This window comes from Xenopus tropicalis, chromosome 3 (genome assembly GCF_000004195.4).
Source record: "Xenopus tropicalis strain Nigerian chromosome 3, UCB_Xtro_10.0, whole genome shotgun sequence".
Lineage (NCBI taxonomy): Eukaryota > Metazoa > Chordata > Amphibia > Anura > Pipidae > Xenopus > Xenopus tropicalis.
In genome coordinates this window covers 99,745,804-99,817,892 of record NC_030679.2, presented here as the reverse complement: position 1 = coordinate 99,817,892, position 72,089 = coordinate 99,745,804, and the positions used below count along the sequence as shown (strand labels likewise).

The 72,089-nt window shown below is 39.3% G+C and overlaps 1 protein-coding gene across 2 annotated transcripts; it reads left to right on the top strand.

Moving 5' to 3' along the window:
- The first annotated feature begins 13,929 nt into the window (after nt 1-13,929).
- On the top strand, nt 13,930-69,079 carry myzap (myocardial zonula adherens protein). 2 transcript variants are annotated; one of them, XR_004221846.1, is made up of 16 exons: nt 13,930-14,699; nt 26,224-26,313; nt 40,805-40,891; nt 43,015-43,176; nt 43,728-43,820; nt 45,936-46,049; nt 47,158-47,310; nt 48,306-48,431; nt 50,873-51,001; nt 51,524-51,612; nt 53,362-53,467; nt 56,129-56,212; nt 57,859-57,959; nt 61,541-61,653; nt 64,636-64,671; nt 66,708-69,079. XR_004221846.1 is itself a non-coding variant. In NM_001113953.3 (15 exon segments), coding segments are annotated over 15 exon segments (1,554 nt in total). In that variant the 5' UTR covers nt 14,219-14,636; the 3' UTR covers nt 66,829-69,079.
- Nucleotides 69,080-72,089: the final 3,010 nt, after the last annotated feature.

Sequence of the window (72,089 nt, the reverse complement as noted above, 5' to 3'; positions counted from 1 at the left end):
TGTCCATAAAATTCTTCTTGAAGCTTTTTGCACTTTTGCAACTGACATTCATTTTCTTTTTTTTTTGCAGCTTTTTGGGTCAATTGAGAGTCAGCAACCTGGGTAACTGTATACAGGATGTGGATTGAAAGTGCATAGACAGTTAGGGTCACTGACACTCTGACCTTTAACTCTTTTACTGCCAAGCACGTATGGCATACGTGCTGGCAGTAAAAGGGCTTAAACGCCAACGACGTGTCTCATACGTCGTTGGCGTTTAAGCGCTGCCCTCTGCAGCGGCGGCATGTGCCGCCGCTGCAGAGGGCTTCTAACAATGACAGCCCCCCTGGGCAATGTGCCAGGGGGGCTGTCATCAGGGTCCTGCGAACCGATCGCTCGCAGGACCCTCCAGGAAGCAGCAGATGCGATCGCATCGCATCTGCTGCTTCCTGCTTCCTCCCTCTCCCCCAGCGCCGGCCCAAATGACGAAGGAGGCGATCGGTCTTCAGGAACAGGTAAGGACTTTTTTTTTTTATTGCATTTACACACTTTTACACACTTATACACACATTTACATACATTTATACACACTTACATACATTTACACACACTTACAGCACACATTTTAGCATTTTTTTTTTTTTCATTTTTCACACTTTTATACACTTATTTACACTCATATACACACTTACACACTATCACACAACTTTTACACATGTACACACATGTATACACAAACACTTTGGGTTTTTTTTGTTTTGCTTTTTTTTTTTTTTTTTTTTCATATTACCACTTTGTTTTTATTTTCTTTTACCTAAAAACTGTTTATTTTGACAGCGTAACTATTGGATCAGATATTCTGGCCACTAATTACACTGTCATGTAACTTATTTTGTTGTTTCACTGATTTGCACAATTTTTGTGGTTTTATCACATTTTATCCCTATATAAGTGTTCCTGATCTGTTTTTAGCGTAGCTTTGCCAGGTGTAACTTTGGTGTACAAAAATAACTTTACCTATTTTGAATTCATCAGAATGTGTACTTTCCAAAAATATATGGTTTTCTGGGGGTCACTGTATAGTTAGGGGGGGGTTACTGCACATAATACACTGACGGGGCTCTGTGTGCAAAAGCTGAGCTGGCAGGCGAGAAATCCTTATGCGCTATTTTCATTTAGGGTTCAGTACATACCGCAGACTTTGGTATATCTATGCATATTGGGCATCAAACTGTTCAGTAGGCCTCTGGTGTTCCTATTTGGGGTGACTTGCCTTTGTACGCAAGAAATTGTGTGAGATAAATGCGGCAAATTGCAACATTTTTAGGCGATTTTCTGAAATCTCATAAAAACCGATAACTTTAGGAAAGCTTTGCGGCTTGGTACTTTGGTGTAGAAAGGACTCTTTACCCTTGTTGGATTTGTCAGAATGTGTACTTTCCAAAAATATATGGTTTTGTGGGGGTCTCTGTATAGTTAGGGGAAGTTTTGGCACATAATACACTGACAGGGGGCTCTGTGTGCAAAAGCTGAGCTGGCAGGCGAGAAATCCTTATGCGCTATTTTCATTTAGGGTTCAGTACATACTGCAGACTTTGGTATATCTATGCATATTGGGCATCAAACTGTTCAGTAGGCCTCTGGTGTTCCTATTTGGGGTGACTTGCCTTTGTACGCAAGAAATTGTGTGAGATAAATACGACAAATTGCAACATTTTTAGGCAATTTTCTGAAATGTCATAAAAACCAATAACTTTAGGAAAGCTCTGCAGATTGGTACTTTGGTGTAGAAAGGACTCTTTACCCTTGTTGGATTTGTCAGAATGTGTACTTTCCAAAAATATATGGTTTTGTGGGGGATCTGTATAGTTAGGGGAAGTTTTGGCACATAATACACTGACAGGGGGCTCTGTGTGCAAAAGCTGAGCTGGCAGGCGAGAAATCCTTATGCGCTATTTTCATTTAGGGTTCAGTACATACCGCAGACTTTGGTATATCTATGCATATTGGGCATCAAACTGTTCAGTAGGCCTCTGGTGTTCCTATTTGGGGTGACTTGCCTTTGTACGCAAGAAATTGTGTGAGATAAATGCGGCAAATTGCAACATTTTTAGGCGATTTTCTGAAATGTCATAAAAACCGATAACTTTAGGAAAGCTTTGCGGCTTGGTACTTTGGTGTAGAAAGGACTCTTTACCTTTGTTGGATTTGTCAGAATGTGTACTTTCCAAAAATATATGGTTTTGTGGGGTTCTCTGTATAGTTAGGGGAAGTTTTGGCACATAATACACTGACAGGGGGCTCTGTGTGCAAAAGCTGAGCTGGCAGGCGAGAAATCCTTATGCGCTATTTTCATTTAGGGTTCAGTACATACTGCAGACTTTGGTATATCTATGCATATTGGGCATCAAACTGTTCAGTAGGCCTCTGGTGTTCCTATTTGGGGTGACTTGCCTTTGTACGCAAGAAATTGTGTGAGATAAATGCGACAAATTGCAACATTTTTAGGCGATTTTCTGAAATGTCATAAAAACCAATAACTTTAGGAAAGCTCTGCAGATTGGTACTTTGGTGTAGAAAGGACTCTTTACCCTTGTTGGATTTGTCAGAATGTGTACTTTCCAAAAATATATGGTTTTGTGGGGGTCACTGTATGGTTAGGGGAAGTTTTGGCACATAATACACTGACAGGGGGCTCTGTGTGCAAAAGCTGAGCTGGCAGGCGAGAAATCCTTATGCGCTATTTTCATTTTGGGTTCAGTACATACCGCAGACTTTGGTATATCTATGCATATTGGGCATCAAACTGTTCAGTAGACCTCCGGTGTTCCTTTTTGGGGTGATTTGTCTTTATCTGATCTTTATCAAGAAATTGTGAGAGATAAATGCGGCAAATTGCAACATTTTTATGCGATTTTCGAAAATGTCATATAAATCTGCAAACTTAGGAAAGCTTTACAGCTTGGTACTTTGTAGCAATAAGAAATATTTACCCATTATAGATTCGGGGGGATGTGTATTTTCCAAAAATATATGGCTTTCTGGGGTGAATGTACTTTTTTTGTAGCATTATCCCACATAAAGGATGTAAATGTGTTGATTTTGCAGGAGCTGAAATGATAGATCATATGGGGGTATGTTCCCATTGGGGCCCCTACATGCCACATACTTAGGTAAACCTATACATATTGGGCATCAAACTGTTCAGTGGACCCCTGGCGTTCAAATTTAGGGTGTTTTATCTTGGTACCTAACACTATGTGGGAGATAAGATGCTGCAAAGTGGAAGCTTTGAGGGGATTTTTGGAAATGTCATCAAAATTGCTAACTTTAGAAAAGCTGTGCGGCTTGGTACTTTGGAGTAGAAAGACATGGGTACCCATTTTAGATTCGGGGGAATGTGTACTTTCCAAAAATATATGACTTTCTGGGGTGAGCGTACTTTTTTGTAGCTTTATCCCACATATAATGATGTAAATGTGTTGATTTTGCATGAGCTGAAATGACAGAAATGACAGTATAAATGGGGGTATGTTCACATTGGGGCCCCTACATGCCACATACTTAGGTAAACCTATACATATTGGGCATCAAACTGTTCAGTGGACCCCTGGCGTTCAAATTCAGGGTGTTTTATCTTGGTACCTAATGCTATGTGGGAGATAAGATGCTTCAAAATGGAAGCTTTGAGGGGATTTTTGGAAATGTCATCAAAATTGCTAACTTTAGAAAAGCTGTGCGGCTTGGTACTTTGGAGTAGAAAGACATGGGTACCCATTTTAGATTCGGGGGAATGTGTACTTTCCAAAAATATATGGCTTTCTGGGGTGAGCGTACTTTTTTGTAGCTTTATCTCACATATAATGATGTAAATGTGTTGATTTTGCAGGAGCTGAAATGACAGAAATGACAGTATATATGGGGGTATGTTCACATTCGGGCCCCTACATGCCACATACTTGGGTAAACCTATACATATTGGGCATCAAACTGTTCAGTGGACCCCTGGTGTTCAAATTCAGGGTGTTTTATCTTGGTACCTAATGCTATGTGGGAGATAAGATGCTGCAAAGTGGAAGCTTTGAGGGGATTTTTGGAAATGTCATCAAAATTGCTAACTTTAGAAAAGCTGTGCGGCTTGGTACTTTGGAGTAGAAAGACATGGGTACCCATTTTAGATTCGGGGGAATGTGTACTTTCCAAAAATATATGACTTTCTGGGGTGAGCGTACTTTTTTGTAGCTTTATCCCACATATAATGATGTAAATGTGTTGATTTTGCAGGAGCTGAAATGACAGAAATGACAGTATATATGGGGGTATGTTCACATTGGGGCCCCTACATGCCACATACTTAGGTAAACCTATACATATTGGGCATCAAACTGTTCAGTGGACCCCTGGCGTTCAAATTCAGGGTGTTTTATCTTGGTACCTAATGCTATGTGGGAGATAAGATGCTTCAAAGTGGAAGCTTTGAGGGGATTTTTGGAAATGTCATCAAAATTGCTAACTTTAGAAAAGCTGTGCGGCTTGGTACTTTGGAGTAGAAAGACATGGGTACCCATTTTAGATTCGGGGGAATGTGTACTTTCCAAAAATATATGGCTTTCTGGGGTGAGCGTACTTTTTTGTAGCTTTATCTCACATATAATGATGTAAATGTGTTGATTTTGCAGGAGCTGAAATGACAGAAATGACAGTATATATGGGGGTATGTTCACATTCGGGCCCCTACATGCCACATACTTGGGTAAACCTATACATATTGGGCATCAAACTGTTCAGTGGACCCCTGGTGTTCAAATTCAGGGTGTTTTATCTTGGTACCTAATGCTATGTGGGAGATAAGATGCTTCAAATTGGAAGCTTTGAGGGGATTTTTGGAAATGTCATCAAAATTGCTAACTTTAGAAAAGCTGTGCGGCTTGGTACTTTGGAGTAGAAAGACATGGGTACCCATTTTAGATTCGGGGGAATGTGTACTTTCCAAAAATATATGACTTTCTGGGGTGAGCGTACTTTTTTGTAGCTTTATCCCACATATAATAATGTAAATGTGTTGATTTTGCAGGAGCTGAAATGACAGAAATGACAGTTCATATGGGGGTATGTTCACATTGGGGCCCCTACATGCCACATACTTAGGTAAACCTATACATATTGGGCATCAAACTGTTTAGTGGACCCCTGGCGTTCAAATTCAGGGTGTTTTATCTTGGTACCTAATGCTATGTGGGAGATAAGATGCTTCAAAGTGGAAGCTTTGAGGGGATTTTTGGAAATGTCATCAAAATTGCTAACTTTAGAAAAGCTGTGCGGCTTGGTACTTTGGAGTAGAAAGACATAGGTACCCATTTTAGATTCGGGGGAATGTGTACTTTCCAAAAATATATGACTTTCTGGGGTGAGCATACTTTTTACTAGCTTTATCCCACATATAATGATGTAAATGTGTTGATTTTGCAGAAGCTGAAATGACAGAAATGACAGTATATATGGGGGTATGTTCACATTCGGGCCCCTACATGCCACATACTTGGGTAAACCTATACATATTGGGCATCAAACTGTTCAGTGGACCCCTGGTGTTCAAATTCAGGGTGTTTTATCTTGGTACCTAATGCTATGTGGGAGATAAGATGCTTCAAATTGGAAGCTTTGAGGGGATTTTTGGAAATGTCATCAAAATTGCTAACTTTAGAAAAGCTGTGCGGCTTGGTACTTTGGAGTAGAAAGACATGGGTACCCATTTTAGATTCGGGGGAATGTGTACTTTCCAAAAATATATGACTTTCTGGGGTGAGCGTACTTTTTACTAGCTTCATCCCACATATAATGATGTAAATGTGTTGATTTTGCAGAAGCTGAAATGACAGAAATGACAGTTCATATGGGGTATGTTCACATTGGGGCCCCTACATGCCACATACTTAGGTAAACCTATACATATTGGGCATCAAACTGTTCAGTGGACCCCAGGCATTCATATTTAGGGTGTTTTATTTGGTTACTTTATGACCTGTAGGAGATAAGATACTATAGACTAGAAGCTTTGAAGCGATTTTTAAAAAAAATCACAAATTTTGATAAAAACCAATAACTTTAGGAAAGCATTGCGACTTGATAGTTTGGAGTAGACAGACAGTTGTGCCTATTCTGTATTCCCCAGAATCTGTTCTTTCCAAAAATGTACAATTTTCTGGGATAAACCTTCTGTTAGTGGAATTTTGGCCTTGAAATCCAAAGTATGCAGTTTTTTTGGAGCAGTGCTTTGGGAATTTGGTAGTGTACTGCTGGGAGTTTTTGACCTATACAAGTGAGAAATCTCCATAAAACTATATATATTTGGTATTGGCACGTTCAGGAGACATGGGACTTTCCAAATCAGTTGTATATTCGTGCATAAAATAATTTTTGTTTCTAGTATGTGTGATTATATTATGGAAAATTTGATTTTTTTTGCATTTTTAGACATTTAGAAGCCTATATCTTGTTACAGAATTGGAATTACACAAAAATTCTACCATATTTTGAAAGCTTAGGTTGTTCTGAAAAAAACGATATATTGTTTTCCTTGGTAAACTAAAAGTCCCCCAGAGGAAAGGCCCCTAAAGTGAAACAGTGCAAAATGTTCAAAAACTGTCTGGCAATACAAGTTCCGCTTTGACCAAAATGGCTGGCAGTAAAAGGGTTAAAGAGAGCTGTTGAGCTGAAAGCCTATTAGCAGTATAAAACTGTAATATCTCAGAAACAACAAAAAATAGACTTAGAATTTATGCTCAGGGGACCACTCATTATTTTTTTTTGGATTAAGATCCCCTTTATCACCTGTCTTGATGTGGTACTTACACTGCAACTTGTGCATGAGTTACAAATGTAAATGCTGCTTAGTAGAGAGAACCCAGGTTGTGGCACACTATTTAATAGGTAACACTATTATACTGTAATTCTTGGAAAAACATTGTATTGAGGGTTAAAAACATGTTGTGTCTTTGTACTTTGCATTGTAAATGTTAATTATAGCATTCAGTTATGTGACTAATGCTAAGAATCTTACACCCATACTTATACATGACAGCCCAAAGTGACAAAGGGATTTTTACGTCTGTACTTCACCCTGACCATGAGAGAGGTCACATACATGTCAACACAGTAACCATATGCGGAAAAAGCATTTGGTTGACTAAAGATGACAACAAACATATCTCACAGAAGGGAAGACTGTCCATCTTCATTTAAAGGGTGTGAGGTACCAGTAGAGCTGAATATTTGTTTGTTTATTTTGTTTATTTGCGAGTCTAGTAATTAAGGTGGCAAACACCATGTGGAAGCCGAATTGTTGGATATTAGGTAATCATTAAGCACACAGGTCTTCTGTTTTTTTTTGTTTTTGCTTTTAGAGCTGAATACTACCTGCACACCATCTTTTGTTGGCCCAAATTGTGAAACTCCACAGAGGTCACAAAAAATTTCAAAAGTAAAAAAGACTTTATTCAAAGTTACATTAAAACACTTTTGAGATGTTTTAATGTAACTTTAAATAATTTTTTTTTAATTTAATTTTTTTTGTGTCCCCTGTGGAGTTTCCTGAGTGCCTATATGCCCATGGTGGTTGTTGCTTTTTGCTTTATGCACCCTATGCTGAGGGTCCGGGGCTGGTGTAGCTGGACCACCACTTCTGCTCAATGAATTTTTGTTTACTACTGGTCATTTTGTGCCTTTATTTTTGGCTTTGCATTTTCCAAATTGCCAATTGCCACAGCTGCTTTTTTACTTTCTTATATGATGTTACACATAGTACTGGAAGCAGCTTTAACTCCTATTGGCTATGTCTTCTGTCAGTCTCAGACTGCTTCCTGCGCCTGTGACAGAGTACTGCAAACTAACATAACAGTATGTTAGATTTGTGATACGCTGAGTCAGTTTGCTTATGCCATTGCAAGCGAGAAGTTAATCAATTACCTTTCAATTTATGCAACTGGCTAGTGTGCTCAAGCAGCCAATGAATTGGTCCAATAGGAAAAAAGTAAGGGCAAAGCCTGGACGTGATGATGTAAGATTATAGGAAGTTCTCGGCGTGTCAGGTTCAAAATAAGCAACTCCCATCCCTTTAGAAAATTGATGAGCGGCAGAAGAAGGACTGATTTAACAGGTATAAAAAGTAGCTTTCACAGTGGCCTTTTTACTTTTTTTATGGAAAATGGATTTTCTGACAGGCTGAGAGCATTGTTGGTGGTTTAATAAGATTCAGTCAATGAACAACCCCTTTAATAGGATATTATACCTCTTTAGTATAGTACTTTACTGCACCTAGTTAATAAAACATGGCATTGACTGTTTCCCTCATTCATGAAGATGAGCCATAAAAATATAGGAGGGGGATAGAAATACAGTGAGGAACAAAAGTATTTGAACACCCTGCGATTTTGCAAGTTCTCCTACTTAGAAATTATGGAGGGTTCTGAAGTTCACATTGTGGGTGCATTCCCACTGTGAGAGACAGCATTTAAAAAAAAAATCAGGAAATCACATTGTATGATTTTTAAAGAATGTATTTGTATTGCAGTGCTGCACATATGTATTTGAAAACCTGGCAATCAGCAAGAATTCTGAATTCAAGAAACCTGTTACTCTGCCTTTAAATAGTCCACCTCTACTCTGAATTCAAGAAACCTGTTACTCTGCCTTTAAATAGTCCACCTCTACTCCACTCATTAATCTAAATTAGTAGCATCTGTCTGAGCTCTTTAAAGACACATGTCCACCCCACAGTCAGTCAGACTCAAACTACTACCATGGTCAAGAAAATGGAAGAGGCTAAAGATGACTGTCAGTCTCCCTAGGACTGGGGCTCCATGCAAGATCTCACCTTGTGGGGTATCACTGATGATAAGAAAGGTGGGGAATCAGCCCAGAACTACAAGGGAGGAGCTGGTCAATGACATAAAGAGAGCTATGGTTTCAAATCATGCATTGCATGGAAGGTTCCCCTGCTCAAGTCATCACATGTCCAGGCCCGTCTGAAGTTTGCCAATGACCATCTGGATGATCCAGAGGAGGCAAGGGAGAAAGTCATGTGGTCAGATGAGACCAAAGTAGAACTTTTTGGTCTAAACTTCACTCGCCATGCTTGGAGGAAAAATAAGGATGAGTTGCATCCCAAGAACACCATCCCTACTGTGAAGCATGGGGGTGGTAACATCATGCTTTGGCGGTGCTTTTCTGCAAAGGGGACAGGACGACTGCACTGTATTAAGGAGAGGATTAATGGGGCCATGTATTGTGAGATTTTGAGCAACAACCTCCCTCAGTCAGAGCATTGAAGATGGGTCGTGGGTCTTCCAACATGACAATGAGACAATGAGACCTAAATCCAATAGAAAATCTTTGGAGGGAGCTTAAACTCCGTGTTGCTCAGTGACAGCTCCGAAATCTGACAGATCTAGAGGAGATCTGTGTGGAGGAGTGGGTCAAAATCCCTATTGCAGTGTGTGCAAACCTGGTCAAGAACTACAGGAAACGTTTGACCTCTGTAATTGCAAACAAAGGCTTCTGTACCAAATATTAACACTGATTTTCTCAGGTGTTCAAATACTTATGTGTATAAATACATTATTTAAAAATCATACAATGTGATTTCCTGATTTTTTTTTTTAAATGCTGTCTCTCACAGTGGGAATGCACCTACAATGTGAATTTCAGGCCCCTCCACGATTTCTAAGTGGGAGAACTTGCAAAATCGCAGGGTGTTCAAATACTTATGTTCCTCACTGTATGCTAAATTGTACCAGTGGAGTTGCCTATGGCAACCAGCCAGATCTTTACTTTAGCCATGTGGTGCCACAACATCGGTGGAGTAACTTCATAATCATAAAATCTTACAGTATGTAAGCTGTGTAACAATAAATTATTGGTCTTCTCACCAATATCTTTTTCTTTTGCAAGTATATTTAAGTTACATATTAGTCAGAGCACCAGGGGCGTTTTATACTCCTGGGCTCCATACTATAATAAATACAATATTTTTTCTGAAACTTTCTTGACTAGTTGCATTTAATGTATTTTTTTGGGTCTGCAGAACATTCACTGTTTCACTTCTCTGCCTTGGGACAGGCATGTAACCTGTGTATCTGGTGTGGTTGCATAGGGCCTCACAGCAGGGGTGCAATGGTGCTACACTAAGACAGCCCATCAATTGTTTTCTTTAAAGAAATACAGTGTACTCCCTGGTAATTTCTGTGCTCCACTCCTACAGAGCCAGACCTCCTCTCCCAGCAATGCAAATTGCAGCTTCAGAGATAGGTAAGGAGGACTAGAGGCCCCTGTATAACTGGAGGTCCTTACACTAACTGCCTTCACTCCAACTCTGTCTCTGTTTTAATTGTTCTGCTTTTACATAGTAGAAATAATAATACATATATATCTATAATAAAAGTTCCAAAATGTCTTTGAAAAACAATTTGTCACCTGGGAAGAGACACTATAAAACTGTGTTTAATCCTCACAAAAAGACCATTACTTTTTTGATAAAACAACGCAACAGAAGTGCAGTTGTAACCTATTTTCATGCTGCCAATACCAGGTAAATATTTCAGCAAAAAGTAAAAGACTGTGTGTGTATTTGTGAATATTTGCCCTGTGGAAGTTTGCTCTATGAGGTAGGAGTTCCCTTTCACAAAGAAAACAATCCATGGGATTTCCTGTCCTTTAGTCACTTGCCATAAAGCAGTAGAATAACTTTAACCCATGTCATAAACACATTTAGCCTTCATTCTGTTTTTTTCCAACTCAGTAACTATTTTATGGAAGAGCACATGTGCCTCAGCAGTTATAAAGTAGATTTACAATACATGAAGTATATCCCCTCCCCACAACTAAAATAAGCACAATTATTTTGCTTAGTTCAGTGAAGCTTACATTTCCCTGCTCTGGTATCGCAAGGCATGAAATTTATTGTAATTTCAAATCATTTGATAGTACTGATCTCTTAGGTGTGTTTAGGGAGTGACTGTCCTGGGCCCTAAAGTTGCTGTTATAGATACTCAATATTTGAACACTCCTGACTGCAAGAACTGGTTGAAGGATAGATTACAAAGAGGGGTGGTACATTTAATATTTTTTCAATTGGCCCAGTGTTGTTAGTTGAGTACTGCAGGGGTCTGTCCTTGGTCCTTTGCTTTTTATCTTGTTTATTAATGACCTGAGGTGGGCATAGAAAATATTGTTTCTATTTTTGCTGATGCTACTAAATTGTGAAAAACTATAAGTTCCATGCAGGATGCTGCCACTATGCAGAGCGATTAGACAAAATTTGGAAAACTGGGTGTCTATTTTTCCCCTATTTTGTTTCTCTGAGCTCCCAGTCCTCCAACATACAAGAAGCCACAGCGGCATATGACTCAATGTATCACAAAAGTATGTACTGCAATTGTGGTAATGTTCAATCGCATATTTTTTTACCTGAATACATATGGGTCCAGGCGATTATTATTATTGTTAGTGTTGGGGCAATATACCAGCACTTTGTAGCCACACCTGTGGATGGCAAAGCACTGGGAATAAGCACATGTGCAGTTGCCCTTATTATTGCAGGTTGTCTCTGTTGCCTTTGTGTAACAACATTAACTTTTAATGACTGATGCTCATGCATCAATCAGTCAGGAGAAGTGGTAGGTGAGGTGCCATGAATTAGGCAGTCCCTGTATTAATTCAGTGCTGCTTAGGCTAATGAGTATATGCCCCTACACTTAAAAAAAATTCTCCTTGTACCTGCACCAGAAAGCAATTAATATGCTTGGGTGCAGACACACGTAGCATATTTCAGCCTGAAATTGCTTGCGTGTTAAGTTTCCCGCAATAATACACTACATGTGCCTGCACCCGAATGTATTCAATGCTTCCCAGTGCAGGCACAAGTAGAATTTTTTTTAAGTGTAGGGGTGTCTCAGCAAGTGTTTTTCAGCTTGCCAAGCATATGCCATGTCTGGCATTGGCCTAAGGCCCCTAGTTCCAGTAAAAGCAAACCTTAAGGCTAGTAAACAATGACATTCTTGACAATTCTGTGCTACCTTCTTTGTGGCAGCAGTTTGGGAAAGATCCTTTCCTGTTTCAGCAAGATATGTCCCCATGCACAAAGGGAGGACTGTTTGGGAGTGAAAGAAGCTGACTGGCCTGCAGAGAGCCTTCACCTTAACCTAACTGAACACTTGTTGGATAAATTGGAATGGCAATTGCAAACCAGACCTAATCCACAATATCAGTACCCAACCTCTGTTGGAAAACTTTCTGAGAGGAGAATAGGCTGTTAAATGTTAAAGCAACAAAGGGAGGACAACTTCATATAAACGTCTTTGGTTTTGGGAATTATATCATGGTTTGGAATGAGGTGTTAGACAGGTTGGTGCCCAGATACATATACGCCACATGTGTCAAACACAAGGCCCGCAGGCCGAATCCAGCCTGCCTGGCTGTTTTATGTGGCCCGTGATGACTGTGCCTGACTGTGCAGCACCAATCGCCTGTCTGCATCGCTCCAGTCCCAGTGGCATTGTGCCTGACCGTGCAACTGCCTGACAGCACACTCCAGTCCCAGTGGCGCTCCGAGCGTCCGCTTTCATTCTGCCCTGCAGGGTGCGTGGTGTGGAATGACGTAGTACGCACCACGCATCCTGCAGGGCAGAACGTAAGTGGCCACTCGGAGCACCACTGGGACTGGAGCAACGCAGTCAGGCAATTGGTGCTGCAGGGTCAGGCACAGTCACAGTGTAGTCAAGCGATTAGTGCTGCATGGTCGGGCACAGTCACCCAGAGCCACATAAAACAGGCAAAAGTGTCTGCTTCCACAGAACTGTGACCCAGCACTGCAAGTTTTTACATAGTGGGTGAGTCCTGTCCCATGGCTCCCACAGTTGTCTGGATTTTATATTTTGGCCCCCTTATGTGATTGAATTTGACACCCCTGAATTATACAACAGTGTATATGTATACAGTGAGGGCTAACTATACAGGAAACACTAAGGCCATGTTTTTTTAAAAAAAGCATGCAGCAGAATAGAAATACACAATCAGCAGCAACAACTCTAGTGGGTAATACGAGTAACCTGAGAATAGCCTAAAGGGGCAACATAGAAACCAAGAATATGTACCTTTCTGAAACATTCTGCCTTTCCCTTGACAGGATTTGATGAGTATAAAGCTAATGTCAGACCAGGTGTATGGTGTATATTTTCAGGAAGCTGAAAAACGCTTTCCGAAAATACCGCCATAAGCCTCCTACCTGTGCCTGCACCTGAATGAATGGAATATGCTCGGGTGCAGGCACAAGTAGCTGATATCCGCATAAAAACGTGAGAGAATGCAAGTCTCGTGTATTTATGCGTATTTATGCTACTGTACGTATTTCATTGATTCGGGTGCAGGCACATGTAGGAGGCGTATGGCGGGATTTTCGCCAAGTGTTTTTCCTCATCTGATATTAGCCTAACACTTTAACTGCACTGCTGTCAAAATACATTTTACCTGGATGTGAATCTATTCAATGGTCGTAACTAGATGTTACTGGGCTCCACAGCAAATTCTGTTGTTAAGTTAACCTATTCTACCAAGATATATTGAAATTGCTCATTAATTAGGGCTTTACTGGGTACCCACCCTTTCAGCCCCCTGCAAAAGCAGTTTCCTTGCCCCAAGTGGTTTTGCTTCAGGTTGTAGATCACTAGTGAACATATTAACATTTTAACGACTCTTATTATAGCAGTGTCCTTCCAGGAGATGACAGGTTAATAGACGCCCAGTGTAGGGCTCCTCCCTGACTGTAATAAGAGGAAGCCATCAGGGTGCTGGTTATCAGCTGTCAAGCCTACACTTTTGTAACCTTCCCGAGTCATTAGCAGGTATCCCTGAACCTGAGGAAAATGCACAGTCTCACACCCACCAAACTTGCCTTTCTTTCCCTCATGAGAAGTGAATACTGAGGATAACATTAACGCTGAATAGCTGTGCCTATATTTAGATAGTAATATCTAGCTATATCATAATATAGTTAATAAACAGGCACATGTCATTATTATGATTAGTAACGTGCTAGTTTTTATGGAGTCCATGCCAGTGCCTTAGAGTGTGTCATATGGAGTGTGACAGGGTTAAGCAGAGAAGGAGTGCAAGCCCCACCCCGGCACTAGGGTGTTGCCAGACTTGTGTAACATGCGTATGCCCAGGTAAGCAGGCACAAGGGGAACATGAATGCAGTCTGACAAGTCGGGTAAGAATTGACAGGAGGCGATTTAGGGAAGAGAACCCCTGGACGTCTCCTAGCAACAAGCGAGCTGTAGGTGCAGCAGGTGTAGCAAACGTGCTCAGTGCTGCTGCTCTGCCTGAGGAGGCTAAGGGCTGCCACAGTCGTGAGGGGAAAGGGCAGGCACGTCTAAGGATTACCTGCTCAGGGCACGACAAACTGCAGTGTGTGGGTGGAGAAGAACTACACGGATAAACCCTTCCAGGCTGATTGGAGCATTCTCTGGCATGGTTACAAATGTGCTCTCTGCTTCTGCTGCGAACACATTGTTCACAAGTAACACATTCTTTTCCTAAAGGAACAATAGGGATACGGGAATAGCAGGCGGACTCGGGCACATTGCGTGCCTCCCTGAAGGAAAATGATGAGGTACGGCTCCGCGGCGACTGTCACTACTTCAGAGACTGCGAGTTCCCAGAAACCAGTGAGTACTTTTGTTTTGGTACAGTTTCGGTAATTATCGCTTTCATTTGAATTTCCATGTACAGAGAGCCTTCTGTTCATGTTACTGTCACCCTGAATATTGTGACAGTTGTGGTTTATATATCATTCTCTGAGTACTGCAGTAGCGAAACCAAAGGGAGCAATGTTATCGATTCTCCGGGTGCTTTTTTTTCTCAGTCCATATAACTGATATGTAATGAAAATACATACAGGTGTTAGCTTAGGATCCTTATAATAATTTTGTTAAAAGAAAGAGAGTTTGAGAGAGATTCGTTGATATCACTATATAGGGATAATGTCCCCCTGCTGTAAACCATAAGGATATGAGGAGTTAATGTAGAGTTCCATGACTAAATAAAGGCACAGTACTGTAGTCCATACAGGTCAGGGAACTCCCCATTGACTTCTAACATCATTATATTATACAACAGGTTACACTGTTCCCTACATATTGATTAATGCTGTTATTATTGTCTCAGGCATGTGGACAAAACTTTTAGATAACACTGGTGAGCAGCCTTTGGCATTTGTTCAATGTGTTTCACAATAGAGAATCCTGGTTATGAGGTATAGAGGTATATGCAGTGTATGTGATGCTAAGATAATGAGATAAAACAATTATACACAAACTGGGATCAAGTGCAAACAAATGTCTAGTACCTAGATCACCTCTGCCCTCTGCATTTGTCAATATAGGGCTCTTGGGCTATGGCACACAAGCTGTTTTACTATTTCTAAGGGGAGATAAAAACACCAGGGTTTCCTGAGGGTTACACATGTATTTTCAGGAGGCAACCATGGAACAATTATGACTTATAATACTTTCAATACTGTCACTGGGATGTGACAGTTCTTGATCTTTGGCATTTTGACAGGCCATGCACTCAAAAATGGCAGCTGTATCTGACAACAATATCTTTATGTGTATTGCTACCCTAGGCCATTGATTGCACCAAGATTTTGGTACTGTGTGGAAATGTCTGTTCCATTTCAGCGATATCCTGGGTGAACCTGCACTAGATACTAAAGAGCCTCACACTATGCATGTTTAGCTTAATGTCACATGGCCACCTGAACTCACTCAGTTGCACTTGGTACACCCATAATTACTTTATTAATAGCATGCTGTATATTTATATACACCTAAATTGTATAATAACATAGATGACACAATTTTCCCTTTAAAATGGTGATTCTCTATATATTCATTAAATATGCATGTTTGCCACAAGGGTGGTGATTAAAATGTGCGCAACTCACCAAATAATTCTTCCCTCTAACAGACTGGGCTCTTATGCAGGTCACTTTGTACCAGTATTTGTCAGCTATGAGGGCTGACCTTAAAACCTCCCATTCATGATAGTGGGAAACAACCAAAACATTCCTTGTGCTATATTGCCTTAAGCAACGACAGACTCAGGTGTGTTATTAAAATTTTAATCCTTTTTGTGTTGTAACCCAGAAACTGTACAGTTTATGGCATTGGCACAATGGAACTTTTATGCCTGCAAAGCCAGATACTATGTTAAATTACATTTTTAAGCACAAGAATCCTTGGAGTGAAATCATTACATATAAAGTATCCCAAGACTGAAAATAATCAAGTCATATCTTTTTTACAAAAGCAATCGAGCAGGTTCTTTTTTGTAATCATCGTAAATGTCTAGGTAGAAATGAAAAGGACACAAACCAGTAAAACAATGGTAATATCACTAATACCACAGGCTATAAAATTATTTAGAAAAGTGGACATTTGGAACCACAGGGTTGACTTTTAAACAGGGCTGCTTTACTAAACGGCTAAAAGTGGCACTGGCCCAGGACAGATGGTAGCCATCAGTTCTTTTACTCACAATAAAAGGGGTTGTACATCTTTAAATTAACATTTAGTGTGACATAGACATTGATATTCTAAGACAATTTCCAATTGATTTTCATTTTCCATTTTTTTTTGGTTTTTCAGTTAGCTTTTTGTTTAGAAGCTCTCCAGTTTGGAATTTCAGCATTTTTCTGGTTGCTAGGGTCATGCTTACATTGCAACCAATATGAATAGGATAGTTACTGGATAGAAAGATAATGAATACAAGATAACAATAATATTACATTTATAAACTCACAGAGCAATAGTTTTTTTGTTGCTTGGGTCACTGACCCCCATTTGAAAGCTGAATAGATGCAGGAAAGTAAGGTAAATTATTCATAAACTATAAAAAAAAAAAATAATGAAGACTTATTGCAAAGGTGATAGGAATAGGGCATTCAATAAGATACTAAAAGTTAAAGGTGAACCACCCCTTGGAACAATGGCTCAGGCTAACACATAGTCCTGGAAAATACATACAGAATGCACTGCATGAGTGGATCAAATGAAAGATGATTACTGGATTTATTTGTTTCCTGGTCATCATAAACATGACCAAAGTTTTAAAATTCTCTCTAAGAAGTACAGTAGTTTCATGTATAGTTCAAAAGAATTTTTAGAAGATAATAAAATAGATGGGTTCAGATATTAATACTTATACTTTAGTGTTAATCCAAGTTTGCATTTTAAACCCAAGAACTTTTTTTTTCCCTTTTGAATTCAATAATTTTTTTGCCTTTATCTGGATTTACAAAAACGTAGGATTTATTTCAGTTAAAGTTGGTGGCTGTGTGTCTTTGTTAAGCATCAACTACTGTGTTATTATTATTAATAATAATATGTATTTATAAAACACCACATATCCCACAGTGTTGTAGAGCAAATGTTTTATATAATAAACATACAATAAAACATTCAAAAACAATCAATAAACAATACTGGAGGCAAAGAGGGCCTTGCTCAAAAGAGCTTACAATCTTTAAAGTTACTATGGAAGTTGCACCTCTGCTTCTATCTGCTCGTTGTTGTGTCTGAACCCAAAGTCACTGTGCTGTCCTGGTCGCAGACATGAAGCAGATTTTGGTGCCGAAAGGTGTGAGTATGCATTTTTGTGCTGAAATCCACCTTGTGTGTCTGCACCCAGGCCAACACAGAGACAATGGGTGCAGACACAATGAAGAGTCGGTTAGGAGTGGAGGGGCAGTTTTTCAGCCCCAACTTATACACGGTCTGAACAACTGCTCTGTGTGTACTTTTTCTTCAGGCTAAAATATACAATATATGTGACCAGGTACCACGAAAATTCAGGGACACATCAAGAAAATCCAGCCAGCAAGGTTGAACTGATTGCAGTGTAATTAACATGCAATCAGTACTGCCCTGCAACATGCATTTATTAGACATGCCCCTGAATTTTCAATGATCTGGTCACTCTACACTACCCAGAAGGTAAATTACTACAAGAATACTGGGATACAGTTAAACAAAATGTGCTTATTCCTGAAATGTTTTCATATCCTTGCCTGATAAAATTCAAGCAGGCATTACAAGCAATCCTTTGTTTTGCTTCATTGTTTCTGTGATTTTACCCAGCTGCAAGGCCAAGGTCAGATAATGTGCATTAGTAGGAAAATGTGAAAGAAGACTTTAATTTAAAGGGAAACATCACCTAAATTACAACTTTCAGTAACCATGCAGCTTTGAAAATGGTTTTATTATTAATTGGAGTTCCAATGTCAAACCTTTTTTAGCACGCTGACAAACCCTTATCTAATGGAGATAGATATTTAGTCTGTTGCTAAGCAAAGCCATAAAGCTGGCCATACACACAGCAATATAATAGTGTGAAATACAGTTTCCTACAATTTTCGGACCGTGTGTAGGCTCCGAATTATCATCCCAATAATTTTCGTACCATGGCGAACAGTTGTTTAGTCAGACAGGTTAGAAAATTTTGGTCGGATAACGATAATATCTATGCATGTATTATGTATCTGATTATTTTCTTGGGTGACCCACAATGCATATAACTTTCGTACGATTGCAGTCTGGCAATTATAAATGGTCAGAACATCCTCTGATTAGTTATTTTTAGGACTTTAATCCTACAGTTTCAGTCTGAATGTTTTAGATCTTTGCATTTAAACGTACGGTCGATATCTGAGAGTTTGAAGAAAACTAAAATCTGATCATGTCTGGCCACCTTAAGAGTGACTTCTGCCCAAAACTTTATGCCCATTGTTAGAGCTCAGTAAATTTAGCAGTTGTTTGAATATAAGAATTACTTTCATTGCCCTCAGTTGCAAAATGAGCAGCTAGGCCAGTGGAAAAGTTAAGAGGCGTTATCTGGACCTGATGTTTGCTAGAAAGTGTTGTGCAGCCAGTCACACATTTGTAAGTGTAGCTCATGCAGAACCTCCCTGGGAACTTCCTGTTACGCTTGCCCATTTTCATTTATGCTCTCTGAGATGTATGTTAAAAAAAATGTCTGATTCATTTTGATTCCCTCTGTATTCCAGCTTAGGTAAACAAAGCCATCTGGCTAATGTTCCTGTCCTTATATGTGTGCAATGTATAGATCTCTAAGGTTACAGGAATGCTAATGCCTTTTCCTTCCAGCTCTCTGCTTACATTGCAGGATGGGCTTGTCGGTATAAATATATTTTTTGCCATGCTTTGGCATGATCAACACACATGCAGATAAATAACTTTTATAATATTGTTAATATTATATTGTATTAAAATATTATTTGCGTAAAAGACGAGAGTAGCATTTCCAGTTCCATGTTTCCTTTTACATAATTGTCAAGGAAGATATACAGTATATTACTTATTGTACAGCGCTGCGGAATATGTTGGCGCTTTATAAATAAATGTTAATGTAATGTAATGTAATATTACATGCACTGTTCCTGGCATTCTACTCAAGGCTACCACTTTCACTTTAAGTCATCAATATATGACCCTCTATACTTGCTGAGAAAGGGTGCAAGGGGACCTTGGAATAAACAGAAGCGTTAAGATACATGCACTCCTCAGTACTTCTGTTTTGCACTAAAATGTCCCTTTCCTGACAAGAGGTGCACTAAGGGAGCTGTGGAATTAACATGTACCCTAATGAGGTGTTACAACTAGAGCTCCATTTGTGTGTTGCACCTGCACAGGCAGCTGTCTTGCACCTAATGAATTAAACACAAATGTAATTTCTGGAACTGTAACACAATTCCTTAACCCATGTGTCAGGCATTACCACTATGCTTGACACATTTATACCCACAAAAAAACCAGCAAAATATAGCAACAAGTCTGTGTGCTACAGCCACAACATCTTTGTGCAAATGTGTATATGATTAAGTAAGTGTTAGAATTGTTGGTAAAAATCCTGGTTATTTGCATGCAATTTTGAACTTTGCATATTGCACTTGCATTGAATTGCTGGCCCAAATGATTGTATTGCCTATATGTAAGAAGCCTATAGAACTTTGGCTTTGTAAATCCTGAGCAGCCTCATTGTGATGGAATACTAATATATAAACTAGGAAATGATACTGAGGTTCTCAGTAAATACTACATAATACTGCCTCATGCCATAAAAAGGTAAAGTGTATATGTTGCTCTGTTGGCCACACTTTTTTACTATACTCACTGTGTTGTTTACCTGCCGGTATGTGACAAACATGAGCCCGACCATGGTTTTGTGGGGAGACATTGGGAACTTGTTACATTACAAGATGGTATAACCTAAAGGGATCACATTTGAACCCATTAGAAAATGAATAACCTTCCCAAGGGGAAAGGACATAACTAGCAACTTTAAGAAATAATAATGTTATGGGATATGTGATACAAACCTGTGCAACACTGCCACTACAGGCACATGACTAAAAGCATGGTGTTTATAATTAGAGTCAAGCACTGGGTTCATTGTACAGGGGACTCCCTCACATCTTGACACAAAATATAAGTACCGAAAGTTCAGTCAAAGCATTTGGTACTTTGGAGTAAAAGGAAATGTGTACCCATTATAGATTCGAGCGAATGTGTACTTTACAAAAATATATGGCTTTCTGGGGTGAGCGTACTTTTTTGTAGCATTATCCCACATAAAGGATGTAAATGTGTTGATTTTCTGAAATGACACATCATATGGGGGTATGTTCCCATTGGGGCCCCTACATACCGCATATTTAGGTAAACCTATACATACTGGGCATCAAACTGTTCAGTGGACCCCTGGCATTCAAATTCAGGGTGTTTTATCTTGGTACCTAATGCTATGTGGGAGATAAGATGCTGCAAAGTGGAAGCTTTGAGCGTATTTTTGGAAATATCATCAAAATTGCTAACTTTAGAAACGCTTTGCAACTTGGTACTTTGGAGCAGATAGACATGGGTACCCATTTTGAATTCAGCAGAATGTGTACTTTCCAAAAATATATGACTTCCTGCGGTGAACATACTTTTTACTAGCTTTATCCCACATATAATTATGTAAATGTATTGATTTTGCAGGAGCTGAAATGACAGAAATGACAGATTATATGGGGGTATGTTCACATTGGGGCCCCTACATGCCACATACTTAGGTAAACCTATACATATTTGGCATCAAACTGTTCAGTGGACCCCTGGCGTTCATATTTAGGGTGTTTTATATGGTTACTTCATGACCTGTAGGAGATAAGATACTATAGACTGGAAGCTTTGAAGCAATTTTTTAAAAACTTCACAAATTTTGATAAAAACCTATAACTTTAGGAAAGCATTGTGACTTGATAGTTTGGGGTCGACAGACAATTGTGCCTACTCTGGATTCCCCAGAATCTGTTATTTCCAGAAATGTGTAATTGTCTGGGATAAACCTTCTGTTAGTGGAATTTTTGGCCTTGAAATCTAAAGTATGCAGCTTTGTGAAGCAGTGCTTTGGAAATTTGGTAGTGTACTGCTGGGAGTTTTTGACCTATACAAGTGAGAAATCTCCATAAAACTATATATATTTGGTATTGGCACGTTCAGGAGACATGGGACTTTCCAAATCAGTTGAATTTTTGTGCATAAAATGTGTGTATGTGTGTTTATATTATGGAAAATATGATTTTTTTAAAATTTTGTAGACATTAAGAAGCCTATATCTTGTTACAGAATTGGAATTACACCAACATTCTACAAAACTTTGAAAGCTTAGTTTGTCCTGAAAAAAACGATATATTGTTTTCCTGGGTAAACTAAAAGTCCCCCCGAGGAAAGGCCCCTAAAGTGAAACAGTGCAAAATGTTCAAAAACTGTCTGGCAGTAGAAGTTCCGCTTTGTCCAAAACGGCTGGCAGTGAAAGGGTTAAGGAATACACCATGTATCATTTTTATAGCCATAATTTGTGTGTTTGTAGTCAATCTTTCTACAGTTCTGCAACTACATCTTGAAAATATTCTGATAACAGCACAATTTATCTGTTGTGTGAATTTTAGGGGAAATTCTGTTTTCTTATCGCTGTATGGAAACATTCCATGATTCAACTTCCTCTTTACTTGGCAAGGAAAGTTCCCAGTTTAAGTACTTTATGTGCAGCTAGGCTACATATTATTGAGAATGTGTATAGGACTTTCTGGTGCAGGATTTATAGCAGGTCAAAATAAAAAAAATCCTGACGTAGTTTAACCTACTCTAGATTTACAGCAGGAGAGTCAGTGTAATCAAATTTCTATAAAAGGTCTGATCCCGAAGACTCGTGTTATGTTGGGTTGGTTACCACATTCCAGTGATTTTTTGTTTTGGTGACATGTATAATCAGTAATGCAATCTGAATGGCTTATTAGCTGGACAAAGTATCTTATGAGTACAAATAAATTACAAAACAATGTATCTGTATTCCTCTTTGCTACAAAAAAATAAACATAATAATTGTACTTAAAGTGCTGTAATTACATAATGCGGCTAATGTATAATCTCTGTAAGGTGCTGTGGAAAATGTCTCGGTGTTATATAAATAAAGGGGCATTTTAATTTCAAACAGCAGACCTGTAAATGCTGTTTGTTTAATTGGTTGCAGTGGGTTAGAAGACCTGGAGCAAACCCTGCACCTGTAATGTTTTTGACTCTTTAAAAATAGTACCTCAGCCTATTAGGTTTATTGCAAACTTAATGGTGCTTATTTACAAAGACAATTTTTGGTACAAAGCCCAACCAGTGCTATTTTACTTCAAGTTACCAGCCTGATTTTTATCCATTGTTAGTAAATGAGGCCCTGTGTATTTCGGTGTAGTAAATAGCTGTACCTTAATTGCTCCAGTAAAGCCCACAATGAAAAAGGATTGTCAGTCTTTTTTTGATGCTGGACAGTTCTGTTCATGCCTAGGACTTTGATTTGGAAAGAACACCTTTGTGCGGCATATGGAATTTTAAAAAAATCTTTGGTTCGTACAGTTGCTGCCCACATCACTGAGCTCACTCATATCAGTAATATGTATATTACAGACATAATGCATGCTGCCCTCAGACATTAGTTCCTACAAAAATAAACAACACCTCAGTGAGTGTAAAGCCATTTTAGCAGATGCTAAACTTCTCTACATGATCTTGCCTATGGGGATCAAATGAAATTTATTTTCATATAAAGATGACATATTTGCCATTCATTTGTCTTGAAAATATATGAATGTATTACATTGTAGCAGTGCCTATAGTAAACAAATAGCAAGTAATATTGATCAGTTTACTATGATTTAGGACTGAGCTGTCCAGGTGGAGGCTTACTGGCTAGTTGGGGTATTTAACCCCATAGACCAGTGCTGTCCAACTGGCGGCCCGCGGGCCACATGCGACCCCCCTCTGTGTGGCCACCCACCTGTCTGGCTGCTTTGATGGCTTACTCTTGTGTAAATTTTAAATGGTATCAGTACTGATATTAACTGCCCCCCCCTGCATGGTTCACACCTCAGATTCAGGCTGTAATCCCTCTGTATTGTTTACAAATGTAATCCTCTGTGTTGTTCACACCTTTTAATCTCTGCATTGTTCACCCCCTGCAGTGTTCACACCTCAGTGTTCACATTGTTCCCCTGTTCACACCCCTGTTCAAACCCACAAATAATACCTGCAAATACCTACAAAAAGAACATATACTGAGGTGGTACTGCAATTAAAAAGTTTTTTTAATATATAGTTATTGTGCAGACTGTAGGAGCAGTGCCAGCATTGTGTCACTGTATGCTTCTTGTGTGTGCCATACAGCATAGGGCAAGCAGAGTATGGCACACACAGGCAGGGTAGGGCAGGCAGAGTATGGCACACACAGGCCAAGTATGGCACAAACCAGCCAAGAATGGCACACACAGTCAAAGTATGGCACACGCAGGCAGGGTAGGGCAGGCAGAGTATGGCACACACAGACAGGGTAGGGAAGGCAGAGTATGGCACACACAGGCAGGGTAGGGAAGGCAGAGTGTGGCACACACAGGCAGGGTAGGGAAGGCAGAGTATGGCACACACAGGCAGGGTAGGGAAGGCAGAGTATGGCACACACAGGCAAGGTAGGGAAGGCAGAGTATGGCACACACAGGCAGGGTAGGGAAGGCAGAGTATGGCAGGTTTTTGCTGTACTACAACCATTAATATGGGTATGGTCATGTGATAACACAGGTGTGGTTTCAAGTGGGTGCAGTTTCAAAAAGGGGAGTGGTCAAAACTGGCTTCCATTATCGGCCCTCCACCATGTAGGTCGGGAAAATTCCGGCCCTCGGTACCACAGAGGTTGGACAGCACTGCCATAGACAGCTGTGTATGACATCTTCATTTTGAAATAATCTGACCCAGATACATTTGTGTCAGATAACTGGCCCTCTACATGGGAAAAGTTGGACAGGGCTGAGAGAAAATTAAAAAAAACCTGTTTGGTTTCTATGACCAGCTGCATTGGTTTAATTTAACACCCATATTTGTAAATCAGTCCCAGCTAGTTCTAGTCCACTGAAAGATTTTATCATAGGCATGAGATGACATTACATTACAGAGTGTCCATGTCTTATTCTATTGTAAGATCTGTCACTGGATTGTCACTTAGAACAAATCCTTGACAATTTTAGCATCTATGTGCAACACATATACAGAACAATCCCAAGAGGATCCAGGTCATATTACATTTCTGAACATGCATACTGTGATTAAATAACCATCACTTCTATAATAACAATATTAATCATCTAAGGCATGCTGCTCTTGCAACAGCCAGGAATGTCTTTAAACTTACGTAACCATATTATGTACTTAGCAGTACAAAATTCACACATAGCAGGCATTTATTTTCTTGTCCCGAACAAGCCTAATGTCAGGAAGCTAGGGTGAGGTTTAAACACTCTTCAAGTGGCTAATTTACACAGTGTCATAAGTGTGTAGATTTTAAATAGATAAATGCACATTTTTGGAAAAGAGGATATTTAAAGGTGACACCATGCCCTGAAGATGTTTGGTAGGAAGTGTATTGTAAGTACTGTTTTACTATAGAGGGGATTAGGTTGAGCCTTGAGGTGTAATAGATTGTTAACATATATAGGATAGTAACTTTTATAGCAGGATAGTAATAATATTCTGGGAAGTGATTATAAGTAATAAGTATTTTTCACAAAGATAAATCATTGGAATAGAGGTGGCCATACACACTACAATTACAATCTTTCCCATGACCATTGGTTGTAGGAAAGATTGTTCATCCACTCTACTGACATTAAGAGCCAAATCACCAGATATGCAGGTAGAAACAAAGGAATTCTTTACCCCTAACTGACGATTCAGCATTAATTATACAATGTTGGGCACCTTCAAAGGCACCTAATCAAAATTTTTAATCCTGCCAGATCGGCAAGGCGACTGATCCAAGGCTTTTACTGGTATCGGTTGCATCGTCTCCCACCATACACTCACTAATTATTATACCAAACCTTTCATATGCGTTTATGTCCGCCTAGAAGCTGTCTTCTTTCTTCCTGTGTCACTTGGCATGTTTCATTGATAAGATGAGACAATAGGAAACAATGAAAAGATAAACGCATAGATCTGGGCCCAGCAGATTAGGATTGGAAAGCTGTTTGATGTCCAGTAATGTGTATTTCCTATATTTGCTATAAATTATTTACACATAATTGGTAAGGTGGGACTACATGAATCTCAGTAATGCTATGATAATGGTATTCAGTACAGTTCTGCTTCTTCAGGTGAGCTGAAGAATGTCACACAAAAAAGCAATATCTAAATTTTCATTTTGGGATGTTAGAAAAGTCCAGCTCTACAAATACATTTTCATTTTGAACGTATTTATAGATCTGCAACAGTACTTGTAGATTAGCAACAGCTGTAGGAATGTGGATAGGTTATCAGGACATCCCTAATGCATCTCTAATGCACTGCATTCAATATTTTTAGTAATATTAATTTGCAAGATGCTAGACATAACATACGCATGGCTGTAAGCTACAGCTGCTGGTATATATATAGGTGTGTTTGGGCATACCCAAAATATCCCTGGTATGTTCCAATGAATCTTCTCAGTATATATTCTAGTTGATATATATGGAGTGATTTACAAATTTATCAGAGCATTACTACTGATATGATAATATTAATGTAAATTATTTATTGTTTTTGCTTTTTACAGGGAGGAGTTTGCCGGTTGCGTCTCACGTTGCCTGCAGAAGCAAGCTTACGGCCGAAGCAAGAAGAAATTAATAGAGACACTTCTGTAAACGTAAGGAAACTTATGGTATTAGTTGTGTTAAGACAGTGTTCCCTAACCAGTGGCTTGTGAACAACATGTTGCTCACCGACCCCTTGGATGTTGCTCCCTGTGGCCTCAAAGCAGGTGTTTAATTTTGAATTTCTGGTTAGGAGGCAAGTTTTGATTGCATAAAAACCAAGTATAATGTCAAACATAGCCTTCTTTTGGCTGTCAGTCCACATAGGGGCTATTAAGTAGCCAATTAGAACTCGTATTGGAACTCCCAGGAACCTTTTTCATGCTTGTGTTGCTCTCAACACTTTTTCCATTTAAATGTTGCTCACAGATATTTAAGGTTGGGGATCTTTGTGTTAAAATAAAAACTTTTACATAATTGCTACAAAAACACTTATACAATGCTGATTGCCTAATGTTTACAGAAACAGCAAGAATGCCTTCATTGTCTCTTCCTTTAACATGCAGTTTAATTAGAATCTGTCCATTAAAAATCTGCCATAGAGTTTTGAACTGGTAATTCGATGAAACCCTGAAAAGTTCCATATAATAGCAATTGTATATTACTATATTGCTGTGATGTTGTTGGAGAGTTTAGCTCAGCACTGGTGGCCATATGACCACTCTTAAAAGTTGGAGGCATGGATGCAGATATCTCTTGTTTTTATTTTATATACAGACAGACTTGTTTTAACTGTTGGTTTCAAACCCAGGCTTAGATGTAGATGGCATAATATCTTGCTGCAGACAGTTTATATTGATAGCCATGCAATCTACAGTGTTTCTGTGTGTTAAAATAAGTAATACATTAGACATTAAAACACATAAGTATAGGTAGATGTATAGACAGAAACAAGAGGCCCTCTGCACTCACCTTTTATCAATATATATGATATGATAATGGGTGGGTGCAGAGGACCTCTTGTTTCTGTATATATGTACTTTGTGGTCACAGCCTCATTGTAGCCTCGCCTAATGGTTTTAAATTTAGTGGTGTGCACAACTTTCCCTTTTTTGCTACAGGTAGATATATCCCATAGTATCCAATTTAAACATGGCGATCTTTTGTATATTGATAATTTTATTTTTAATCATTTCCTGGCAACATTACAAACACTTGAATATGCAATAGAAGATTTATAGATATGTAACAAATGTATTTATCATAAGATGCTCTTTAAACTGGTTCTTATTTCATTTGCAACAATTCTTGTGCCACATGCCATGAGTCAAGGAGAAAGACTTCTTCTTATGGTATTTGCTTCTTGCAGGTATTGATCTCCTTTGTGTTTTGGCTTGGCATTGCTCAACTTCCCATTTCCCCAGAGCAAACTCTCTGGAATGAGCACTTACTAGTACCAGTTTGGGCACAGACAACCTTTTGTTTTACTTCACATCATGCTAAATATTTACTCTTCTTCTGAGTTTTCATCCTGCTAAATATTTTTTCTTGCGGAATTATTTATGATTGTTGGCATGTAGTATTGTTTGTGAAGCGATTACACAGACATGTTATGTAAACATTAATTTCCTTACATGAAAAATAAAACAAATATTATACGAACATCTTTATAAGAATTGTCAGGTTTATACTTAATGTGCCCCTGAAGTTAAAGGGAGGCAGACAGTGTTTTCCGGGGATTGTGCTTGGCTGTGCACTGCTACAGTCTGCTAATTACCCCTGTTTACACATGAATGTAGCACAATATTTATCCAGCACAGTGGGTGTGTGTGAGATTCATGAGACTGCTAAGATTTATGATAGTAGTTACTATGATTTCCGCACACCGATCAAAGAGATTTCATTATTTTTCTGACTGCTAACCTTTTACCCAGCAGGCCTGAATTTGTGCAGAGGCCATGTAGAATTAAGTTTAAGGAGACAGAATTTTTTAAAATAATATATATATATATGATGGGAAGATGGCATAGCTTATGTACGACCAGCTGTCCTTGAACTGCAATTTCCAGTTATTGAGAGGCAGGTTGAGCATTCCTGATATAGCTTCAGCATGTTCATTGTAGCCTAGAAAATCCATATCACTTCTGAAAGGCTACATAGACACAAATGGTTTTTAGCACTTGAAATTTACAATGCACTGTGTTTTGGTACACCTTGGGGCTGATTTACTAAGACACGAATTTGAATCCGAATTGGAAAAATTCTGATTGGAAAACGAACATTTTGCAACTTTTTCGTATTTTTTGCAATTTTTTCGGCGCCTTTACGACTTTTTGGAAATTGTCGCGACTTTTTCGTTACCAATATGATTTGCGCGAAAAAACGCGAGTTTTTCGTAGCCATTACGATTCGCTCGTATCTTGTCGCGACTTTTTCGTAATGATCGCTCGTAAGCGGCGGGCGAAACTTTCAGACTTAGCATGATTTTGGAAGCCTCCCATAGGACTCAATGGGACCCTGCAGCTCCAACCTGGCCCAAGAAAAGTCATCATACTGAAGCTTGAATGAATCCGAACGCTACGAAAAAATCGCAACATTTTGCGCAACTTTCGGAATGGCTATGAAAAAGGCGCGACTTTTCGCGCAAGTTTTAACGCTACGAAAAAATCGCCAGATTTTGCGCAACATTCGGAATGGCAGCGAAAAAGTTGCGATAATTTTCCGAAAAATCGCCAAATACCGATCATTACGAAAAAACCCAATCGGACGCATTCGGCCCGTTCGTGGGTAAGTAAATGTGCCCCCTTGAATCTGAGCCCAGATGGATACATAAGAACATATGAGATACTGGAGCCGTACCTGACATATATTGCCTATATACTTTGATGTTCACTGGCTCATTCCATTTCACTTTCTTGTTTTTTCTTGTAACTTCTCATAAGGTGCTTATTAATTAAATTATTAATGCTTAGAAATTAATTTAAAGCAGATTTCCATGCTTTCTTTTCAATGGCCCTGTTTGAATTTGTGCTTTCCTTTCTCTCCTATTCCACCATTACAATTTTGCTTTTTACTCATAAACAATTTCAGAGAACTTTTTTAGCTCCCTTTTTACCTTAGATTACAGAACATTCTGTATTTCATCCTGATGGTTCTAGCAGATGTATCTCTTGAAAGCACTACTTAACATGCTGCTCTGACATAATGTGATCTCTGTTCTCTGCTATTGTGCAGAGATGCTAGCTTATGTTTTTACCTATAGATCAATATATGTGAAGCAAATGGATTGTAATGGTTAGTAATGGCTAAGTAATCATTTGCAAACTCACTGTTCATTAATTGTTCTTGTGGAATCTCTTTTCCAGCCTTTTGCCAATAACGTGGAGCACTTTTTTTGTATTTTATCTGAGCTCCCCGCCTTCTCATCTGAGGTTACCCCCCTGTTTCTTTCTGATTCCCTTAGTTATGAAAATGGGTACTAACTGATGAGATAAAAGGATTATTATCAAAGATACTGTTGCCATTTAACATAAAGCTGTTGTTTTTCTCTTATAACATGCTCATTATGGCCTACCACTCGAGGGCAGACTCACATGATATTGTGATGATACTGCATGACTTGTAAAAATAGTTTTGTTCAGAAACTGGATAGAGGCAGTTGCTGACCTTTTTTTTAAACATCAGAAAAATCCTATAATCATCTGCAATTCTCTCACATCTGCTAGTTTAATTTGATTCTACCACCTTGTTAGAGTTCGATAATTTTGTCAGACCAGTGGCATCAGAGCTCTTCATTTAATCTAATGTGGCACTTGTCATGGGGAATGATTGTGAGATTGTTGGGTTCAAATCATGATGCCTCCAACAGCACTACACATTTAAATTGTAGGATCCATGTACTACATTGTGCTCTGTTTAAACTGATTTAGCTTCCCTTTATGGGTGGGGTTGGTAACAGTATGAATTGCTGTTTTAGGAAATTCCAAATTAAAAATAAACACTTTATTGGTTGCACGGGTTATTGCTCTAGTGAGGATTTGTCCACCGATTCTAAATTAATTGTTTAGGATAAACCCGTTATGAACACAGCCAATTACAATAAGTCATCCGTAAATCTTAGTGTATTCTTAATTTGTTTGACTTTCTGCTTTATATTTTTTCTTTATTTCTTTTGCAAAGCAGCAGTTCTCTCATACTTTATGGCTGGTTTATGTTTTCTTGACAGTGGACCAAGATCCTACTTGAAAACCATTATTTAGATGACTGCAGACATTTAAGCTTTTTGGCTATGGCAAATAGTGTGTTTTGATCACCGCTAAATATGGCAGTGCATTTTTATAGGCAATAGTATTCTGTGCAGCTTGCCCATAGCAATGCCTGTTCAAATCAATGAATAAGCAATCTGCAGTGGATAGTGTTTTCTCTGTGGCTACAGATAGAGATGATCAAATTTCCCTAAATGCCATTGCCCTAAACAACTTCTCAGCAATTATATTTATGCAATTTAATGAAAATGGGATATCATTAGTGACAGAAGATTGCCCAGCTTTAATTAGATGTGAATATGAACATGAAAGGGAAATATTTAGAAAACAAAAATGTTACATGGACATCAGAAGCAACATTTTAGCTCCATAACTTTACAGTTTGCAATTGTAGCAAAAAAGACACAGCCTTATGTGTACAGAGAATGCACCATATCCACCATTTGCTTTAAGATAAACTGAACGCCAGATTTGGCCAAATCCTAAGTGTTCAGCTCAGATGATACAGCTTTTTTTTTTTCAAATTTTAATGTGAAAATTAGATTTAGTTTGGTATTCTGCCAAATATTTTAAATCTATGAAGTTAATGAATCCCTTATGTATTACTTTATGTGGTGAAGTTCAAAGCTACATATATATTTAATTTTTAGTTAATAAAGTAATGTATCTTCGTGACATTTACCAGTAATTGTAGCCCAAGGGGACAAAATTAAGATATACAATATAGAAAAGGGTTCTGTGCTGAAGGAGTAACCCAATACCAGGCACGCCAACACCTTGGGCTAACTGTGTGTAAATAATAAACAAGTCAGCTGTACAGTAATTATCTAAGGAATTAACTACTCAAAAGTTATACTGTAAAACCATCTGTTGCCTTTATAACATGCTCAAATATATATACAGGTATAGGACCCATTATCCAGAATGCTCGGGACCAAGGTTATTCCGGATAAGGGTCTTTCTGTAATTTGGATCTCCATACCTTAAGTCTACTAAAAATTCAATAAACCATTAAGTAAACCCAATAGGATTGTTTTGCACCCAATAAGGATTAATTATATCTTAGTTGGGATCAATTGCAAGGCACTGTTTTATTACTACAGAGAAATCTGTTTTAAAATTTTGAATTATTTGGTTAAAATGGAGTCTATGGGAGACAGGCTTTTCGTAATTTGGAGCTTTCTGGATAATGGGTTTTCGGATAAGGGATCCCATACCTGTATTGCTATTTCATATTTAGGAACATTGAAATGCAAAATTCTATTTTTTTTCACATTATTCTATCTGCAGGTAACCTTTGTCTGACACATATATTATAAGATTCCTACTAGGTTGGTCCAGTTTATCAGTGTGCAAATGCTATTTTGTAGTATAGGGGTTTTATAACTTTCAACTTGTCAATTTGTCCAGCCTCGATAACAGACTTGCAGTTCAGATTTCTCAGTGGAAATCAGATTTAGCCATGGACACAACCCACTGGGTACTTAATGGGAATTTACTGCTTGAAGTAGTTTCAGGGTTCCCTGTAGCCCTGCCGTTCTGCAAAGTGTGCCTGCCTTGCCAAAATCAGTTAAAAATTAAGTGAGAATCCTTACAGTCTGTATTACTTTTTAACTGTAGCTTCAGAGGTCAGAGTGCTTGCAAACACCTGTCATTTTGTTAACTAAGTGGCAGTGAGCCTCGAGGCCCCCCCCGCGTATGCCATCCCACCGGCGATTTACATTTTCGCCGGTGGTATGGCATTTTGGGGAGATTAGTCGCCCGTGAACAAGGAGATTTGTTGCGGGCAACTAATCTCCCCGTGTGCCAGAGCCCTGAAGGGGAACAGCTATAGACAATACATTTAATTGGACTTCTTAGGTGCATTGGTTTATTGTATGTATAGTAACACCTCGAATGCTGCTTCTTCTGCCAGTTTCTGTTGTTTACCAGTCTCAGTAAAACACATTGAGAAACTGAACTACTGTTCCCATAAAGCATATACTCTCTATACACACAACTATATCTCTTTTTTAATGGAGTTGATGACCTGCACATCAGCTGAGCTAAAACTCTAGCTTGGAGAACTCTTTAATTGTGTTTAAGATCGACTTCAGCTGATGTGATTTCTCTGGTTATGCCAGGTTAAATAATCTAGATGTCCATGTTTGGTTAATATTAACTGGACTGAACACCCTTACTTTAACTGAGCTGAATTCTTCAGCTTTTACTGTGCTTGAGAAACTTTAACTGATGTAATGAATCATGAAAAGACTTCAAGTTAAAGGAAAACTATACGCCAAACAATGTAGGTCTCTATAAAAATATATTGCATAAACAAGCTCATATGTAAAACCCTGCTTCATCACCATTTTCATAAAAATATACTTCTTTAGTAGTATGTGCTATTGGGTACTTCTAAATAGAAATAGAAAATGTCATGGGATCATAGGTTTCACAGTGCGCACAAAAAAGCCAAGGCACATCAGGCAATGAATGGACAGAATTTTGACTTCCACGCTACTTCCTGTTACAGTTAGAGCTGCATTATTTCTGGTCATGTGATCTCTGAGGGAGCACACAGCCCATCACTAAATGGTGGCTCAAGGGAAAGGATGTAAAAGGACAATATTAACTGATATATATATTCAAGTTTGGCAAGATTCTTTAATAGGTCACTTAGCATTATATAAACCTGTTGGTTAAGTATTCATTCTGGGGGTATAGTTTCCTTTTAAAGGAGAAGGAAAGGCTAAGTCACTTTGGGGTGCCAAAATGTTAGGCACCCCCAAGTGACTTTAATCGCTTACCTTGTACCCTGGGCTGGTGCCTCTGTTAGGAGAAAACTGCACCAGCCCGGGGTACCTATAGCAAGCGCTTCCTTCTTCCGCATTTCTTCTGTGGTGAAATCCCTGGGCCGGCGCATGCGCATTAGAGTACCCCGGGCTGGTGCAGTTCTCTCCTAACGGGTACCAGCCCGGGGTACAAGGTAAGCAATTAAAGTCACTTGGGGGGTGCCCTAAGTGACTTAGGCTTTCCTTCTCTTTTAAGAAGGACCTTTTTTATTATTTAATTTAAAATATCTGCTTTAGTGTTGGACTAAAATGCCAAGGGCCCACTAGAAAAGCTTAGATCATTGACCCATTCTCCAAACTATTTTTCCTCATAGCTCTCTTTCTCCTTGTCTCTTTTTTTTACATACTATAATCAATATTTTCTTCTCTTTGTTCCCATATAGAAATAGGAAATGGCAAAAACAAGAAATTCAGATTCAGCTTGTGACACAATGTGATAGTTATAGAGCACATGGATTTGCAAAAGATTATTGTTATATCCTCCGGTATAATCATGTGGCAGCAACCAGAGATTTAATCACATCTGGATTTAGGCACTGGCATTTTCAATATACAAGACAATGCTAGTAAATGCTTTTAATGGGATGAGTAGCTTCTTGGTTTTGTTTATATACTGGTAGTGCAATATCACAGTAAATTTTAAATATAGTATACTAGTCTGTGCCTTTCCATTAGTGCTCACATTCTTTATTTAAGAGTTACAAAAATGATGCAGATGAAGAACTTGGCTCAGGAAGCCCTTAAGGTGGCCATACACGCACCGATATTATCGTACGAAACCTCGTTTCGTACGATAATCGGTGTGTGTATGGCATGTCGGCGAGTCGACCGATATCGCAGGAAGCTGCCGATATCGGACGACTCGCCGATCGGACAAGTTTGAAAATTTTGATCGGGCGCCATAGAAGGCGCCTGACCAAAATTCTCCCTTCAGAGCTGAATCGGCAGAAGGAGGTAGAAATCCTATTGTTTCTACCTCCTTACCTGCCGATTCAGCCCTGAATGGTGTGTGGCGGATCTGACGATGTTTCGTGCGACCGATGGTCGTACGAAACATCGTCGGATCGCCACGTGTATGGCCAGCTTTAGCAAAAGATTTATCCTGGTTCCTTCATACCTGATCATATAACTGGATGTTCTTTGTAACCTCAAAAGCTGTTTTACTGAGTATGCTGTGACTGAAACCTTAAAAGAGCAAGGCAATCTCCGGAAACTGCAATCCTCCTTCTTGCAGTCCCCCTCCACTATTTTCTTTGTCTGTCGAGGAGCTTACATTTTTTTCACACTACAATAAGCAACGTGTATTCTTACTTGCGCCATTTTTTCCCTGCTGACATCACCAAGGTGGCTGCCGGAAGCTAAAGTGCATAAGCTTGTCACATGATAACTGTGATGAAAAGGCTTTATCCATAGTTTTGTGCGCATGCACAATACTGGAATTGTCATTTGTGCACATTCACAAGGTCTTTGTATAGACTGAAGAATTTTCAGAAACTGACATAATACAATGCAGCAACATTTTCAAGAACTGGTACAGAGAAAGCTTACATCAGTAAGCAGAGCTGTCAACCCCCCCAATTTTGAAGGCTCTCCGCCATTCTCCTGTCACCAAGCAACATTCTCCCAAAGTCTCACTAAGTCCTGCGGTGAATTTTAGGCACACATGCACAGTAAGCGTTCAGTGACATTATTTGATGCATTCTTGCATGCACGGGTAGCGGCACTTTGGAAGTCCATGGCGTAATTTCTGTGTATCGGGAAAAATTTTCGGCGGGGCGCAAATGTTCCCCCAGCTATTGTAGCTGTCAGGCTGACAGCTCTGAGTGAGATGAATAGTAAGTTCTACTGAATTCAGTACAAGTAGGCTTATCTTATAAAACACTATATTTATGGGGGTTGGCAATCTGTGGATTCTGGCAAATGTCAGAGGAGCTTCTGTAAGATGCCATAGACAGTCACTACTTAATGGCTGGTGAGGGACTGTATGGGCCTTTGTGTACTTGAGATATCAGGGCCTATTTTGGATCGCAGTCCAGACCTTTGGGGGTTGCTTTGTCCTTTAAGGGTATCCCCAGTGTGACTGCTTTATCTCTAAATCTACTTCTGTACCCATAAATATAACTTATGAAAATAAGCCACAGGAATTATCTCAAAGGGTAGAGAAATGCCTACTTTGTTCCTTTCAGAACAACAAGTAAATAACTAATACAGGTATCGGACCCCTTATCCGGAAACCCATTATCCAGAAAGCTCCAAATTACAGAAAGCCTGTCTCCCATAGACTCCATTATAATCAAATAATTAGGATTTTTAAAATTGATTTCCTTTTTCTCTGTAATAATAAAACTGTACCTTGTATTTGATCCCAACTAAGATATAATTAATCCTTATTGGATGCAAAACAATCCTATTGGATTTAATTAATGTTTTATTGATTTTTTAGTAGACTTAAGGTATGAAGATCCAAATTATGGAAAGACCCCTTATCCGGAATACCCTTGGTCCCGAGCATTCTGGATAACGGGTCCTATACCTGTACTGAATATATTTTGCCATTGCTGAGGGCAGCCAAACAAAAAAAAGTATTTAGAGGCTTGCTGTTAAAGGAACAGTAACACCAAAAAATGAAAGAGCTTTAAAGTAATAAAAATATAATGCACTGTTGCCCTGCACTGGTAAAACTGGCGTGTTTGCTACAGTAACACTACTATAATTTATATAATAAGCTGCTGTGTAGCCACGGGGGCAGCCATTCAAGCTGGAAAAAAGGAGAAAAGGCACCGGTTACATAGCAGATAACAGATAAGCTCTGTAGAATACAATAGTGTTTTATCTGTTATCTGCTATGTGCCTGTGCCTTTTCTCCTTTGTATGGCTGCCCCCATGGCTACATAGCAGCTTATTTATATAAATTATAATAGACTTTCTGAAGTAAACACACAACTTTTACCAGTGCAGGGCAGCAGCACATTATATTTTAGTTACTTTTATACACTTTCATTTTTTGGTGTTACTGTTCCTTTAAAGAGTAAAGAGAAAATGCATGATAGTGAAAGAGACAGGATGGATTGAGTATGACCTTTTTAGAAACACATTGCCTGTTTGAATGAAAGTGTGAACATTCCAGAAGCTAGGGAAATTGAATATACGTGGAAAGCTTGGAGTAAGGACGGCAACACAGGTCATATAGGAAACAAGTTGTAGGCGATGAAGATCAGAATGAATTGAAGAAAGAGGCTTAGAAAGGGTGACACATCTTTTGATGTTGATATGTTTTTTTTTTGCTGGTAAGAAAGTGTTTTTACTTTTTATACAATGGAAGGACCATATGTATCCTGTTGATTCTTATTGACGCATACGGCCCCTGGGATTCCAGTCAGACAGCCTTAAGCTGAAGTGTGTGGGTATGTTTCCTTGTTTGCCTGATACTTTACTGTAGTGACCTTAACTTGTGACCAGACAACTTTTAACAAAGATTTATGTATACCTGGCCATATCTGCCCTTTATTGCTTTTTTTTTCTCTTTTATGTAAATATTTAGCACTCTTCTAGGCTTATAGGAAAGCCAAGTAGTTACATTTACTGCTGCTTAGTATCTGCAAGTTTTGAAAGCTTGTATTCCTTGGACTTGGCATTGGTTGTCACTGTTTTAGTCTGGAGTTCTTGTAACTTCTAGTTAATATTCCTAAGGGTGGCAGGAAACATCAAAATCTTCCCATATGTGACTAGAATATCTGAAACATAGGAGATTTTTTAACCTACGTTTTAACCTGTTCTTTTTAAATGAAAACACCCTGAGATAGAAGCTGGTACATTTAAAAAAAATCTCCAACACAATCACTATATATTGCATTCTGTTGCAGTGAAAACCTGAATTTGTTTTGGAATTAAATTAAACCTTTGTCAATAACAGATATTTTTCCATTTGAGTAAAAAATTAATAAAGGTTTCCAAGTCAACATATTGATTTACCCATAATAAGTACCTTTATAAGGAATGGTTTCTCATTACAAAAACACTGTTAACACATTGCAGATTTTCACAACAACTGGTCCCTGGACATATATTAATGTAAATTGTATTAAATTGTATCATTTTCTTCCTATTGGATTTGTAAGCGATTGGCATCACTTCTGGCATGTGGGATTAAAAATGGCATAAGCAGCAGATTCACTTACCACAAATTAATCACGACTATGGATTCAAACCACTCAAAGAACCCTAGGTCAGTCATGAATTGTCATGTCTGTGCTGCTGGTAATTCCAGGGTTTCCATATGTGCTTAGTATAGCAGTCATTTTTGCACTTGGGTTTGCTTTAATAATTAGCCTTTTGGGGTTATACTAAACATAGAATCAATGCTTATGAGATATTATTATTATGCTGAGCATACTGTTTAACTACTAGCAGTTATTTAAGCTGCACTGGGTTTTATTTTCCAATTATGAGAGCACTGCATTACTGTACCTTTCTTTTCCCCTAAAGAGTGATAGAATAAATAACAGTAGCTCAGTAGGCAGGATAAGGAGTGTGTTGATAGGGTTAATGACTTTCAGTGACTTGTCCTTAATATTTCTTCCGGTTGATTATATTTTTTTCAGAGGTAAAAGAGTTGCTTTGTACCTTTTGTCACTGTGAAAGAATTGGAAAAAAAAACCTCAAGCACACCTTGCCTTCACGCAGATGTTTTGTTAAGTCAGTTCTGACTCTTCGTTTTTTTAGCAGACTCGCTCCTTTTGGTTATTGCTGTTGGACCGTGATGGCCTTTGTTTAGTGGGATTTTCAGTTATGGTGAGCAACTATCTAGATATTTTAGTCTGCTGAGATATTATTTGCATGCGTCAGCGTGTAACAGGGAGACATTAAATGGAGCGAAGACTGTGTGATGTGATCACTTCTTCATGTTTCTTTTCATGCAGTGTTGCGTGATATGTCTGGACTGTTGAAGGCAAAGCACACATAATCGTTAGCAATAGCATAACAATTTATTTATTCTTAATGTATGATCTAGGCCTGTCGTCTTTATTGTTAGTGCTCCAAAATGCATGATATTAGAGCGGAAGTGGAGCACGGATATAATATCTGTTTGTCTAATAATATCACTGACTCCTATGGCAAATGGTCCCCTTTCTTAATGTGGTTTGGCCATATGTAAAACTAAGACTACCTGCTTTTATATAACATTATTATCACATATTAACCGTTCTGTACTGTAATATGTGATATGTGCTGATTTCCAGTAGGCTTTGCTTAATGCACTTACTCCCGTTGGTGATAAGGCTGCATATTTGTATTATCAAGATAGAGAGAGGTACAGAGTACACTCTTGGGAATATCAAGGGCAGCAGCAAGTGGAAAGTATGGGAAATATTTCTTACCCAATCCCTCTTAAAAGCAGCATGTGATACATACAGTAGCACCTTAAGATTTATTAAAAAGTAAATACAGATATAAGGTTCATTCTATAGGCAATGTTAAATAGGTAAAACACCAAAGATTGCCTGTGAGAAAAGTGTAAAGGTGGCCATACACGGACCGATTTTTTACTTACAAACGACCGATTCGCGAACGATCCGATGCTATCGTTAAGTTATCGTATAGTTGGTGGTGTACGAACGATCGTCGGCCCACTAAACGAGCCGACATTATCGTCCCCAAAATCGATCGGCCAGGTTTAAAAATTTTGGTCGTTTAACGATAAAATCTGCCAGTTGGTGTGAGTGTCAGACATTTGTCTTTCAACGATTGTTCTCTGCGCATGTCACGATTGCCAGCAACGACATCGATCGTACGTAGATGTACGATCGTAGGTATTTTACGATAATGATGCGACAAAATCTTTCCCGAATTATCGTTGCCCGTGGATGGCATATCGTATGGGAACTCGATCGCCATACGATCGTTTGTCGATATAATCGTTCATCGCACAACGAGCGAAATCGCCTCGTGTATGGCCACCTTAAGTCAATCACAGTGCTTATGGCACATGCAGGTGATTGTTACATTAACAATGAGGGTTTGCATTGGGGTAATAAACTAATTGGCCTCTTGTGCCATAAACAAGGTAAGTCTAATACCATTGTTTTAAATAACTATTGTTGGCAGTTTGTCTTAATGACAGATGCCTTGTAAAAATGCCAGAAAATGGCCCATCTTCCACTGACCAAGGCTGGGAAAAATACAAGTCTGTATCTTTTGTAGTGATGGGGCACATATTTTAATGTTTATAAGTGATAGGGAATAAGGGGATTGCTTATTACTGCCTGTACATATCAATGTGTGCTGCATTTTTGGGGTTGAACTTTCCAACAGCAAATGGGTTTAGAGTGAAATTTGTTTTGCAGCTTACATTCTGTTTTCATGAGCTAAATTGTAAGGATAAAGATTTGCACAGGGGGCATTCTGCTATTGCACTTATATAAAGACATATTAGGCCTCATTGGTCAAGCTGAACGCAGCAAGAAAAGCCTGCCATTTTTTTGTACTTACATTTGTCTGCAAATGGTCGCTGAGCACAGAGATCTGCTGTACGACCTTTGCATCCAGCACTTATTCTATTAGTCATAACAGGATCCGATAGTGGCAGGCAGTAGGAGGTACGCAGGAATTCTCTCACCTGCCCTACCTTGCACATCATTCAGATGCTCAAGATAGGAAGTGGCAGGACCTGAGACTGCTCTTGGTACCGAATGCTGGATGGGGGATGCAAGTACAATTGTGTACTCTTGTGTCCCTCGGGTAGGGCTGGGCGATATACCGTTTAATACCGAATACCGGTGTTTTTTTTTAAAACTATATTCATTTTTCAAATACCGCAATACCGGGGTGTCAGGGTACTCACCCGTGCGGCCCGGTTTCGCGCGCCTCCTTGCGTGCGCGCGTCCCGTTGTCCGCAGGACATTGCGCACGTGCTTCCAGGTGCGTGTGCATCAAAGCGCACGTACATGTCAAAGCGTGCACGTCCGTGACGCGCTGACGGCGCCGGTTCTGCGCATGTGTGGGGGGTATTTAAAGCTATCAAATGCCTCCTCCTGTGCTATGTTGTCTGCGGCCTTGCCTGGGAAACTAAGCCTGCCTGATTTACCTTACGACTTTCTGTTGCCGATCCTTCGCTTGCCTGACTCTGATTTTCAATACTGCAGTAATTATTCTCTAATTTATTAGGAAATGGGGTTAACACCTAATCATGCATGGAAAAAAAAATACCGTCAAATACCGTGACACCGATATAATTTTGAAAAATACCGTGATATAAATTTATTTTAGACCTCCTCCCCATAAATATTTTCTTAATATACATTGAAACTGCTTATCACTCCCCATTTCAGCAGTTGCAGGGTGTGCTTCCTCTATAGGTATAACATTGTACACCCATGAATAGGGAAGTATGCTGTATTTCTGTTTTTGTGTTTGTTGACATTATTTGGAAATTAATGTACTTGCATATGTTAGTTAATCTAATTTGGATTAACAAAAGAATGATTTCACTTTTTCTTCTTTTTAAGGCTGATATTAGAAGCACAAACGAAAGGAGGAAAAAAAGAAATGGCTATGTTTTGTCTGAAAAGAACACAGCGGAGCCACCAACCCTTGTAAGACAATTTTAATCTGTGAAATATGCATTTAAGCAATCATTACTATGTATTTATTAGATAAATTTAAATGTCCAAGATGAACTGAACTGCACTGCAAATGCTTTCCTGTATAGATGACCCAGCGCTTATCACTTACATACAGTACAACTTTTACATTTTTTCGATGTCAACTCCAGGGCCTGATATCTTAAGAATGGCCTGTTTGTATTACAAGTTTCCAAGCAACAAAAAGCCCTAAAATATAGTATTTTAAACTAAAAAATGCCATCCCTTTGATATTGGGATATTTCAGTTAAATGGGAGAATTGGTCAGAGGTCTGAATATTTTTGAGAGGCACAGTACATTTATAACAGTGCTGTCCAACTGGCGGCCCGCGACCCCCCTCTGTGTGGCCCCCCACCTGTCTGGCTGCTTTTGATGGCTTACCTTTGAGTAAGCTTTAAATGGTATCAGTACTGAGATTTACTGTCCTCCTACATGGTTCTCACCTCAGATTCAGGCTGTAACCCCCCTGTATTGTTTAAAAATTGAATCCCCTGTGTTGTTCACACCTTTTAATCCCTGCAGTGTTCACACCTCCGACTCAGGCTGTAATCACCCACATTGATCACCTGTTCACACCTCAGACATTGTAGGTACTGCCTGGACTATGCTGCCTGTGTGTACTTATGGCACATGCAGGTGATTAACAATGAGGGTCCCTAAGGTGTGTAATTATGTTCTGGGGGTTGCTGTGCTATCCACAGGGGAGGTGGAGGCATATGGATTTAAGGCTGATGTCAGACGTGGCGTATTCTCAGCAAGCCGCAAACCGCTTGCCGAGAATACACCCCGCTACTCTAAAAGCGTCCTACCTGTGCCTGCACCCGAATGAATGAGATATGCTCGGGTGCAGGCACAAGTAGCCGAAATACGCATAAAAACGCGAGAGAAAGCAAAGTCTTGCGTTTTTAGGCGTATTTCGGCTACATGTGCCTGCATCCAAGCGTATCTCAACATTCGGGTGCAGGCACAGGTAGGATGCATTTACAGTAGCAGGGCGTATTCTCTGGAAGCGTTTTTCAGCTTGCCGATAATATGCCACGTCTGACATCAGCCTAAGGGGCTGATTTACTTACCCACGAACGGGTCGAATGGAGTCCGATTGCGTTTTTTTCGTAATGATCGGTACTTTGCGATTTTTTCGGATTCTTTACGAATTTTTCGGATCCAATACGATTTTTGCGTAAAAACGCGAGTTTTCCTATCCATTACGAAAGTTGCGTAAAAAGTTGCGCATTTTGCGTAGCGTTAAAACTTACGCGAAAAATGCGCAACTTTTCGCGTAAGTTTTAACGCTACGAAAAATGCGCAACTTTTTACGCAACTTTCGTAATGGATACGAAAAACTCGCGTTTTTACGCAAAAATCGTATTGGTAACGAAAAATTCGTACAGAATCCGAAAAAATCGCAAAACATACGAAAAAATCGCAAAGTAATCGCAAAATGTTCGTTTTCAAGTCGGAACTTTTCCAATTCGGGTCGGATTCGTGGGTTAGTAAATCAGCCCCTAAGAGTATGCCTTAATATGACATAATATAATTCTTTCACATATGAATGACGGTTGATATCCCCGCAGTGAGGACCAAACATTTGGGTTTTTGCTGCACTACCACCATTGTGATAAAATGGGTGTGGTTTAAAAAGGGGGGAGTGGTAAAAACTGGCTTCCATTAGCGGCCCTCCACCATGTATGCTAGAGAAATTCCAGCCCTCGGCACCACAGAAGTTGGACAGCACCGATTTATAAGGTCTTTTCAACTTGAAAATACCTGGAACACAGTTATACCTTGTACAGTGGGACCTTTTAATGTATAACTTAGAATTTGATCCCATTAGCTTCCTCTATTAATTTGACTTATTGGAATTGTGTGTGGGAATCACCAGTAGAAGCCCATCTGGTTATTGATTAATATGGTTAATATGGATTTTTAACCTCAAGCCCCCTTCCCAGCCATAGTTGGGAAGGGGCAGGGGAACGTGTCGTTAAAAATCCATGTGGAGGGATGCTTCTTTAAGTAGCATGCCTAGATTGGACTACTGCTATTTGAGTTTTATGTGTGTTTTTCTTGTTTCTAGCATCTCTACACCATTCCCAAAAACAATACACCATCTGCAGTGGCTTCCAGTGGAGTGGTGTATGGTGTTGTGCAGAGGGCTGAAAACAACCATCAGAATGAGGTTGTTGTCTATGAGTGGTCTACTAACCAGCTGAAGGAAGAGATGAACTACATCAAAGATGTAAGTAAAGAAATGGTGACCTCCAGTTCCCAAACCTTTGCTCCTACTTGACTCCAGAAATATGATATTCAGCCACAATCAGCTACAGAATGACTTAAGCAACAGTGATTACTGAGTAGGTTGACCATCCTAGGGAATTGTTTTTGGTTTTTCATTGTTTTTTTCTATATTACCATTTTATTCTATCTTAGGGATTACCCTATACCCATGCCCCCACACATGTGCTCAATGCACAACATGATCCCCTGGAAATACAAGACGGAAGAAGAAATAAACTCAGCAAACACCAATGAGGATGTGATATGAGCAGTCTAATTTAACTTTTGAATTAATGTCAATCTTGTGTGCTTTTCTCAGTTGTGCAGATCAATAAAAAAAAAAAATAATAAAAAAAAAATGTAAGTAGATAATAGTCTCTTCTTTACACACACAGAAAACAATATTAATATTACTAACATGTTATTGTAATATAGTACATTCTAACAGTGAGAACATAAAAAAGGGCACAACACTTATAGCATAAAGTAAAGTTGTGCCTTATTATATTTCAGGTGAGAGGAACTTTGGAAAAAATCAGAGAGAAAATGTTTGGAGAGTATGATGAGATGAAACAAAAAGTTAAACAGCTCACTCAAGAAATAAAAGTGAGTATACAATAACACTTCTTATTCACTTTTGTACTATTTTAGTATTATTATTATTTCTGGAACCAGTACAGGTACGTGACCTGTTATCCAGAATGCTCGGAACCCGGGGTATTCCAAATAAGTGATCTTTCCGCAATTTGGATCTCTGCTAAAAATCATTTAAACATTCAACAAACCCAATAGGATTGTTTTGCCTCCAATAAGGATTAATTAGATCTTAGTTAGGATCAAGTTCAAGGTACTGTTTTATAATTACAAAGAAAAAGAAAATCATTTTTAAAAATCAGAATTATTTGCTTATAATGGAGTCTATGGGAGATAGCCTTTCTGTAATTTGGAGCTTTCTGGATAACGGGTTTCTGAATAAGGAATCCCATACCTGTATACTATTAGTATCCCTTTATTTCTGATGAGCAATCTTTCTGGTGTCTTCAAGTCACCCTGTGTCTGCCAAACGCAGATAGTTTCACATGATTTGTTATAGAAAGCGGTGATAGGTGATTTCCTGCAGTAGTCAAAACACCCCATGTGATATAGGACTAAAACAAGGAAGGCAAAATATCTAAAATAATTCTACTTGCCTCTTTAGGGCAGTGACACACGGGGAGATTAGTTTCCTCTCAAGGCAACTTTGGCGACTTCAGCAAATCGCGGCGCTGCGTATGCCATCTCACCAGCGATTTACATTCTAGCCGGTGGGATGGCATTGCGGGGAGATTAGTCGTTCATGACAACAAACATTTGACGCATGGCGACTAATCTCCCCTTGTGTCACTGCCCTTATGAGAATTGCCTGGAAGTGATAGTGTAGATTTTTGTTTCAAAGGAACAATTGAATCATTCAATCATGCAAAGAACAAACTTTCATTACAGGTTTTTTCGGTGTTATTTTTTAACATCTTAACTTAACACGAGTGTGTTTTTTTAACATCTTAAATTAACCTTGTTCATATGCTAAATATAAAGATGGCAAGTGTCTTATTTTGTATTGCCTTAAAGAAAGAGTAAGGAAGGCTATTTAGTAATATATTTTGCATTGATAGGTGACAGAGGCATTCTCAGCCCCCTCCCTGTGTTTGGGGTACTAAAAATGCAACAAAAAAACTGACATTGGGCCATGCGCCATTGGTGAAAAATACAGTATTTAATAGGGATTCACTGAATCCCGGATTCAGATCGGGATTTGGGCCGAATCCAGCCTTTTTTTGATGGATTCGGTTTCCGCTGAATCTACAGTCCAGGCCGAACCGAATCCGAATTAGCATAAATTAGCACATGCTAATTAGCATTCGAAAGGGTTACATTTTGGGGGGGGATTTTTCGCTCAACTTTTAACCCTTCCTGGTCCTAATTAGCATATTCTAATTAGGATTGGGTTCGGGATTTGGCCGAACCCGAAAGCAGGGCCGGAACTAGGGGTAGGCAGAAGAGGCAGCTGCCTAGGGCGCAACGATTGAGGGGCGCCAGGCAGGAGCCTCTCCTGCCTACCCCTAGTGCTACTTTGTCATTGCCACCGCTGCTTGTCATTAGCGGCGGAGGCAATGACCGATCTAATTGCCCTGCCCCGCCTCCTGTGCTTTGGCGCGCATGCACCGTTCGGGGGGTGGGCGGAGTTGGCCGACTGGGTTGCCTAGGGCGCCTGGTCAGCTTGGCCCGCCCTTGCCCAAAAGATTGGGTTCGGTGCATCCCTAGTTTTTAATACATTTTCATAAAACTTCCCCCGCCGGGCTTATTTCTGGAGGTAAGCCTAAAGGTTTGTAGCTATACAGATGAAGTGTTGTTTATGTCAGTTCAGCACTTATGGTATGCCATAGTGTCTGAATTGTGATACTTGACAAGATGATCCTAGAATTGCTTTAAATCTACAGGCTCATTAGCTATTAATGTTATAAGCACTGATTTGTTGGCCAAAAAGACTTTTAAATTAAAATGTATTGTAAAAATTACCAAGGGAACATGCACCTGACAGATGCCTATTTATCTGTTTTCTAAGTTAAGGTCTTAAGAATATGAGTGGTCATTAAGTTTTCAGAGCAACATTTTCCTCTGAAAAATTAACTGGCAAAACAACAGCTGTTTTCTCAATAATTAACGCACGTACCCTGTTTTTAGGTTTCATCAGTGCAGAAGGAGTTCTTGGAGAGCCACTCCCAGGCGCAATCTACAGCACTGGACACCTTTGGAACAATCAACAGTTCCCTGAATGCAGCTTCTATAGAAATGCAGGTATGCCAGAAACATTACTCTCATCTAGAGATCTTCTGAGTGGGATGTTCATTCTTCTCTATTGCGACAAAGGAAAGAATAAACATCCCACTCATAAAAAAACACTGTACTTCTGTCAAACCTAAACCAAGTCTGGTGTCATATCAAGGCTAACGATGTAATGGAATTTCTATAATACTATTTATACTGTGGAGATTTTCTTACAGAGCAACACGTGCATATATAATATTACTTTCCTTTTATAGTAAAAGCCATAAGATAGTTTTACCATATTATTATTCCAAAAAAAATCACCGACCTAGAAACAGGGAACATTAACTGTCATACAGTTTATATGTGTAAGGAATTTGTTTGTATGAAATGTGCTGGATTGTTTCATCCTAATGTGTTGGCTACTTGCCTGTGTACAATAACTGTTTAATACTTAGCTTGCTTAACTTATGAGAAATGATTTCACTGCTAGATAGTATGCAGGACACAAAGCCGCAAACATTAACATCCATAGTCTGCAGAAGTCTCATGATTTTGCCCCATTTCTCCCTGCTAAACAGTATATTAATTTGCCTCTACAGTAAAATTTGCAAATAAAACAATAATCTAACAAGAGGCTGAGTATTAAAACATCTTGGCAGTACATGTTAAAAAGCCACAGATATTAATTACTATGACTATGTGTTACTAAATAATAGTTTAAAGCAGGGCTGTACAACTGGAGGCCTGGGGCCGGATGTGACCCACCAGAGGATTTGTATGGCCCCCATCCTGCTCAGAGATTCCATAGATTGTATGACATCATCATTTTAATTTAATCTGGCGCTTAAATATGCTATATGAGAAATAATTGGCCCACTACTTGTAATAAGTTGGACAGCACTGGCTTTAAGTATAGAAAATACACTTAGCATTTAAGAAGAACTGCATAAACCAGAAGTCTAGCACTAACTCTGTAGCTCTGTTAGCTTTGTTTGGGGTAGGAAGTAGTAAGTATATTTTGCTGCTAGTATAAAAGTAAGTACATATTTAGTCCTGCATAAAGACTGACAACTGACAAATAAAGGTGGCAATCCATCTAGAGAAACTGTATTTGTATAATTTGTGTGTCTTTCAGAAAACTCTAGTGGATATGACCTTGGAAAACACCAACATTAAGGATGAAATGAAGAATATAAAACATTCGTATGAAGAATCCTTGGTCAGACTGAAAGAGAAGCAGCAGTTGTTGGACTCTGCCCAAACTGAAAACCAGTTGTTAAAAGTCAAGGTAAACATTTCCTGAAACTCTTGGCTCCTGTGTGGTTTGTAATAAACTTTGATCTACAGCAAAAGACTGTTGCGTACTATATTTAGCGGACATCACCCAGTTCCATGTACAATTATTTTACATAACAGTTGGCAGTAAACTTAATTACTGAATATATAGCATAATATAATATTGATTTGATTTTTTCGACAACTGCAGTTATATAATTAATCACGTAATTACAGAAATTGTGTTTAAAGGGGACAATTTTTGTCTGTGGTGTTGCATATACCTGCTGCAATTTACGGGCTAGTTTTAAAGGAGGCAACATTTATGGAAAAATAGGGAAAGCCTATGTAGCTATATTGGTCTTATACTCTTGAATAATAGGACAGTAGGAACTGTATTATTACTAGTAACAAGTATTTATAAAGTGCCAACATATTCCTTAGCATTCTTAAAGAGAAGGGTGCATATATCAAACATAGCAGTTATATACAAATACTGACTGAAACAGGTGGTAAAGATGGCTTTTAGAGCTTACAATCTAAAGGAGAATGGGCCCTGAGAATAAAGTGTGGGGTTTGCTCAAATCAGAAGTCAGCAAAGTGAAACATGTGGCAGTAGGAATTGCACTTACTAGGTGGCAATGGCATGAAGTGTGCATAAGGTATCATAAAGGAAAGGTATGTTGTATAGCTGTATAATAAATAGTATACCATTTTTTGCAACAAGAGTGCAAAACTGTAGTTTCAACCTGAAGATAATAGTGTGTAAGGTTTAATATATAATTACTCATGAACCAATCCAATAAAAAGGATGATTCATACATTGATTAAATATGCTACACATAATATAAGACCCAGTACCTTCCAGTGCCATTTGGCATTCACACAAAGAGGTGACAGGCAGTTGACTGGCAAACACCATCACTGTTGACTTGGAAGTGGAACTATATATGGCTACAATCTACGGCATAATGTTCTGATATTTGCTGCATTTTCCTGTGTACACAGATTGAATCCTCCCAGGAAGCTAATGCTGAGGTCATGAGAGAGATGACACGAAAATTGTACAGTCAGTATGAAGAAAAGCTTCGTCAAGAGGAACTGAAATATACTGCAGAAAAAGATATGCTTGTGGTAATTATGAATCATCCATTTAGGCCCAATTATTCCTCTCCTAATAATAAACACATGAAAACAACTGTAAAAAATAATTTACAGGCACATGTGGGTTACCTTGATTATTATTATTTATGTAACTAGACCTGTTATTCAGCATGCTCGGGACCTGGGGTTTTCCAAATAAGTAATCTTTTCGTAAATAAACCCAATAGGATTGTTTTGCCTCCAATAAGGGATAGCCTTTCTGTAATCTGGAGCTTTCTGGTTAACAGAAAGCTCCAGTAGTAAAACATAAAATCATACTGATATAATGTTGTTATTTTGCAGCTATTTTTTTATATTTTATAATAAATTTTGTACTTTACATGAAGCAACAAACTAAAAACATTAGCACTCTATGACACTCAGGGGCGGCCAAGCCGACCGGGCGCCCTAGGCAACCCGGTTGGCCAACTCTGCCCACCTCCCCGCCCCCCCGAATGGCGCATGCGCGCCAAAGCACAGGAGGTGGTGCAGGGGGGGCGGTGTGATTAGATCGGTCATTGCCTCCACCGCTAATGACAAGCGGCGGAGGCAATGACAAAGTAGCACTAGGGGTAGGCAGGAGAGGCTCCTGCCTGGCGTCCCTCAATCGTTGCGCCCTAGGCAGCTGCCTCTTCTGCCTACCCCTAGTTCTGGCCCTGATGACACTGCAAATACCCATAGTATGCAAACTACCTATCATGTATTACAGATTACATTGAATCCCTTCACTGTCATTTATGAAGATATTAACTGTTATGTCTAATAATAGCTTAGACGGCACTTACCAGACTTTTATAAATAGCATCTGTGCTTATTCTGTCCTATGCATTTCAGTCTGGTCCCTTCTTTTAATGCTTTTTACAGTGGGGTTTAAGGTTGATTGTAGATGGTGTGTTTTGACCACCACTGCAGCGGTGATAAAAATGCCCTGTCTGCCTGTTTCCATTCCTGACAGAATGAAATGTTGAACACACATGTATTTAATAAATACAGTGGTTTTCATTAATTACTATCAGGATTAATGACTGGCAGACAAGTGTTTTTGTCCACCACTGTTTTATGCCAGATGGCAGCAGTGGACAAAACCTACAGTGTGCCATAGGCATAAGCCTTTTTGGTTCCCTGTGCCTCCAGGACTAGACTGGAATTAATCTGGAGTCTACAGACTGAAAACAGCAAGATCAGGGATGTATCCTAGAGCATTGTGACAGCAGAGACTTACAAATGGGGAGGAAGCTGAAGTAGCACTAATTATTTGGATTGTTTTTACAGTCTAAACAATTCTGAAAGGCACTCTATATCCACACAAAATTGCAATTGGTGCAAAATTGCTCTTAAAGAAATACTATCATGGGAAAACATGTTTTTTTTCAAAACACATCAGTTAATAGAGCTTCTCCAGAAAAAAACCTGCACTGAAATCTGAAACCGCAAACAGATTTTTTTTTTACATTTAATTTTTAAATTTCACATGGTGCTAGCCATATTCTTTATTTTCCAGGGTGCCACAGCCATGTGACCTGTGCTCTGGTAAACTTCAGTCGCACTTTACTGCTGAGCAGAACAATGGGAAGGTAGCAAGATAGCAGCTCCCAGTAGATATCAGAATAGAACTCAATAGTAAGAAATCCAAGTCCGGTTTGGGACTCCTCCAGTTACAGGGGAGTAGGAGAAACAGTAGGTTACCTGAAAGCAGTTCTAATGTGTAGCACTGGCTCTTTCTGAAAGCTCAGATTCAGGCACAATGCACTGAAATGCCTGCCTATTCACCAATATTACAACTAAAAACAAATACATTTGTTGGATCAAGAATAAAATTTTAAATGGTAGAGTGTAATTAGTGATGTCTTGCACTGGCTGGGATGCGAGAATAACGCTGAAATTCTGATAAAAAGACACTGGGGCACGTTCATCAAAGTACAACTGGTCCGAATACAAAAAAATCGTATTTTTTTTAAAGGTTACAACTTTTGCGTATATTTTCTGCAACTTTTTCATGCATTTGTGCGACTTTTTCGTACTTTGAGACAAAAAGCGCGACAAAATCGTATTGTCGCGTCGAGTATGAAAGTTTTGGATTCATTCAAGCTTCAGTATCGTGACTTTCCTTGGGCCAAGTTGGAGCTGAAGAGTGCTATTGAGTCCTATGGGAGGTTTCCAAAATCATGCACAGAAGGATCAAAGTCAGCAAGGTTTTCCTGCATTTTACGATCATTCAGATACAAAAATACAAATTTTTCTTACTTTAAAAAGCATGATACAAAAAAAATCATATTAGATATCGTGCTTTTTAAATGTCCAAAAATCGTACTTTGATAAATATGCCCCACTGTGTGTGTTGTGGGTAAAAAACATGTCAGAATTTTGCACTTTGGAGTGCCTTAATAAATAATCTGTAGTAACTATTATTTGCTTTTTCTCTTTCCTTAAAGGATCAAACAAGGCAGTACCTAAAAGCAATTGAAGATGCTAGCGAGAAGGTTCGCCTTGCTGAGAATAAAATTGAAGAAAGAGATGCAAAAATTGCAGAACTTGACAAATTAGTGCATCGCATGGAACAGGTACATTTCCATCAGTTATTATTCCTTCTGATTATAAAATAAAGCACAACTTAAAAAAGAAATAATGCTATATTATGTGTATTCATCTATAAATTTGAGATAAAAAAAAAGACCAGTGAAAAGTTCATATACACAGTTTGTGTATTCTTCCTCTTGTACAGCAGCTCTTTGCAGTGTGCTCTTTGATTTACCTCTCCTACTTCACCATAATAAATCCCCTTTGCTGTGTTGATCTAAGGTAGCCAGGGTGTCTAGAGTATATGTGCACTAATGTCTTTCTGCCATCTGCCCACTTTCACCTTCAACCCTGACTGTCCCAGTGCAGCAGTGTGCAAGAATGTTGCTGCAGGTAAAAGTGGCAAGCTATCATGGGTGCAATATGCAGAGTGCACAGTTCTAACTGAGAGAACTGTCATTGCAAAGAGCTGTGTAGGAAGCATAGGAAGAGATCAAGAGTTCTAATTTATTTGAGAATGAGACATAAACACTTCAAAATGTCATAGGTATATGTGTATACTTTAGGAACGAGAGCATCTGCAAGACCAATTGATTAGACATGAAGAACGAATACAAGATCTTGATAACAGGATGCAGATGCAATCACCAGACAGGTAATGTTTAAAGCTGTAGGTATAATAGAAAAAAAATACGACTAGAAATGCTATATTTTATATACTGAACTTACCGTACCTACTTAAAGGAGAAGGAAAGGCTAATAAAGAGTTAATCTCAAGCTGTAGGCATATCTTCAGTTGACTCAATAGTGCCCTTAAGTCTCCCCATATTTCACCTGTGCAGATGATCAGAAGCGAAACAGGAAGAAAAAATGCTGAGCTGTGTAAAGAAAGTTCCCATAATGCATCACTCCTGCACAGACACCCAGACCAATTGAACATGCTCAGTTAGTAAGACTATGAGGAAGCTTCCTGCGGATTGGCTCAGATCCACATTCCTAAGGGGGGGGAGTGAGTTCTTAGCATTCTTGAGGGAAGGGGAGCAGGAGAGGTGAGAGGGGAGAGAGCTGCGTGTCTCTGGCAGAGGAAAATAGGCGCAATCTTTTGACAGGGAACTCAGTGCAGCGTTTCTGTGAGTGCTTATGGCTGTATTTACATAGACCTTTCTGATAAAGCTTACTTAGTTTTTACCTTTACTTCTCCTTTAAGGGCTCTGGCACACGGGGGAGATTAGTCGCCCGCGACTAACTCCCTGTTCGCGGGCGACTAATCTCCCCGAGTTGCCTACCCCTGCCATCCCACCGGCGAACATGTAAGTCGCCGGCGGGATGGTAGACGCGGCGGGGCGATTTCCGGAAATTGCCGAAAAAGACTCGCGAGTCTTTTTCGGTGATTTGCGCGAAATCGCGCCGCCGCGTCTGCCATCCCGCCGGCGACTTACATGTTCGCCGGTGGGATGGCAGGGGTAGGCAACTCGGGGAGATTAGTCGCCCGCGAACAGGGAGTTAATCGCGGGTGACTAATCTCCCCCGTGTGCCAGAGCCCTAAGGGTAAACGCACACAGAGCTACTAGTAGCAGCTACTTGGCACGGCTACAAAAATAGACAATGCTGATCATTTACTGATAATTGCCTCTACGTGTTTTTTAGCAGAGGCAACTCTCAGTATTGTCTATGGCAGGGTATTTTCTGGCGTTTAGTAGCTGTGACAAGTAGCAGCTACTCAGTAGCTCCATGTGTCTTCACCCTCAGAATCTATATACTGATTTTAAAGGTACCGTGGGACAGACAGCTAAATATTAAAGCAATAAGGCTACAGACATGGATGCAATACAGTACTAATCTGCCCGATCAGACTTATCACTTAAAGGAGAAGGAAAGGTTAAGTCACTTGGGGGTGCCAAAATGTTAGGCACCCCCAAGTGACTTAGAACGCCTACCTTGTACCCCGGGCTGGTGCCCCCGTACGGAGAGAACAGCACCAGCCCGGGGCAGCTGCCGGCGCTACCTGCTTCCTCCTCGCTTGCGCGCGCATGCGCAGTAGAGTGAAAAGCCGAACTTAAACATTAAAGTCGGCTTTTCACTCTACTGCGCATGCGCCGGCCCACGGATTTCGGCAGCAGCGCGCAAAGGAAGGAGGAAGCGGTGTCTACAGGTGCCCCGGGCTGGTGCTGTTTTCTCCTAACGGGGGCACCAGCCCGGGGTACAAGGTAGGCGTTCTAAGTCACTTGGGGGTGCCTAACATTTTGGCACCCCCAAGTGACTTAACCTTTCCTTCTCCTTTAAGAAAAAGAAGGAAAGTGTATTATTATAAAAAAGCTACAAAATAAATATCATTTGAGATGAATAATAATCAGAATGATTTCAATTATTGAATCATGCAGTTTGCTTGGTTTATTTCTGTCAGGAACCAACGTTTAGAAGAGGTTGCAACAAGTTTAAGAGAGCGCATTAAGCACCTGGATGACATGGTTCATTGCCAACAAAAGAAGGTTAAACATATGATTGAAGAGGTGAGATTCATAATGAAAAATGAAAAAACAAAAATTATGATTCCCTTTCATTTATTTTACAGAATAACAGTAACAAATAACTTTGTACATACAATTTTTCCCTTTCTCATGTGATATTTGTTGGTATTCTCCTATGTAATTTACAATGATGATGGGAAATGGTACTATTGGCCTTTTAATATGTCTATGACCCTTTAATATGTAGGCTTCTAGATTAGTCGTGAGTAAATTATATAAATTATACAGGAAATTACTTTCCCTCCTCTGAAAGAAGGAAATATGTGCAGGGCAAGCATAAAACAAAATGACATATAATAGAAGAAACAAATGATCTTATATATGATTGTAACCCCTATTTGGCTATAAAATAGTTAAAACCCAGGCTAGTATGGTTTAGAGCATGGGGTACATGGGACTCTCTTAGAAAGGATGCTATATGGAAGAGACCATGCGGAGCAAGGGTGTAGTAGAACTACAACTCACTGTAGCTTTGTGTAGTGCAGATTAGCAAAGAAGGACGCCAAAGGTTCTTGCAGTTGAACTATAGTACAGTTTGTTGTCAGAGACAGATGATGATGCAGTCAAATATACTCACAATACAGATGGTATATGATTGTACTCTGAGGACAACAAGAGAGGATGCACATAGGTTTATCCCACCTCTTTTGGGAGTCTGGGCAGGGTAAATGCACCTGGTCAGCTTGGCACCCCTTTGGAAGCAGTCAGGATAGATACCTCAGTCCTCAGGTTGATAACCTCTAGCTTTAAGAGTCCTACAGCCGACTGTGGAACAGGGTTGAGATACTGCCTGTCTCCTATGTCTTAAACCGTGGCCCTATGCTGAGGCAACATTGCCTGTTTGGAAGGATACTTCCTTTTCTATTTTCTTTGGTGGAGCTGAGCTGCTCTTGCTTCCTACCCTCTCTATCTCACTCTCCTAGAAAGTGCTCTTACAAGAGTAACTATCTAACTGGTGCTTGTTCACGGGGTCCCTGTCCCTGACTTCTCTAGAGCAGTGCTGTCCAACTGGCGGCCCGCGGGCCGCATGCCGCCCGCAACCCCCCTCTGTGTGGCCCCCACCTGTCTGGCTGCTTTGATGGTTTTACCCTTGTATAAGCTTTAAGTGGTATCAGTACTGAGATTAACTGCCCCCCTGCATGGTTCTCACCTCAGATTCAGGCTGTAATCCCCCTGTATTGTTTAAACATGTAATCCCCTGTACTGTTCACACCTTTTAATCTATGCATTGTTTACCCCCTGCAGTGTTCACACCTCAGGCTCAGGCTATAATCACCCACATTGTTCTCCTGTTCACACCTCAGGCCTGTGTGTAGGCAGCATAGGGTAGGCAGAGTATGGCACATAGGCAGCATGGGTCAGGGAGGGTATGGCACAAACAGGCAGCATAGGACAGGTAGGGTATGGCACACTCAGGCAGCAAAGGGTAGGCAGAGTATGGCACATAGGCAGCATGGGGCAGGGAGGGTATGGCACAAACAGGCAGCATAGGACAGGGAGGGTATTGAACACACAGGCAGGGTAGGGCAGAGTATGGCACACACAGGCAGCATATGGCAGGTAGAGTATGGTACACAGGCAGGGTAGGGCAGAGTATGGCACACACAGGCAGCATATGGCAGGCAGAGTATGGCACACACAGGCATCATAGGGCAGAGTATGGCACACACAGGCATTATAGGGCAGGCAGAGTATGACACACACAACAGGCAGCATATGGCAGACACAGGCATCATGAGGCAGGCAGAGTATGACACACACAGGTATCGTAGGGCAGGCAGACTGCTACCCTATGCTGCCTGTTGGAGGTGAACCTGGCAGGGGTTTGTTAGCAGTTGGAAATAGCCAGTAAATGGTCCCTAAGGTGTGTAATTATGTACTGGGGGTTGCTGTGCTATCCACAGGGGAGGAGAAGTCATATGGATTTTAGGGTGTGCCTTAATATGACATAATATAATTCTTTCACATATGAATGATGGTTGATATCCCTGCAGTGAGGACAAAGCATTTGGGTTTTTGCTGTTTTTGAAGTGGGTGTGGTTTAAAAGGGGGAGTGGCTTCCATTAGCGGCCCTCCACCATGTATGCGCGAGACATTCCGACCCTCGGCACCGCAGAAGTTGGACAGCACTGCTCTAGAGTATAGGATGGGTAATCTAGGGCAATGATGGCTTTACTGGGGCCTTGTTCTGATCCCAGGCTCAGTGACCTGTTCCTGAGACACAGAGGCAGCCAAAAAGGAAGCCACACCTCCTTGCTAAACACTATATTGGAGTGCAAGGGGTTTTCCTATGCCCGTCGTTATAATTCGATCGTTTAACCTCAGGGCCAAACGATCAAATTATCCTGGATTCTCCTGATATCGCCCACCCGTAGGTGGGGATATCGGGAGAAGATCCGTTCGCTTGGCAACATCGCCAAGCGAGTGGATCGGCCTGTGTATGGGGACCTTAAGAGTGAAAATGAGGAAGTAGTAGGGTTTAAAGCCATAGGGGCAGATTAACCCTATGAGTCCCTACATGATCATCCTTATAAAAATTAGAAAAGCCAAAAAAATTTATGATAACAAGGTACTTCCATGAAACCAATTGTATTCTGAATTAAAGAAGATATTTTGCTGAAAACATTATTTTTTTTTATACAGATTGAATTGCTTAAGAAAAAGGTTCACTACAAAGACTTACTTATCCAGCAGCTGCTAGAACGGATTGCCTTTCTGGAAGGAGAGGTAAAACGAAAATTCTTAGTATTGCCAATCAGTGTAATAAAAACACCTCCTCATGAGCATTTGGGGTGTGTTTCATTCTCCTGCTGGGAGCATAATACACAATTTCAGTCCAAATTTCTAACAAGTGCTATTTGTATCAAACTAAAAGAGGCGTGTGCCCTGTAACAGTGATAACTGTAGTCTTGATAATTTCTTGTCGTTTAAATATCACTAAACCAATTACATATGGCTGCATTATGCTAAACCTTTAGCTAGTCCAAAAGAAACCTGCCTACCACTTTGTTCAAATGCACAATTTTTACCAGTTCAGGGCAACAGTACATTATATTTTAATTACTTTAAAGGACATGTAAAGCTTACATTTGCCTACAATGTATATCAGTTGGGCATGCCTCCCCCACCCAAATGGCATCAATTGTACTGCATATATCCCCTCCGCTTGCCAGCAACATCACATTTTCCTAAAGCAAATAGCAGCTTTCACCTGGTGGCCATTTTTCCTCTGATACATAATTGGATACATTTAAATTTGCAAACAGCATACACACACAGACCCTTATTCAGCATACATTTCATCAAGAATACAGGCTCACACATGCAGAACTGTCTCTGATAAAGGTTCTGCTTTGTTTGAGCTAAGCTCAGGAGAGTTGGTTGGGAGAAAAAAATTGAAGCAGACAGCTAGAGCTGAGTTTCTATGGGAACCAGCAATGCCATCTCTTCACTGGCTGCTATACTGGGGGGCGTGTTTAGTAATCTGAGCTTAGAACAACTGAGCATGCCCACAAGCCAACAGCCAAGGCAAATTCCTGAGGGTGGGGGCCGAGTGGGTTACAGGAGAAGAAGCAAATCTAAGTGATTAAGGGGATGTTGCAGCCTTACTATTAACCTCTGGACAACCAGTGAGGCAGGTATTGAATGTTCTGTGCGCACATGGCCTAAAGGTATAACTGGTCTGCAGATGGATTGTGATAAATGTGAACCATACCATTTTCAAAGGCCTTCAGATATAATATTCAGGGCCAGTACCCTAAAGGACAAGGGAATCTTGATTCACTGTGGGGTGCCTAACATATTGGCACCCACTGTTAAAGGGGCTGCTAATATAGGCAGCAGTGAAATAAAAGAACAAGTGGATTAGGGATGGAGAGGTTGCTTACAAATGCTCAAGATGTGGGTCTTGGCCTTCCCTCAAACTTAGACAGTCATATGACAATGTACATAGAGCAGACTGGCTACATGGCCCTCTCCCATTTTACCTTGGTAAAAAGTGAAAAAATCATGATTAAAAAGTGAGAAATATGAACATTTTAATAGCAACATGCATTATATCTATATTTATTAAATGTGATTTCTATAGACTTTTATAAAGCTGCAGTGTTCATAAAATATACATATAATTTAAAACACTAGCTTGTCTCTTTCTAGTACCTAAAAAGGGTTGGGGCATTTAAACTGTAGCCCAGTTAATTTATTTTCTCCAAGCAGCTATTCTGACTTTACCAAATATCTAAAATCTGTCCCACTGCAAAGCCTTCCCATTCAGTAATGATTTGCACAGTGCTACCTCTGCCTCACAGCTGAAACTCCTCAGTTCAAACATAAACCTGCTTATCCACAATAACTTGTTCAACTTTCCTTCACAGAACACAGAGCTACAAGATAAGGTGGACTACTTGATGGCAAACAAACCAAAAACTGACAAAGAAACCAAAGATATTGGAACATCATGTAATCTTTCAGAAAGGTATTTAACATGGAGATTTGAATACGCTTCTTCATTTCAAATGTTATAGAATCTCTAAAATTTATAGAGGGATTCTGTTATGTGTTGATTAAAACAAAGACAAAAACACACTGCTCTGCTTTAATCTGAAGGCAAGCGAGTGATAAGGGGGTGCTGACAGTAAGCTGGTTCAGTTAGCAGACACAGACTGGTCCATTCACTGTGGTGGAGAAAACAGTTCATGTGGCTATTCGTAATTTTGTTCCCATAGGCAACTTTTAAAATCCATCACAAGCTAATTTGTCTCCATTCCATAGTGAAGAAACACCATTTTCCAAGGGATTACATCTTTTTAAAGATATGAAATAAATACAGCAAGCACTGATTATGGCAAAGCATTAAAACAAACTGTCATAGTTCATAATTTGAGTTAATTCATTTATGAATTAATAAGCTGATAAAGCCTAATCAGTAATGCATTTAAGGTGGGTTTTGCCTTTGCTTTGTGTGTACTGGCTTCTGCACAATATAATCCCCCCAAAATACATACACTAGCACTTAAAAAAAAGCACCAAAAATGGGTTGTTGTAAGGTGAATTTTAAACTGGCCATACTTGTTTGTGTGTTCTTGTGACATTTTATAATCATATTACATTCCTTTCCAAGCTTGAATTTCAGTTAGTTTTTCTCCATTACTAAACAGCTATTTATTGTGTCAAAGAAACAATTTCTGCTTTTTCACAGTGCTAATTACTAAAACGAATATGAAAACATGTAATGCGTAGGTAGTTTGTGGCACTCTCAGATTTTTCCATTATGTGTTTCACTGGATTCACTGGGGGTTTACATTCAAGTACCCCCCAGTAATTCCAAATGTTAGCGTTTGTTCAGGCTGCCCCCCACCCTGCAAAAGATCTTCGAGGGGGGGCTGGAATTTTTATAAGTAAGGGAGTAAAGACAATGGGGAGCAATTACTATATTAATCACAACTCTATTGAGCACAACTTTCCCGTTTTTTGCTATATTGATCAGATAAAGCAGTATGAGCTATTTAAATTTTTCTGTGTGTGTGTGTATATATATATACCGGTATATATATATATATATATATAAACACACATGTATACATGCTGTAAAAGGAGATTTTCACTTAACTGGTGGCAGGGTTGTTTTTTGTTTGGCAAGTGTTTTGAACTGCAATCACAAATATTCTGTAAAAATGAAAGCAGATTTGGAGAGGGTCCTACTTGCAGTGTAACAGTAGAAATGTTTATATAGGTGGAATGGTAAGTACAGTGTGATAGTGATCTTTGATAACAAGGTGTCTGTAAAACATTATTTTGCTTCAAGATCAACACCTTTTTGTCAGTTTAAATGTTTCTAAAAATACTGTGTGATTGAAGGAAATTAGTCACCCGTCCTGACCTTTGTCTGCGACCTCAACTTTACTATTACTTGAAATACAGTTTTTTTAAATAATCTTTTTATTACTTTTCATTTGAAACAAAAATAAAAACAATATGTACGTAAAGTACAAAAACAAGTGGGTAAGAAAACACAGTGCTACTTTGTAAATATTTGAGTCAAGGTATATAGAATTTATACCTATATTATGTAACAGTAATAGTAGCAATCTAAGGCCTTAACATCCCAAAATTGTTGAGAAAATCCAACCAACATTGCCAAACTCAAATTAAATTTACCTAGAATACCCCTTTAAATATATATTTACTTGCCCTGCATACAGCAATTACTCCATTGTTAGTACTACATATAAAGAATGTTCAGCGCAGCATACTTGGTACTATATTTAGATAAAAATACATTCTGTTACTATGTACAACTTGTATCTGGGTTGTAGCATATAGCAATCAATTAGATTAGATAAAGCAAAAAATATATTCTAGTAGGCTTTATACTACAATGGAGACTAAAATGTATTAGCTCTAACTAATTTTAGTCACCCAACCTTTAGGCTGACAATGGCCATCTTAACACATTAGCATTCTTGAATGAAAACTGTCAGTCATGGAAGTGAACATGTATAGAAACATTCTTTTGTGTTCAAAACCCTACAGGAGATATGCAATATGCAGACAGCTTTTTATCATTATAAAAATGGTTATGTATTTAAAAGCAACAGAAGACATGGCTTTCATTCATGAATAAAAAAGGGCACTCCTATTCCATGAAAAATGAAAAAAAGACCAAATCACACAAGGCCAATGCGCCAGGCACATTTTGCTTCAACATATCCACACATTATACTATGACTATTGTAAGTATTGGGCAGTCATAACAGAAGATTAGGTTGCAAAGCCAGGACCCACCCAGCATTCCTTTATTGAGAAAATATGTCCACAGTGATTGTCCCTCTAGTGGCTACAAGTTGTGTAACTGTAAATTACAAGTGGTGCAGACTTTTCTGATAACTTTGCAAATATATACAGTAGTGTCTTTGTCCTGCAGTCATACAAACTGTTTGTATTTTTTCTAATATTACAGATATAATCACACAGAGGTATAATTATCATGCTGTGGAAAAAGTGGAGTAAAACATTACCAGTGATGTTGCTTATAGCAGGTGCTTTGCTTTGGTTTTCTAGGGGTATATTTATCAAGCTGTGGAAAAAATGGAGTATAACATCACCGGTGATGTTGCTCATAGCAGCCAATCAGATGCTTTGCTTTGGTTTTCTAACTGTTGAAATCTTATTGATGATTGGTTACACTGGGCAACATCACTGGTAATGCTTCACTCCACATTTTACACAGCATGATAAATATACCCCTTATTAGTAACCCATTTAATGCACCTAATATTGATACTTTTTTACATTTTCAGTTCCTACCACTAAGGAACCCTCATTTATGATTGTTTAAAAAAAATAGTCTCATTAAATAACCAACAAATTGAAAACTTTGGAAATGTGTGGCACTTATTAATTCGTGTAACCTTTCTCATATATAGCAGAGCAGTACTCTGTAGGATTATTTTTGAAGCTGTGCTTTAAGGGGACACCATCATTAAAAGGGTTTCTGTTTATATTTGGAAACATTGTGGAATTGCTATTTATATTAAAGGAACAGTATCACCAAAAAATGAAAGTGTTTTAAAGTAATTAAAATATAATGTACAGTTGCCCTGTGCTGGTAAAACTGGTAAGTTTGCAACAGAAACGCTACTATAGTTTATATAAATGAGCTGCTATGTCAACACGGGGGCAGCCATTGAAGCTGGGAAAAAGGAGAAAAGGCACAGGCACATAGCAGATAACAGATAAGCTTTGTAGAATATAATGGGGTTTTATCCGTTATCTGCTAAGTAACCTGTGCCTTTTCTCCTGTAAATGGCTGCCCCCGTGGCTACACAGAAGCTTTATTATATAAACTAAAGTAGTCTTTCTGTGGAAAACACACCAGTTGTACCAGTACAGGGCAGCATTTCATTATATAGTAATTACTTTTATACATTTTCATTTTTTGGTGTTACTGTCCCTTTAAGTACTGACAAAAGTTAATAAACAAGGTCATTGCCATATTTCCTCCCGCTTAGGGGAACATATTTCATTCTACTCATGTGCCTATCTACTTCCTTCCAGTCAAAGGATTCTAACTGTCTGTGTAACCGAAAATGAGGCCCGATCAATATTCAGTATCTGAACGACTGGCTGCTATTGTTTTACAATACAGCAGCCAGGGGATATAAGAGAAGGTAAAGGGATATTATAACGATAAACCATAACTTCCCTTTTTTATGAAATTTATATAGCATAAATAGTTATGCACGTTTCTGTGTTACGCTGGTATGCTTTTATAAAGTTATACATTATAAAAGCTCTGTGTTTTTTACTCTGCTTTTCTTCTACTGTTCTTATGTACACAAGTTAACAGGCGGCAGTCTTGTATAACTCAACAGAGGAATTTCTGACCACAGACTTTCACTGAAAACTAAACTAAAATGTCTGAAAGAAACACGTGTACAGGAAAATACTCTTCCCTATGCAGAATGTAATTTCAGAATTTAAACTAAATTTCTCCAAACACATATGTCACATTCTAAGCATTAACACTGATATTAATGAAAGTGTTCCTTTACTTATTCTCATCTCTCCCATTCTGCGTTCAATGGAAAGGAAACATTTCAATCAAAGGAAACATTTTTAGTACAGGTATGGGATCCATTATCTAAAAACACGTTATCCAGAAAGCTCCAAATTACAGGAAGGAAATCCCCCATAAACTCTATTTTAATCAAATAATTCATTTTTTAAAGATTATTTAATTTTTCACTATAATAATAACAGTACCTTGTTCTAAGATATAATTAATCCTTATTGAAAGCAAGTAATCTTGCTGGGTTTATTTAATGTTTAAATGATTTTTTTAGTAGACTTAAAGTATGGTGACCCAAAATTGTGGAAAGACTCCTTATCTGGAAAACTTCAGGTCCCAAGTATTCTGGATAACAGTCCCAACTCCCATACCTGTACTTCTCACCATTATAAACTGTGAAGCCTGTTGCTGGGTTGCATTCTTTCCACGCTGTTTATATTCAACTGCAGGAGTGTGTGTGAGTTATAATGGCATGGCTTTAGTGAATAAGAAAATGCAGACACTAAGGTGCTATTTAATCCCATTTTTTTGGAGAAATATTCTTCACATCTGACTTTATTTTAAGGTGTAAAAGGTAAGTGCAAAGGATTGCAACCCCCTAACACTTGCTTGCCTTGTGCATGGCTCAAATTCATTTTTAACAGGATTTTCATAACTTTATGTATATCCATTTAAGCAGCGTTCAGATTGTGGATTCAAGAAGCCGCAGTGCATGTTTCATTCCCTCTTTAATGAGCTTCTGGATTCCTGTGCTAACTGCATGCCCCATAATCATTTATTTGTTTAATGTAAAGGTTTTCTAACCCTTTCTATTCTTGACACCACCCTAGTAGTTGAAGTGGCTCAAAAAGGTGTAGTGATGGTATGTGGTGCATATAGTCTCTGGCCAAATTTACATTCGCCAATTCAATGAACATGAACATTACCTCTACTTTTATAATCTTTCCGTAACATGCTGCACTTCATAATACAGGGGCTCCTGCAAGATATAATTATAGTTTTTCATGACACAGGGACACCATAAATTTATAACACAGTGGCCAATACTATACGTCACAGCATTTCCTAACACAGTGGCCCTAGCAATATATGTCACTATAGTCCCAGAATTTCATAACGCTGTGGTCCTAGCAATGTATAACAGTGACCACAGTGTTTTATGGCCTAGGCCTAATCAATATATGACACAGTTGCCCCAGCATTTCGTGACCTTATCAATATATTTCACAGTGGACACAGAATATATGTCACACAGACTCCAGCAATACTGTATATGACACAGTCAAGCCGCCAAAATGCTGCCTTCACCCCATCTTATATATAGTATATTCTGATAGCATGGCATTTGCTTGTCAGTACACACAAGGGGCAGTTTGTGATTGTGCAGAATCCGCCCCAAGTGTGCCCTGACTGGCGATTATGTCTCTCAGTGCATACTAAAGACAATAAAGGCAGAAGATTGTTTGCATGTGTGATACTATTCTTAAGCTGGCCATACACGCACCGATAATATCGGTTTCGTACGATATTCGGTGCGTGTATGGCAAGTCGGCGAGTTGATCGATATCGCAGGAAGCTGCTGATATCGGTCGATTCGTCGATCGGCCAGGTTAAAAGATTTTGATTGGGCGCCATAGAAGGCGCCTGAGCAAAATCTGCTGTCGGCTGATTCGGCAGAAGGAGGTAGAAATCCTATTGTTTCTACCTCCTTATATGCCGTTTCAGCCCTGAAGGTTAGTGGCGGATTTAAAGATCTTTCGTGCGAAAAGATTGCAAATTGCCACGTGTGTGGCCACCTTAAGAGCGAAGACATAAGAACTAGTGGTAGCAGCTACATGTTGCGGCTACTAAAATAGAAAATGCTGATCATAAACGTATAACTGTCTCTATGTGTGTTTTAGCAGAGACAATTCTCACTATTGTCTATGGCAGTGTATTTTCTGGCAATTAGTAGCCGTTAAAAATTAGCTGCTACTAGTAGAACTGTGTGTCTTGACCCTTAGGACTAAACTCCATGGGAGCTTTTGTTGGATGGTGTCAGGTCGACAAAATGCACCCTACAGATTGGATGTAGTCACATGGATCAAAATATAATGATACTCATACAAAAATCTGATGTGTAAACTACATGAAATGATTGCCATCCAACACAACATTAGATCAAATTTTGTAGGATCCTCTCATGTTATTTGGCCAACTCCTTAGTTTGAACCAGAAATGAACACAACTTCTTAATATAATGTGACTAAAGGTCTGTGCAATTAAAGTTATGGTTTTTTTTTTATACAATGCAGATTTCATGATAGTTATGTTATCTCATTTTAAAATGTAAATTAGAGTTTGGGTGTAGTTTGTCATTCAACTGAATCTTTTGGTAAGGATTCAGCTTTCTTCAAAAATAATGGATTTTTGTTAGCATCTGTTACATCAGTACTGTGCAATATAATTTGTAATGACCATGTATTTGTACATAAATTGCATGGTCTTCTGTATTGTACAGATAAATTTAACATGTGCTATAATAGTCCTGGTTTCAAAACTGCTAAATGCTAAGCATCTTATATTGTATTATTCTTTACAGTGCATCAGTTGATGGCTCTACACAGTCCACTTCAGTGTAAGTACCTGCATGTGTTCATCCACTGCTTTGTAACTCACTCATTTGTAAGACTGAAAGTTAGAAATATCTGTAAAATCTGAACACTTTCCCAGATTTTACTTCTTGCTACTCTTGTAGCACATGGAATTGCTATATACTGTAGGTGTACTGTAGGCAATGTAGCTTGACATTGAGCATTTTTGTGGCTGATTAGAAATCTCAAGCAGTTGTAAGCATCAAATTTCTGCAGTTTTTGTTACTATACAATATAGCAGCACTTAAAGTGGACCTGTCACCCAGGCATAAAAGCTGTATAATAAAAGCCCATTTCAAATTGAATATGTACCCAAACTCATTTTTTTATTAACACATCCAAACCCATTATAAATGCATTTAAAAATCCCAACTGTCAATCATATATTGCCTGCCCCGCCTCTATGCCTTAGGCATAGAGGTGGGGCTGGCAGTTACTTTCACTTACAGTTCAGAACTTCTTAGATGTTGCTGCTCCTCACATTCCCCCTCCCTCCTCACAATCTAATTTTGTAACCAGTGCATGGACATGGGTATCAGGTCCCCCCCATACTGGCACAGAATAAGATTTTGACAGGATGCAAAGGTTGCCTTAATGACAATGTCCACAAAATGGCGTCTGCCTGCTGGCTGCAACTGTGAATTTCAAGGCTGAATAAAATAAGATTAAACTAATTTATATGGTGTACATGAAGTTTATTTTGATTGACAAACAAAGTGAAAACAATCTGGAAATGTTTCTTAGGGTGACAGGTCCCCTTTAAAGGAAAACTAAACCCCCATCACAGCATAGTCTGTTACACTGCATCCCTGTTTGTGAAACTGATATATAGATGCTGAGTAGCTTAGCAGATACCAGTTCACAGATACCATCTTTTGTATCTTTGGGTTTTCTTCTGTTTTCCGTTGGCTAGCGAATCAGTACTGTGTGGCATAGGCCTTTACAACAGACAATGGCAAAAGTAGCCCACAGACAAGAACACTGAGAATCGTGCAGGCAGCCTGTTGATCTTCTCAATGAAATACTTTCCTAAAAGGAAGACACATTATTACATTATTATTACAATATTATTATCTCAGGTGTTTGATATCAGTCACAGCCTGTAAGATAAAAATAACATTTTGGTCTTGAGCCTGACAGATCTACATCATGGTATCCGATATGATGCCAAAAATTAGGATTTTTTTGTCAGCTTCTAAAAAGAGAGGAAAGGTAAAAACTAAGTAAGCTTTATCAGAAGGTCTATGTAAATACAGCCATAAGAACTCACAGAAACGCTGCACTGAGTTGTGAGCTGCATTGTTCTTTGGTATCAGACTTCCTACTCTCAGAAAAATCCTTCAGGGCAGGAGTCTGCTCATATCTCCCTCTTCCCTCCTGCTCCCCCTCCCATCAGAATTTGCCCCCCCCATAAGAATTTGCTCCCCCTCCCAACTGTGTAGTCTGAGCTACCAGCAGCTAGAGCTGCAGCAGGGAAGCTATGGAGATCAAGCTAAAATGGCAGCTGTTATCTTAAAGGGCTGTTTACTCAGGTATGGCAAAGCTTTTTGCAGAATAAATATAGCGTTCTAGCTTGCACTACCGTGGCTAATCTATTGGCAGTAAAATGCCAAAATTTTTTCCTTCTTTAATTAAAGAGGATTTATATAATGTGCATATAGCGGACAACTATGTTCACCAGTACAAATGTGTGGTTCATGTGCACTTTAAAGTCGATGATTATTGCATCTGTGCACAAAGTGCATAAGGCTTTTTGTACACTGGGAAATGCCTCTGGGCAGTAACCCATGGCAACCAATCAAATTGTTGCATTTATTGTTCTCGCTACAGCTGGCTGAAAAAGCCAATTATTAATTGGTTGCTAGGGGTTACTGCATACAGGCAAATTTGTCCAGTCTTTGGAAAAAAGTAAAATATTTTAATTTACTTAAATGTCTTTTAATATTATGCTATTATTTTTGTTGACCCCACAGGTAAAATATAGATCACTGTCCTGATGCATGGTTTTTTCTCTTAATAGAAATAATGAAGACATCCCTGATGGATACAGCAGAGAAAAACATTCCAGAATGCCTGCCAAGCGATCATACACTCCTTACATGAGGGTTCTACAAATGAGCATGAGTCACAAGGTCTCCTAAATACAGGTTCAGCAAGACAAGTTGATAACTGACAACTCAACAACCAAATAAGATTTATATCTTGTATTATGAAGCCATGAAAAGATTTTCTTCTTGAACTCCAGCTGCAACATTCTGCATTTTGTTTCCCATTGTAAAGTGGCTACAGAAGCTACACTTTAGTTTGTACTACCCTCAGCCCCCTTCATTTCCATGCAAACAAAAGTAAGCCATATTCTTGTTAAGAGGTCTTTGTAACCTGAAGATACAAGATGAATGTTGCAGATGCTTAAGCTATACCTAGAGCCATCTTCAACTGAGCCAAAACTGACAAGCCCAGCATCACCGTTCTATGCAAGAAATATATGCTACATTCTATCTGTGGTTGCTGAGTGGATATCATGAAGAACTGCTGGCCTCTAGCCATCCCCACTGCGTCTTTAAATGTATAAGGGGCCCCTGTGATAGGGGTTCTACATGTATAGTGTCAGGGAATACTCATGTACTGTCAGTGTTTCTGTCCAAGTACCAATTTATTGCCATATACCAAAATAACTCAAGTCTAAAGTTGCATATAACCACAGAGGGACAAAATTGTGTATCATAAATGAGAAACAATATTCATGGTTTTATTTGTTTTGCTGAAGACACAAAAACAGACACATATTCATATATCTTAACTGTCTTAAAATTCAAAGTCATTTATGAGTTTGAAAGAGCTGTGATTTTACAAGGGCCAACTTGTAGCTCTGCACGTGGCATATGCATTGTTATCTGTGTTCAAATGATACAAGACACTGCCAAAGTCTTCTTAACAGTTTATTTTATTGAACTCTATTTTAGAGCGATACATGATATTCATCAATGCATGGCAATATTTACAAGCTATATTGTTTCATCTCTATTATTTCACCTTTGCCATAAACATAAAACTGTCCTGTCACAGAAATCCATTATAAACTATACACAACATACTCTAGCAGTAATCTTACCAAAGTTATATTTTCTCTGTCAGACAGGTATTTTTACTTCTGATAATGGCACTGTTAAATGCCTTAAATGGGAGCTTATGGGTGGCATTACTGGGGCAAAAGAATGTGTTATATCCTGAAAGAATATGACATTTACTGTATAGGCCAGAATAAGCTTTGGAGGGTATGTGAGATAAAACGACCCACATTTTCTGTACTGGCTAGAACATTCTAGGTGTGCCTGTGTGCATTTGTAAATACACAAACTCTTGTATTTCTCTTTATAAATTCTCAATGTCTTGGGTGCTTGTATTCTTTAACATTGTGCTTTGATTGCAATATATTTATTTGTATGAATCTGAAACCATGCATTTTGTGTGAGAGAAAGTTATATAACAGTAACAGATAACTTTTAACATAAGAACACTATCAATCTATTAACAATTTAAGTGCCTAAATTGTTGAACCTACTGCCCTGCCAGCCCTGTAGATTCTTAATTTCCTTCTGGCACTTTGATCTGATCTGTGCTGCTGTTTATATGAAGAATGGGGTCCAGTAGATCGAAAAACTGCCAGCACTCAATAGATTAAAAGATACATAAACTTTAAGCTGCATTTTATAGCTCTATTTATATCATTACATGCCTAGGCAATGTACATTAATGACAGATTCATGGGCAGGGACATTTAGCCCAGGTCTACTTGGTTAAATGACATCCATTAAAGGTGGAAATGCTAGTCATAGGGTTGAAGAGCATTCTCATTGTCTTTTAATTAACTGTAAACAATAATTAAACAACAGTTTAAAAAAGTGGTTTTATTAGGGTTATTTAAATTGCCTTTAATAATTAAACATGCTATATGCAAGTACCGCCATGTGCCTTACTGTGTAATATACCTTTATTTTCTTACTGTGCAGTTCTTCTGGTTATGTTTTATTTCAGTGTTATATAAAATTATGCAACCAGTAACCTAAACATAAAAGCTATTTTGATAGTAGACTGTACATTGTTTAAAACATGTAACATCTGTAAATGAACATTTTGTAAGTAAAACAGACTACAATGACTCCTACTGAATACTAATTGCTCAGGTTGGGGCTAACAAACATAAGCATTTCTACCTTACAAAGCGAAATACTGTGGAACAATTACATACAATTAAATTACTTCAAGTAACTCAGAACTGTGATTTTTTTTTGTGTAACTTGCTATTAAAAATCCACAAGGTAACCACAACATAATTTTACATTATTAAATATGCTTTAGTTATTGTAAAATAAATGTTATGGAAGACTCTAAGGCTGAATTGTTATTACTGTGATGTGTACCATTTTTTTACATACATAAACGTTTGCATTTAAATTGTCCAAAACTTTTATCCCCCACTATAAGGATTTGGAGAAGTGCTGAGCAATAACAGGACTGCTCAAAGCAACTTACATATTGATACATTTGTCTACTTGGATAAATGTGTCAATTCACTAACACTTTCTGTTGGTAAAAGTTTTGTTAAAGAAGAAAAAGATTGAACTGTTGAAAATCCTTTTAGATTCCTCAGTTTGGCCTTTAATACAAATCTGCCCCTGTGGGTGCATGTGAGAAACAGAGAAAGAAAATGGACCTGGATGAGAAGCTGTGTGGATGCATGTGTGGAAAGGCAGAGACTACATTAGGTGGTCATTTATCAAGGCATCTGTAAGATGCAGCCCTGAATATTTTAAATGTCCCATTATGGGCTTGTGCGTAAGAAGCAGAGTAAAATTGTCTGATTATATTTTACTGCACATGCACTAATGTCATCACTAGTAATATCTGGCGCAAGGCAGCAGTGCAATACTAATTTTTCCCTTAGCCAGTGCAGTGAAAAAGGACCACTAGGCGGAGAAAAAACTCAGCAATTCTCTTTAGGGTGCTGACTGGCCATTTTAGAGCCTATCCTGTCATAATAAACGAGCAGTTGTGTTGTCTCAGGTTAATATTTTGTTCCTCAAGTTTAAAGAGGTGGTCCTTTTATTCTTTTCTGTGAAAAATGATTTACGCTGGCTGTGTTTAATACGTGTTATCATGTCTCCTTGCCTCCAGAGAAAGCAAACAAAATGTTGACAGTCTTTCCAACTAGTTGATATCCTTCCTGTGGACTGGGGCATATAATTACACAGCATGCTCAAGGTGATGTCTTATTAGGTTCTATAAAACTGAAAAATTATATTTTAGTGCCTTAAATCAATGCCCCATTTAGCTTACATTTTAAGCTATAGCTGACACTTGAAACTGCCTAGAATTGCAGTTTGTTATCCACTATAACCCTTAAATCTCTATTAAAGAGGCCAACAACAACAACATTCCCCCCCCCCCCCCCCCCCGATGTCGCCAAGCGAGCGGATCTTCACCTGATAACCCCACCTACGGGTGGGCGATATCGGGTAGCAAGTAGCTAAAAAAAAAAATAATCCGATCGTTTGGCCTTGGGGCCAAACGATCGAATTACATTTGCGGCCATGGGGCAGTCGGTTCGGGGACCGCATCAATGAGCCGATGCGGTCCCCGATGCGACTGGATTTTCTAACCTGGCCGATCGATATCTGCCCAATTTCAGGACAGATATCAGTCGGCCAGGCCGCTCGGTTCTGCCCATACACGGGCCGATTAGCTGCTGAATCGGTCCAAGGGACTGATATCGGCAGCTACTATCGCCCCGTGTATGGGGACCAGTATCAGTACTGAGATTAACTGGCCCCCTGCATGGTTCTCACCTCAGATTCAGGCTCTGATCAGGCTGTATTGTTTAAATATGTAATCCCCTGTAGGAGCAGTAGAAACCCACAAATAATCTCTGCACACTACAAAAAGAACATATATTGAGGTGGTACTGCAATTAAAAAGTTTTTTAATATATAGTTATTGTGCAGACTGTAGGAGCAGTGCCAGCATTGTGTCACTGTATACTGCCTGTGTGTGCCATACACACACAGGCAGCATAGGGCAGGCAGAGTATGGCACACACAGGCAGCATAGTGCAGGCAGAGTATGTAACACACAGGCAGGGTAGGGCAGGCAGAATATGACACACACAAGCCAAGTATGGCAGAAACCAGCCAAGAATGGCACACACAGTCAAAGTATGGCACACACAGGCAGGGTAGGGCAGGCAGAGTATGGCACACACAGGCAGGGTAGGGCAGGCAGAGTATGGCACAAACCAGCCAAGAATGGCACACACAGTCAAAGTATGGCACACGCAGGCAGGGTAGGGCAGGCAGAGTATGGCACACACAGACAGGGTAAGGAAGGCAGAGTATGGCACACACAGGCAGGGTAGGGAAGGCAGAGTGTGGCACACACAGGCAGGGTAGGGAAGGCAGAGTATGGCACACACAGGCAGGGTAGGGAAGGCAGAGTATGGCACACACAGGCAGGGTAGGGAAGGCAGAGTATGGCAGGTTTTTGCTGTACTACAACCATTAATATGGGTATGGTCATGTGATAACACAGGTGTGGTTTCAAGTGGGTGCAGTTTCAAAAAGGGGAGTGGTCAAAACTGGCTTCCATTATCGGCCCTCCACCATGTAGGTCGGAAAAAATTCCTGCCCTCGGTACCACAGAAGTTGGACAGCACTGATCTAGCACATTAATCCATGTCGGCACAAATCGATGATATTGTTATTTCAAATGTACTGCAATAACACGTACCTTATACCTTCCAAAAGCTTTCCTCCTCTGATGTCAAGCTAACAGACAAATAGGTTTTCGTTTTTGAATACAGGCACTACATTAGCAATTCTCCTGATGCTATGTCAGAAACCAAAAACCATGGCAGATTAAGTGCAGCAGTGCTCCCACCTCCTCTATAAATGTTTTAACAGCAACATGATTACACCTACTACACTAATATCCTTTCAGGGATGCACCAAATTCAAAATCTGGTGAAATCCAAATCCTGAAAAAAAACGAAATCCTTGAATATTAGGGTGAGAGCAAGTGATATGGCTAAAAATCCCCTAATGTAGTGTGTGTTTGAAGAAACATGCTAGATCTTTGCCTTATACATAAAAAAGCATATAGTTTGCCCAAGCTCCTGCTATTACTGTCCTGTAATGCAGCCTCTGCAATTTCCCCACAACAGAGCAATTTCTGACAACAACAACTCCTTAAAGCAGTCTATTTTATGTACGATCTGAGCCACAATACCTTTCACCCAATACAGCAAGCTCTGGCCTTCTGCCAAGAAAACAAATGCCTGCCACAAAACACCCAGTAAAGAAATGATTGCAGCTTTCCCACAGTAGCAACCTCTGCCAAATACTACTCG